This window comes from Necator americanus, chromosome I (assembly GCF_031761385.1).
Source record: "Necator americanus strain Aroian chromosome I, whole genome shotgun sequence".
NCBI classification, from domain to species: domain Eukaryota; kingdom Metazoa; phylum Nematoda; class Chromadorea; order Rhabditida; family Ancylostomatidae; genus Necator; species Necator americanus.
This window is the reverse complement of record NC_087371.1, coordinates 29,651,868-29,708,803: the sequence shown is the minus strand read 5'-3', so window position 1 is coordinate 29,708,803 and position 56,936 is coordinate 29,651,868. Positions and strand designations below refer to the sequence as shown.

General features: G+C 40.3%; 4 protein-coding genes across 11 annotated transcripts; 2 read left to right on the top strand and 2 right to left on the bottom strand.

The window, feature by feature from the left end:
* Nucleotides 1–2,953: 2,953 nt before the first annotated feature.
* On the bottom strand, nucleotides 2,954–8,293 carry RB195_007265 (uncharacterized protein; the record flags this gene model as incomplete). Of its 2 annotated transcripts, XM_064180811.1 has the most annotated exons (10): nucleotides 2,954–2,956; nucleotides 3,467–3,665; nucleotides 4,270–4,437; nucleotides 4,544–4,662; nucleotides 4,982–5,039; nucleotides 5,096–5,217; nucleotides 6,882–7,006; nucleotides 7,069–7,147; nucleotides 8,023–8,097; nucleotides 8,150–8,293. In XM_064180811.1, the coding sequence occupies 10 exons, from the start codon at nucleotides 8,291–8,293 to the stop codon at nucleotides 2,954–2,956; spliced, it is 1,092 nt and encodes a 363-aa protein (XP_064037652.1). The 2 variants fall into 2 exon arrangements, with proteins under 2 accessions (XP_064037652.1, XP_013299823.2); XM_013444369.2 differs by lacking the exon at nucleotides 2,954–2,956 and having other exon boundaries at nucleotides 3,449–3,665.
* An 823-nt stretch (nucleotides 8,294–9,116) lies between these two features.
* Nucleotides 9,117–16,909, bottom strand: RB195_007264 (uncharacterized protein; the record flags this gene model as incomplete). 4 transcript variants are annotated; one of them, XM_064180808.1, is made up of 7 exons in its annotated part: nucleotides 9,117–9,275; nucleotides 9,500–9,608; nucleotides 9,669–9,752; nucleotides 9,824–9,972; nucleotides 10,056–10,176; nucleotides 10,236–10,331; nucleotides 10,425–10,615. In XM_064180808.1, 7 exons carry the CDS (start codon nucleotides 10,613–10,615, stop codon nucleotides 9,117–9,119), a joined length of 909 nt encoding a protein of 302 aa, XP_064037650.1. The 4 variants fall into 4 exon arrangements, with proteins under 4 accessions (XP_064037650.1, XP_064037651.1, XP_064037649.1 ...); XM_064180810.1 differs by having other exon boundaries at nucleotides 10,425–10,528; XM_064180809.1 differs by lacking the exons at nucleotides 9,117–9,275; nucleotides 9,500–9,608; nucleotides 9,669–9,752; ... (1 more) ...; nucleotides 10,056–10,176; nucleotides 10,236–10,331 and adding exons at nucleotides 10,775–10,850; nucleotides 10,915–11,003; nucleotides 12,816–12,979; ... (1 more) ...; nucleotides 15,807–15,876; nucleotides 15,965–16,098 and having other exon boundaries at nucleotides 10,567–10,588.
* A 2,727-nt stretch (nucleotides 16,910–19,636) lies between these two features.
* Nucleotides 19,637–40,993, top strand: RB195_007263 (uncharacterized protein; the record flags this gene model as incomplete). Of its 2 annotated transcripts, XM_064180806.1 has the most annotated exons (26): nucleotides 19,637–19,675; nucleotides 19,813–19,849; nucleotides 21,930–21,988; nucleotides 22,071–22,187; nucleotides 22,292–22,420; nucleotides 22,479–22,582; nucleotides 23,027–23,129; nucleotides 23,607–23,744; nucleotides 23,815–23,847; nucleotides 23,908–24,056; nucleotides 24,772–24,859; nucleotides 26,617–26,712; nucleotides 26,771–26,900; nucleotides 28,394–28,478; nucleotides 28,533–28,647; nucleotides 28,741–28,814; nucleotides 29,332–29,437; nucleotides 29,521–29,616; nucleotides 29,798–29,874; nucleotides 30,181–30,333; nucleotides 30,386–30,559; nucleotides 34,675–34,790; nucleotides 40,311–40,468; nucleotides 40,534–40,668; nucleotides 40,738–40,842; nucleotides 40,913–40,993. In XM_064180806.1, 26 exons carry the CDS (start codon nucleotides 19,637–19,639, stop codon nucleotides 40,991–40,993), a joined length of 2,697 nt encoding a protein of 898 aa, XP_064037646.1. The 2 variants fall into 2 exon arrangements, with proteins under 2 accessions (XP_064037646.1, XP_064037647.1); XM_064180805.1 differs by lacking the exons at nucleotides 19,637–19,675; nucleotides 19,813–19,849 and having other exon boundaries at nucleotides 21,932–21,988.
* Nucleotides 40,994–41,769: 776 nt separating this feature from the next.
* Nucleotides 41,770–47,648, top strand: RB195_007262 (uncharacterized protein; the record flags this gene model as incomplete). 3 transcript variants are annotated; one of them, XM_064180802.1, is made up of 9 exons in its annotated part: nucleotides 41,770–41,837; nucleotides 41,907–42,064; nucleotides 44,630–44,802; nucleotides 44,888–45,019; nucleotides 45,108–45,222; nucleotides 46,045–46,164; nucleotides 46,524–46,672; nucleotides 46,815–46,927; nucleotides 47,291–47,648. In XM_064180802.1, the coding sequence occupies 9 exons, from the start codon at nucleotides 41,770–41,772 to the stop codon at nucleotides 47,646–47,648; spliced, it is 1,386 nt and encodes a 461-aa protein (XP_064037643.1). The 3 variants fall into 3 exon arrangements, with proteins under 3 accessions (XP_064037643.1, XP_064037644.1, XP_064037645.1); XM_064180804.1 differs by having other exon boundaries at nucleotides 41,776–41,837; XM_064180803.1 differs by having other exon boundaries at nucleotides 41,776–41,837; nucleotides 46,039–46,164.
* Nucleotides 47,649–56,936: the final 9,288 nt, after the last annotated feature.

The following is a 56,936-nucleotide window of genomic DNA, read 5'->3' as shown; positions in this document are numbered from 1 at the left end:
ACCACGTCCACTGAAATTCAGAATCGTTCGAGGTTCACGAACGTGTAACTGGCCTACACAATGACTTGCGGTGGCTAGCCGATGTCCCCAGTCGGTGTTTTTGTCCTCCCAGACAAGTCTGGTACCAATTTATCGACCCCAGAGAGATGAAAGGCTTGGTGAGCACTAAGGCGGATTCGAACCTTCGATCTGTCGTGCAGGCAGCGGAACCTCTAACCGACTGCACTATACCCGCAAGTCAGTTTTTTTTTATAGGATAGAAGCCAACCGAAAAAAAACGTCTCTGCAAAAAAGTAGAAAGCAGAAAAGAAAGGGAAAGAAGAGGAGGGGATTTGGTGAAATGCTCTATTTATTACGAGTTTTTATACCGCTACATTATTTTTTCTGCATAATAATGCATAAAGTAACGACAATTCAATGCCTTACCTTGGACCAATCAAAAACCAATAGCCATAAAACGGGCGATATAACGAAATAATAAAAATGGGATATAGGCGTCCATTCTCATCATTCTGAATTTATGCTATGGCCGTAAGCATCTGTATTTTTCTTCTCAATGCTTAGAGATTTATGTATATGGTCTTTCCCTTTCCAACTATAAACTGTAAAGTTTTGCATTTCCGGATGAGTCGTCTATTCTGAGTTCTTATTGTCGTCTAATTCCTAGATTTACCCCAAATTTTTTCCATTCTAAGTTTGCCGTAGAAAATAAGCTATGGACTGTGCCTGCCACTGAGAAGTACTTGACATCGAAATTTTCGCCGGTAAATACAGTCAAGTCAAAAACGACCTCAAGCCGTCTGCGGCTGCGTAGCCTCCGGCGCTTGAAGTGGCACGGTGAAGCTAGGTGTGGAGATCGAAGCGGGATACTATTGCAGTCAAAAAGCCAAGCTGAGTAAGGTCCCATCTCGATCGTAACGCACGCAACTGCATCAGAATTCAGGTTATTTGGACCCGAGTATACTTTTGAGGCGAATGAGTTGTCACAAAGAAAGTTTAACCTTTTCGTAGAAAGCTAATACAAACACAATCAGTACCGAAAGAAAAACTGAAGAATAATATTTTTGTGCTCAAGGTAGGAGTAAATATTCAACTGGAAAGTAATTAACAAATATATTTTAGTTGCGTTGGCTTACATTTGCTGCTTAGACGGTTATTAAAATCAAGTAAGTCATCTATTAGTTAGTTTCAGACAGGATACATGCATATGATTACTACTAAGGAGCCATGTTAGGACCGATGGGTGATGCCAGCAAGGGTTCCACTACGATTCTAATCGCTACGCTCCATCCCACCGCCTCGAGAGAAGCCGCATACGCAATTGCGTACGTGCTTCATGCCGTTCTGACCGTACTATATGTTGTATCTATGAAAGTCAATTAAAACTATGAAGACGCAGCCAACTTTTACGCTTTTCAAATGCTGCTTAGGCTATAAGCGAGTAAAATCGAATCGCCTTCGCATTAATATTTAACTGGAAGGTATAGTCTGGTCAAAACCACATGAATCAGGAGTGTAGTTGCGGTGCATTTGCGTACGCGCTCGAAACGGCGCGTTGGAGGCAGCAGTTGGAACCGATTTGGGACCATCGCAAACTGCAGCGATGGGTGGTGCCAGCAAGTGTTTCACCACTCTCCTACCCGCTACGCCCCACTGAAGCACCTCGAGAGAAGCCGCGTACGCAATTGCGTACGTGCCTCATATCGTTTTGACCCTGTTATACTGTTTTCAGCCTGCGGTTTATTTTCAGTTCATTCTGATCCTGAGCTAACGAATTCAGAGTCAAAAGGAGTTCTGATAGGGTTTCCCATCGAGAATCGAGTTGGAACACTTCAAAAAAAAAAATTATGTGTATAAGCTAGGAACTTATAGTAGGGTCAAGACGACATACGTGCTTCATTTCGTTTTGAAACTACTATAATTAGTAAGTAAGCTTTAGTTGCCCTGACATATATTTGTTGTTTAGGCGGTTGTTAAAGTTAAGTTCATCTCAGTAAAGATATTAAAATCCTGTGTGTAAAAAAGAGAATGAACGATTTGGGCATAATCAATGCTTGTGCCAGGATTTATCACCGATTTAATCAAAACACTTCCTATTTACTGCGTACTTTCAGTTGTGGCACACTTAAAGCATCATTGCGTCGCGCTAACCGTGTTCAGAACGTGGTCACATCCTTAAAGTCATCACCCCACGAATCTAAGGTGGTACGGATTTCAGGTGGAGTATTCGTATACGGGGTCGTATATTATGGAGAGGAGGGTGATTCCGTCCATTTCTTCCTAATTGCCGTAAAAACGGCCCAGAAGATGCGACGCGTGCACAAGGCTGGCGCGCTCCGACCAAACTCCTTGTGGAAAATAGCGCGCCGGAACGCTCCAATTCGTATCTTCAGGGCCATTTTTTTACGGCAATAAGGAAGGAATAGACGAAATCACCCTTCTCTCCATAATCTACAACCGCGTATACGAATACTCCACCTGAAATCCGTACCACCTCAGATTCGTGGAGCGATGCCTTTAATAACAACACTGACGCAGAAAGAATACACAAGTAGTAGAAAATTCGAAAAAAATGAAGTTACTGTGCAGATAAGATGTTTAGTTTGGGATCTACGTAAGCAAGAACAGCTGCATGAGAATAATAACGATGAAATAGAAACACAAGCGTAAATTCGCTTTTCACCTGAATGATCACCAAAGAGCCTGCATACGGGTGAATATTTTGGATAGTTAAAATTTTGAATAGTCTAATTCTTCCATATTCCGGCGGATAATTCTGGAATTTTTCCCAAGGCGAAGAATACAGTACGCAAGGAGCAAGAAGAAAAGATCTAAAACACAATGTCTCAAAGGATTTCTTTGTCACTGTAAAATGGAACTGATTTTCACTTGGATTCTTCTGAAGTGTATTTCAGTGTGTTGCAGTGTGTTCAAATTATCATCTATATACTTTTCACTGAAATGATACATATTAAAAAATAAACAGAAAACATGTAAAGAACAGCTGTTACTACAACAAATACCGGGAGGAACTAAAAAGTAACGAAGACGAGTAAAGAGAATATCTGGAACAGAAATGCTCGTTTCTAAAAAAAAAAATCGGAAAGAAATTGGAATTAATCTAAAAAGATATGAGCCTGATTAGTCATTACTGATTATCTACTCTAAAACATTATTCCAAGGTAAACATGGAAAACTCGTTAACTGGAATAAAAAATGCACGAAATGTGCGGTCAATTTAGTTAGAGTCTAATCTAATATTTACATGGCAGTAGCAACGTTAAGAAAATAGGGGAAAATCACAGGTGGGAATGTAAACAACATAAAACAATTGCACTTTCATCAAACAAACAAATGCTGCTGCGATCCATTTGTGACCACTTCAAAATTTAGATCAGAGAACGAGAAAACTTCCATTAAGGCACTGATGTAGCAAATGTGCTTATGCTCATGCGCATTTCCTAACCTCCAGCCAAAGAATAAGTAGCGGGAAACTGGCAATTGTGTGGAGATACAGACTGCGAATGGTGGGCGAATAAAACGGAGCCGCTAGAGCAGCAACGAAGAACAGAGTTGGTGGAAGAGTGCGAGAAATCGAAACTGCTGCTTCATTCATGGAATATGGATCGGGGAATTCTCCAGTCTTGTAGAAATCGTCAAGAAGCCTAGAATAAAGAGAGCACTACTGAGAATTCTTGACCATCACTGACACCTATAGTTGGATAAAAAGAAATGAAGCACGGACAGTTGCGTAGGCGGCTGTGCCCGAAGCGGCGCGATGGAGCGTAGAGGTCAAGATCGAGTGAGGACCACTTCCATTACCGTTCATTGCTGGAGTTCGCGATAATCCCACCTCGATTCCAACCGCTGTCTCCACCGCAACGCTTCGAGCGCAGCCGCTTATGCAACTGTCTGTGCTTCATGTCGTTTTGACCCTACTATAGATCCTAATTCATCGCCTTAAACGGGAAACAATCGGAGTAGAAATCACATAGTTATCCTCGAAAGGAGTTTCAGGACTGAAACTGTTCCAGTATATCAACCACTACTGGAAACACTCATTGGTAAACCTACACAACCTTCAGGGTTTATCAGGGACAAAGGACCACGTCATGACACACTTATGCGCTGATTGAGCTACAAATGCACATAACCGTGATTAAATTGTAACCACTGCTACCAAATGAAATTTTGCGGTCTTGACAACCATGTTTTTTTTCTTAACTAGCAATAAAAAGTGTTCGAAAAAGTAAAACTTTGATCATATACCTATCCTTCTTGGAATAGACGTCTATAATCCATTCCTGTAGTTCCTTTCTGGTTTTCCGCAGCTCACTTGCCGAGTATCTTTTTACGTGTATGTTTAGTGTCTTCGCTGTTGGAGATCCACAACAAAACTCAAACATGTTAGGCGCTAGACCTCGGCGATTTGGCAACCTTAAAAATTTAGTATTAATTGTAATACCAAGAGAACTTAAAGTTGAAATTCTTGGAACATGTTGTCAGTTTAGTGAAATTATGCCAATCATAAAAGTTCGCAAACCTAGTCTGACCATAGGCGATAGTTACGTCATAGACAGCGTCAAGTGAGTCGAGATTTTCAAGTGCCAAAAAAGCACCGCCTGCACGCGGTGAAAGCACATTTTTGAACTCAGGTATTCCCTAAAACAAAACATAACTAACTAATAATGAACAATAACAACAAATTACAATTTCGAATTCATTATCGGGCATAGTCGAGTTAAAAGGAAATGAACCTCGGACGGTTGCGAAAGCGTCTGCGCTCGAAGCGATGCTGTGGAGCGTAGCGGCCGGGGGACCATTCCTAACTCGTCGCTGCAATTCGTGATGGTCTCATCTCGATCCTAACCGCTAGTCCAATCAAGCCGCTTCGAGTGCAGCCGCTTGCAATTTACGCAACTGCACTGAGCTTCATTTTAACTTGACTGTAATTATAGGAATCATTCCAAAACCTTATTACCTTTCTTCTACAAAATTCCCGACTAACAAGAATGTTTTCCATCTTCTTGACAGAATATCTAGAATCAACACCTTTCTTTACTTTACTTTTTCGCAAATAAAAAAAGGAGATTACCTCGTTCCTTCTGGGAATACTAGTAACCAATACTTTTCATCCAGTGTGTCAAGCCAAGCCAGCTGTCTCAGGACTGGAGCACTGAGAAATTCACCGAATCGGCGCACGTATATGTAACCATGCTAAAAATAATATCATGAATTAATGAAGAGGATGAAAACAGTGAGTTAAAGCAAAGAAAGTGCCCAAAGCATTGCTAACGTGCAAGGAGACAGTGACGTTTCGAAGTGGTATCTGTAGACTACACTATAGTACAGTACAGTGCAATATGGTGTTGACTTCACATTGTTCTTCTAGGTCTTATTTCCAGCGTTGAGGGGTTCATCAGAAATAACTTGCGCCCGTCAGTGATGTAAATAACATCACTATGAAAAGCAATGTGTTTGACTTAAAGGCATTACCCCACGAATCTGAGATAGTACGGATTTCAGGTTGAGTATTCGTATACGGCATAGTAGATTATGGAGACATGGGTGATTCCGTCCACTTCTTTCCAATTGGCGTAAAATAACGGCCCGGAAGATGCGGCACGTGCACACGGCTAGCGCGATCCAATCGGACTCTTTGTAGGAAAGAGCGCGCCGGAATGCTCGAAGCCGTATCTTCCGGGACGTTTTTAACGACAATTAGGAAGAAATGGACGGAATCATCCTCCTCTCCACAATCTACTATGCCGTATACGAATACTCCACCTGAAATCCGTGCCACCCCAGATTCCTGGAGTGATGCTTTTAAGGGGTCCTCAATCGTTGATCCGGATTATAAGGGTGTCAGGAAGCAGAAAACTATGTGTGAGTAGGAGTTAGAATATATCCTTTGGTGACTATCGTCATATTTTTAGTTAACAAAATAAGTAATTAAAAATTATTGTGAGTTGCTTCATACATTATTAACCCAAACGGCTAACTGGTCGGAAAATCTTGTGAATCCAGGAATTCTGGAATCGGACTAACAATCTTCAGTCATTAATCGTGTAATTTCCAATAATGTTATTTTATTTTTGCTCAACACGAGTGACATGTCAGTTATTCCAGTTCACCATTACATAATTCCTCTAATACATTATTCTTAATACTGAATTACTTCAGACCCGTTGCATTCATTATCTTCAGACTACTCGCTGCTTTGGTCAGGTACCACTTTGAAAAACAACTTTCGATGAACAGCCTTGCAACTTTACGACACGCCGTTGTTTTTAACATGGCTCAACGCCTAAGCGAGAGCGATGTTGCTCTTCGAACATATGATAATATGCCAAGCGAAAAACTTAGTTTGAGACAAAGTCTCTGCGGGAATCAGTTTGCGAGACTAAGTAGTTTAAAGACACCACACGACAAATCTGTGGGTGAGGAAAACCACGGGAAAAGCTAGAAATGGGATTGTAGTTTGCGGGATCCGATTTGGTTCCGTTCACCTCTCCCTAATAGTTGTGAAAAACGGCGTGGGAACCGCTTCAGTTCCTACAAGGTACGTTAGAACGTGCTTCTGTTTACACTTTCCGGTCCCCTCAGCAGCCTGCACAGCGACTTTACTTGAACAAGCCGGCGAGGAGACCTCGTTAATCCTCGACCGCTCGCACGTGGAAGCGGCGCGTTGCAACTAAGGTCGTCGTAAAAAATGGCGCCTTGCATGCCGTGCATGCCTTTTCTCAACAATTAGGGAGGGATGAGCGAAACCACATCCCGCAATCTACAACTTCATACCTAGGTTTTCCCGCGGATTTCCTCACCATTCGTGGTTTGCTGCTTTTAAATGGCATGTAAGGGTGCAGTGAAAATGAACAAACCTGAAAAATGTACCAGCCGAAAAGGGGTACATAATGAATGGCATGCTTAACCATAACACGAAAACCTTCATCGTTTCCTTCAACTCCTTGACGTTGCGTCAACATCACTAATACTGCCCAGTCTACTGCAATTCGTATAAATTGAAATACCTTAGTGCGTTTTCATAGTTTTTTTTAAACGCCCTACCATTACTTTGATGATTCGCTAGTACCAGAGCGCTTTCACGTGTACGTTTTAGTTGCTCTATGTCACCGTAAAGTTTAATCTGAAAATAGAGGAAATCTAACATAATCAAGTTTCTCTATCCACTAAGATACGCATTTTAGGACATCTATGAATTTTGCACTTAGGTAACATTCAGCATAAATTTCCTATTCCACATCAACAAACCATAGTCGGGTCATATTCGGGTCGTGATGCGGTAGCGTAAGAAGAGCGGTGGACCAAGCAGTTGTGATCGAGGTGGGACCACTCCGATCGCAACCGTTCGTCCCATCGCTCCACCCACGCAGCTGGACCAGGTCTGCGGTCGTTTTGACCCGACTGTATTATATAATGTAACCATTGAAAGGAAAAACTCCTGTAGAAAAAAGAAAACTCATTAAAATTTTGCCTATACTCTATGAGTGAAACCATAATTAGATTTTGTGGTACTGTCGCTTAAATGCTGTGAATTACTTGGATATAGAGAACGTGCTTTTAGTTGCAAAATTAGTTTTGAACAGCTTTCTTCACTCTTATGATACGTAATTCTGGTGAGAGACAATGTTCAGAATCTTAACGTCGATAGTAGATAATAGTACAGTAATAGTAATAGCACAAAAAACTAAAACTAAAAATACATCTAACAATCAATAGAATCTACCGATACTACTTTGAAGAGAAATACAGGTAATCGAACAGTAATGCATGTACTATAAGGGTTGGTTTTTCGGATACTAAGAAACGTCCAATGCAAACGTATTATTGATTCCACAAAATATTCACCATTAATAAATTCAAATGAGCGTTTCGAAAAAAAAAACGCAAGGCTTACTCTTTGATAAATGTGTACAAAAGCGAGCTGTGTGAAATCCAGTTAAAAGATTTAAATGGAGAAAAAATAACTCGAACACTGAAAAACCTAATAAACAAACGAGCCTGTACTCCAGAAAGATTTTCGAAGACGAAGAGACACAGTCTCATGTAAGCGCGATACAATGTGTTGTCCAAGAACTGAAAGAGAGTAAGATTGATGAACTAACACATCGTCATCACTTTCCTGAACCTGTGTAGTTTTTCTCGGCACCACCCACGAAACTGCACCAATTCCAAGAGATACGGTAGCGAAAGGAACCATCGACAAAGAAAGCAGTGAGCATGGTATCGCGGCGCGGAGTTGATCCGCCACGACTAGGGCTGAGAGGATCATTCTGGAACAGCTACTCAATCTGCCTATTACTTCTAAGCACTAAAGATTGCAAAAAAAAAAAATTTAAATGAAGGGAACATTAGGATGCACCATTAGGGCCAGTGAGAGATTTGAATCCAACCTTTGAAAAAAGTCTTTGAAACTCATTATACATGTGTGGATCAGCGAACGCCTGATTAATGGGATTAATTTACTAATGATTAATGGATTCAAGCATGGAACAGCAATAATAGCTTTACGAAGCTCAAAAACATTTTCCAAACATGGGACAGCTTTTTTGAGTGAGGTAACAAAATGAAGTCGTCTGAGGAAATATTCTGAAGAAGCGGAAAACATATTGTAAACAGGGAACCTGGTTATATTGAACTTTTATTGGGTTTATTGGGGTGTGCAATATAAAAGACCTGTAACAAATGTTAAGCTCAAGAGGTACGCTAATCAAAAAGAAATTTACATGACTAGCACAACCAAGAGTAAAAATGAGAAATTCAGACGTTAAAATGAGATATATTACATCAAAATAAGTGAAATTGCAGACGAGGTATCTACTATTTGAATTACCCATGAAATTATATCGTGGAATAACTGTAACCAACAGAAACTTAAGCAATAGTGTGATGCGAACTATACAACTTAATAAAAATTAAGAGAATGAAGTATTCGTTGAAGCAGACAGCCTTCAATACCAGTGCCTAACAAAGAAAGAAAGTGCTATGTAGATGAAAGCATGCAAATTTATAGTCAATTAAAAAAAATTACTAGACAAGAAATTTCATCAAGAAATATTCTAATGATCTTGATTTTATATTCTATAACTCCCTTCCTAAATGTCTTCCTCGACCTTGCAGATATGCTTATTGGTGAGAGAATAGGACTTGAAAATGAAGTATTGGAAGGCGCCGAGGACGAGTGGCGTAGAAATTAGCAAAATTCGCATGCCATTAACAAGATCTGTTGACGACTGCTTGGTAGAGATGTACTCCTGAACATACAGCTTATATAAAATTTAATCAAGCTTTTCCGAAAGCGATCATAAGTGCGATAGAGAGCAGCCGGACCCTCTTCAGGTGAAGGGCGTCTCGCTCATTGGATGCAGCTCAAGTGATGAGTATCACTCCGCCAAACGTCCAAAATTGAAGGGATAGGAGCACCGGCTCCGACTGTCGCATGTATGAAAGAGACCAACTTGTAGGAAATCTCACGTGCCTGATATCCAAAGTTATTGAGGATATACACAACAACAACGGGGGCAATTGACTGTGCAGGTTTCACGAACAAAGCATTCAAACTGAACACCAACGAAGACAGCCCCGATCTGCAAAGAGAAGCAAAGTAACGAAAAAAAAAACAACTGAAAACGCTGCCCTTGACCTACACTCGAGAATGTCGCTTTGCATCATCATCTATGAAGTCAGATATTACTATATTGAAAAGAGGAGCAGCCGAATGTACTGTGATGCTGTAAACAAAAACATCAGTCCCAATATACTAGTATTCCAGCGTAAACAGAAATACAGTGAAAAACCATACCTATCAATAAGCATGAAGATCATTATCAAGTATGGATCTGAAGTGAAGAAGAATATCAGCCCAGAGAAGAAGGAAACAACATAACTGATCAGCATAATCCGATAAGCTCCATGTTTGACGATGAGGCGTTCGTTTAAAATGAGCAGAATCTGGGAAAAAACATGCTACTAATTTCAACAATACTATGAAGAAAAATCGACAAAATAAAGCGCTATGGACTAACGCAACCAACCTGCGGGCCGAGTGTAAGGACACCGTAAAACAAACTTAGTCGCAGCGAACCTTTAGGAAGGATTGTTCCGGGAATAAGCAACTCCGTAGCTGTAGATGCGAAATTCATATGTGACACGCTTCTGAAAACTTTGATTTTCTATAAATTACGGGCTGAAAAGCGAATTGAAACTGAATTAACCTTGCAGTGTGAATGAAATTTGCTGCAATAATGACCAAAAAGTCTTTTTCATGGGATATTTCTCGCATTTTGGTCCACATTGAGCTATTATGATTTCTGAAATGTGAAGTATATTGCATTATATATTATTATACACTAAATATTATATATTATATTGAACGGCTAGGAGCGACGAACATAAATGACTACCCGTTCTTAGCAAGATGATCGGCAGAAGTCTCCCATGTGTCAACCAACAAACTTCCTTTTTCATCAGTGAATGGGAGTGAGGGGGCGACTGAACCAGTCACCATGAAACAGTACAGGGCAATGGCAGCAACAAAAACAGCAATTATTTGGAAGACCCATAACATCTGAAGCAGAAATGTTCCATCTACCATCTATATAAGAAAATTGACAATAAAGCTGGCATAATAAGTTTTCCAATTTTCCTTCTCTTCGGATTACTGCCTCAGAAAGACACAATAACTTCTAATGCCCAAACAACTCCTTTGCATAATGATTTAAATATTTTGCAAGATACTCAAATTTTTACAAACCTCCAACAATCAGCTAACTTTAATTTTCGCTCGGACCCTTCTATAGCCAACGATGAAGCCGAAATAACGTGAATTTCTTAACTCAAGACTGTGGCTGAGCTTCTCCGTGATGGCAATTATATTGACAGAAGCTAATATACTGATCTGACTGTACTTCATGGCGGATACGCGAAGACGGGGCTCTTTTGTGGAATCGGCGAAAAGTGCACTCCACGCTACACCGATGGCGCTGTAAGAGAGAAGTATAGGCTAAAAATATATCAGGCAGATAATAGCAGCAAAAAAAAGAACAATTCAAAGCGGAACAGATTGAAGAGCTCTCTCGCAGAGTCCTTGAAAACGGCACGAGTTGTATCCATAAAAAGTAGTGCTTTAGCAAAACGGATTCTCCTAGTACTCAGCTAATGCATTAGGTTGATTATTTACTTTTTTCCACACATGTGTAGTCTTTACAATTTCATGGTGTCTTAATCCCATTTATGACCAACCCTCGGTGCATTCACCATGAAAAACTATCACACTGCTGCATCTTTTCGAGAGGTTACAGTTCCCTTGGCGCAGAAGCTGGGAGGAGGTGGTGGGGGTTAGGACTCAACGAATAGCTAAACAGCGGATTTGAGGTCAGTGAAAGAATTGAACAGTTCCTACTCTTTGAAATGCTTAAATAGCCGGAACAAATGGTAGTCTGATGGGAGCGAGGACTGGGACTTGAGAGTCTGGGTCGTTTCTCACTCCAGACTCTCAAATTAGCAATGACTGACAGATGCTCACCCGGCGCGGCTGGTCCCGGTCAGTGCGTGGTGTACCCACCTAGACTTAGCTTTCCGTGTAGGTGAACCTCTATGGGCTATCAGCGTCGAGTTGTGCAGCCATTGCCCGCTTCGTGGCGTTCGGGAACTGCGCTAGAAGACTGCGCAAGTCGTCGTCGATGTTGACGTATGGATGTCCCGTGCGTGCTAGGTCGACTAAAGAGAAATTTCTCTCATAGGAGCGGGAGAACCAGCTGTTGACGTTAGCATGGGTAATGGTCTCCTATCTCAACGTCTTTTTGATGTTGGCGGCCGTCTTACGTGCAGGATGACGTTGCTTCCACACGTAGAAGAAGATCACACGGTATTACAACAGTGGTACAATAAAGGCTCTTATACAACTTTAGCGAGGAAGCTTCTAGAACCACCTAGCCTTTACTTCAGATCCCAAGAAAAGAAAGATGTGCACTGGATTTCATCCGTCCACTTTTTCGAAGTGTAAACAAAATAAGTAGCCTGTAGTGGTGGGGGAATTTCCTCCTACTAAAAAGGTAACGCTAGTGGAATGATGTGAAACTTCATTCCTCTTCGATAAACACAAAACAACCTGCTAACATTTGTCTTTAGACGCACAAATACAATGAAGAGTTTTAGAGTGTAAGTGGGCAAACTCATGCGCAAACTTGATGTCCCCTTGATTATTCTTCTGAGCGCGCTTGGTCCACTGCAGCACGACTGTCCTGCGGCCCGCAACGCAGAGCGGTGGAACCGTGTTAGATTGTACCTCTCACTTCACTAACACGCCTTCAACCAGTAGGCTTGGGTACTCACGCTGAGACGTCAGGCAGCTCTGAGTAATCTGAGAACCTCTCCGAGACCTCCTTCGACCGCACTGAACCAATGTATTAGGTCTCAAGCAAATTCGTTGACACTTTCGTATGTTCGTGACTGTGTTGTTCGAAGAATCTCATTACTTCATTTAATCGAGAATATAGATTTACCCAATGCCGAACCTAGTTTGTAGTCTTCCTGATTCATGACACGCTAAAGATGGTAACTTAGAGGGGGTGTAAGGGGAAATATGGTAAGCAACGGTGACATTGTTCTGAAGTATACGTACGAAAGGATTGAATTCTACTTCTTCACCTAAGTGACTGGTGTACGAGACGCTAACATGAAGTCTCTCCAATAAATCTCTCAATAACGACATTTAGAGAGATCCAAAAACTAACTGTTAAGTTATTGTATTTTTAAACAGTAAAAAAAGAGTTGTCGGTAGCAACAAAACATACCTATAGAACGCATCATAAAAGAAAAGGGACACGATAAGGTGTACGCCTTCGAGAGCTGAGTTCTTCGACCATGGTACCCACATGAACACAAATGCAATGGCAAGAAAAGGTGAGAACGTGCGAATGACACGAGGACGCGAATTAAGCCAAGAGCCTGGTTTATCCTGTAAAGTTTAACCTTTTAAAACCTTTTTTTTATTAGTTCCTAGAATCATGATACAACATGGAGGCTCCAACATACTTGCCAAATATTTGATGAACGTTACTTAGGAACATAGTAATTGGTTACAATGTGGTGACGTTACGCAATACTTCCACAATCAAATTAGCAATCACCGAGACCGATGCTCCAAATCTTTGGCAAGCCTCTCAATGATTTGCTCAAGTTATGTTGCGGCAACTGGTTCGAGAACATTCTAGGCATAAATAAACGATGAAGGCTTCTTTTTCCATAAGTAGACACTTTGTGTGAAATTAATTCCAAAATAATTGGCAAAACAGTGGGATGCATTGTTCAAGAGAGAAAAAAAAACTGGAATTTCCGCTTACAATATCTCTTGCAATAAGAAAGAAAGTAGGCGAAAAGTCTTCCAGTTTTTCTTTTCGTTAAAGCATTTGGTGCTGTAAATGCTAACGAACATGCAATACATTGATGATTTAAGAGCTTTTCAAAGCCGAGACTAAAGACTAGTTTCGAAAATAAAAAGTGCTAACTCGTTCCCGAGGCTCTTCTCGAGTTTACAAATCTTCTAAAATTTCCTCAGGTTATACTCGCGCAAAGGAACGTAGCATGCAGTTGCACCCCCGTCATTTATTCTGTAATAAAAATGTGCATAAATTAACGACGAAAATTAAATCAACAGCACAGAAAAATGAAGCGCATAATCCTCTGGCTCTTCGGAATTGATTCAAAAAACAAAACTAGAAGAAGAAACAAAGCTAGAATTTCCTCTACACTGTAAACTTTCCAAAAGCTCAAATCAGATGCGGAAAAAGTATTATCCGAGCAACACCAATGTCAACATTAACATATCTCCAGCGAATGATAGTATTTCCCAGCCAACTTAACACTTGCAGTGAATCGATAATTCAAATGACGTCCGTAGCAGTTTTGGCTTCTTACTAAGATACTCTGGTTGGGATGGATTCAATGATTAAACGTCACTTACATTTTAAAAACTGTCTTTAAAACCTTTTGATCTGTCTAAAGGAAACCTTAAAAGCTTCCTAAATTGAACGATGTTTAAATATGTAGGGCTTACCAATACAAACGTAAAGTAATTTACTGAACACTTACAGCGTTGGGAATCTTCCCATGAGTGCTAGAAGCGTTTAATCTAGTTCGAAAATCAGTAGAAGGATATTTGTCTTACTGACTGGCACATTCGTATGCGGAGGAGCAAGTCATCTGATTCTTACGAATTCAGTTCACCGTTAATTGAAATGATCAAAACTACAGTGTCTCGGCAATGCATAATGGCAAACCTAACGAACTACCGTGTTTGCTGTTAGAAACCATTAAAACATGAAATGGCTGGCTAAGCAATTTGGTCCCTTACTTAGTTCCAATAATTGCGGAAAACATCGAAATCAGACTTCATTACGAAAACCCGTGCCAAGAACAACAAACGAAAATAATAGTAAGTTATAATGAGTACAGTTACCTGCATATATCCAAACAGAGGGTCATTGATAGCATTCCAAAAGAGGAACAACGTCTGGGCAATATTGAACCATTGCTGCGGGACTTGAAACACATTCAGGTAAATCCTCACGTAGTAGAACATGAACATCGCCTGAAATTCGTAGCATTTTATATGATAATGAGGCTAACCTCTTTTTCATCAGCCGCGAAAAATACTTCTGTGCAGCGAGGGGGTTTCAACGTCGTATTTGTGTGTTTCTACTAGAACGAAGAAACTAGAGAGATGGGTTCAAACTTAATAGAGGAGTTTCGACTCCCTCAGGTTGACGCATCGGCGACAGAAAGCTGAAATATAACGACGCAGATCCACTTCAGGTCTTTATAACTTTACTAGCATAGGTTTGGTACCGCGTTTTTGATGGCTAAGAAAAATTCGAGAAAATAGCACGTTCTACCGTGCTCCGTCGTGCTTTCCTAGGTTTTCCTTATAAACGACGTTGCTACAGGTAGACTATGTGATTCCTCGTTCTCCACAACGTTAACCATTCAGTCATTCTTCTAGATTTCTGAAACCAAGACAGGATCCATCCTAATTTTGCTATACTTTGCTAGCGGAACGTAGATCATACAGAGAAAAAGTTCTTTTTTGAATGTGAAAAGTCCAGAACTCGTTGTCTTCCAGTTGAGAACAGGTACTAAAGACCTTTCACCTTGCCAGGAGTTAAAATGAATGGGTATGGAATAGCAGTACCTCTGGGTTTCTCTCTCCGGAAGACAAGACGAATGGTATGCTTCCTGATTCATGTTTCCGTTTGTTTTCACTCCTTTATTTGCAAACTTCCGTTTTCACGACTGCTTAAAGGCATCAACGCACGAATCTGAGGTGGTACGGATTTCAGGTGGAGTATTCGTATACAGGATGGGAGACTATGGAGAGAAGAGTGATTTCGTCCATTTCTTCCTAATTGCCGTAAAAAACGGCACGGAAGACACGGCTTCGAGCGTTCTGGCGTGCTATTTTCAACAAGGAGTTCGATTGGAGCACACCAGCCCTGTGCACACGCCTTATCTTCCGGGCCGTTTTTTTACGGCAATTAGGAAGAAATGGACGGAATCACCCTCCTCTCCATAATCTACTATCCCGTATAAGAATACTCCACCTGAAATCCATTCCGCCTCAGATTCGTGGGGTGATGCCTTTAAATGGTAACTCGCTATTTATTCGATCTGACGTAGGGCGCCAATTCTGGTGGAGATTTATCCACGAATCCAAACTATTTAAAAGCTCAATCAAAATAAAGTTGAGAAGTTTCCTTTCCAAAAGGTGTAACTTGGGTGGACGATACCTGCATAAGGCTCAAAGCGAATTGGCCACAAGCGATAGCAACAAGGGGATTTCTCTGCAGCATTTTGATCCTAAAAATAAATTGTGTTAAATGAGCAATAGCTACTGAATAATTGTTTCAAACAAAACCACAAGCTGTAAGTAAATTAACCCTCATACCTTAATGTTCTACAGTGATAACTTGACAGCTTATACACACCTCTCCATCGTTTCCGTGCACTCACATAGCATTTTTGCTCAATTTTTAGCGAGTACGATAGTAAGGAATGTTCGCAATTTGGCGTAATGTCCATGTAATGCAAACTGTTCCACGCGGATTTGGCTGTGCTGTTTTCAAAATTTTGCCTTAAATCTATTACCCTACGGTGATGAGGTTGCAGCCCTGTATTGTTTCTGTATAGAGCCTCAAATTTATTTACTGTACCAAATCATGATTTAAAGCAAAGTAGTACAGAAGGAATGGTGTGTTTGATTGTGCTCAGTCGTGGGCACCATGCTCAGACGTCGCGCGGCGGTAGAACGCGGCGCCGAGGAGGATTGCAGCGGTGGAGGCTCATCTTGTAGCTTTTATGGATGGCAAGTTTTGCGTGCAATTTAGAAGTAAATTTCCCAAAAGAAAAGAAGATGGAGGGGGGGGGGGGTGGTGGATTTGTTGGAAATCAAAAAAATCTTCGTTTGGTTGGGAATCTGCGGATGATTTGGACCCTAACTCAAGAGATTTCCAATGTACCATCAAAGCACTCAGCGAATCGCTTCAACTCAAAATTTATAGCTGGGTATTCCTAGCCACGAAAAGGATTGCGCCAAGTTCCGCTAACAATACATTGGGTCCCGATTTTCTACAATTGCTGGAAAATTGGCTCATACCAAGTGTCTTTTCTCTTCTTTTTTTTTTCTGATTCACCAATGGTGCATAAGAATAGAAATATGTGGAATACTAATAATTACCCATGTTAGCTTTGCAACTCACTCATCCTCGTCGCAGAGCGGCGAGCGAAAATCCATTGCTGCGATGTCCCGCGCTCTAATCCATGGAACAGTTGACCGGTGACCTTCTGGTGAGCGAGCGGCGTTTCTGGCACGCCTGTATTTCTCCGTTGCCATCAATACCACGTTGCATGCCATCAAACCATGATGGTTTTCAATTCGTTACGTTTAATTTCCCTCAACCTGACGTTGTGTTTCGAATTTCAATCGAGCCCAGCAGTTTCGCTTTAACAACTTTGCGCTATTGATTATTGTTGCGATTCGATCGTCAGTCATTTCGACTAGTCATCTTCATCTCCAAATATTTATGGTTTTCGAAAAATTGGCGCCTTTTCTCTTCTATTCTCTGCTTCCCTCTCGCTTTCACTATTCCTCAATGCTAGTTTTTTTTACGCGTGTTTCTTGACGGCTGCCTTTTTGTATACGATTGTAAACTCATGTTGTGTCACCCTGTCACAGTTGGACTTGTACTATTTGTGGTAACAATAGTGGGGACTTTTTTTTGCTAAAATCCTCGCCTATCAACTTTAACACCTATGGTGCTGTTTCTTAGATCTGCACATCATATTTCTTAGTAGTAAAGTTCATCGCTTCCTCGATTTCCTGATGTAGACACGGAAGCGCGTAGATAGCAGCAGGTCTGGAAGACAAGAGGTCTGGAAACTTAATTGCAGGCTATTACACTCTTATTCAACTGTGATTAAGCTAGTGAGGTTTATAAGAATGGAATTTGCTTTAAAAATGTAAGTCAGTGATATTTTATTGTTCTGACACGGTGCTGAAGTGCTCGCCCTATGGGTCAGTTGAAATAGTGGATCTTACAGAATTTCCTCAAGAAGGTGAAACGAGCAGTTACTGATTGACTGCTTTTTTACGTTTGCCGTTTTTGCATAATATTTTTTTTTTCTGAAGAGTTCTCGTGAGTAGAGAAGTTGGATAAGGAAGTTAGATGAACTGAGGGCTTCAGCAACTACAAATCTATCAGCTGAACTCATAATTAACGGTATGAATGTGGAGTTCATAATATAGAATTGATCAACACAACAAGGCTGTGCTCGAAGATGTGACAGTCGGAGCCGGTGCTCCTATCCCCTTCACTTTTGGACTGTTGGCGAAAGGGATCCTCATCACTTGAGCTGCATCCCATGAGCTAGACTCCTTCACCTGAGGAGGATCCGGCTCCTCTTTATCGCACCTATGGCTGTGCTGTTCAACACATCTGGAAGTCTCGCACATATGTTTTGCATTTGAATCATCGTTAGTTCACTTTGCGACCTATGCTGAGTGCGAAAAGACATGAAATAGATGCGAAGAAGCACCGAAGTTTAACGGGATATTGCGCATCAATAGATGGCAACATCTATCTTTTATCGGAATTTGTTTCAGTTAGAAGTTATTTTTTCATTCTTCTTATTGAATTTCTTCATCTAATTGTAATCTATATATTTCATTTTATACATCTGTGTTGTTGATGCGGACCTCCCTCTAGCATATCCACTGGACATGTCCTAAAAATATCGTTTTGGTCGATATCGTTGAGACCTGATGTAGCCAGTGGATATGCCTGAGGATACACGTGCCGTTAATTTGCTTCAACAAATGAATGCGGATAAGTTAATAGGGACGTATGTCTCAACTTATGAGCTATAGGAAGAACTTAGGAATTCCGATGATCTCGAGAAATAAATGCAAAGATATATGAGAGAACCATCATTTTGAAGCAGTATTGAAAAGATACTATCGATGATAAAATCGTATTTTGATGTTTTAGTAGTGCAGTATGATTAATATCATTTGACGACTGTAAAAAGTTTAACATGAGAAGAATTGGGGAAGACTAACCCCAGCTACGGAAACATTCAGAATTGGATGTCTACAGAATTGTTGAATATCACGTGGGATGTTCTAGTAACGACAAGGTCATTTCCTTAAGTCTTGGGATCAGTGGCCGATGATACGTAAAAAGAAGAACAACCTGTATTTAAAGTGCTTTCAGTATTACTCTGAGTGAAGTTAGGAGAAATACAATAAGAGGAGAATGTTCCTACACGTACGCTAATTTACCTTGGAGATTTTGATATGATGGGAATTGTGAGCAAAGATGACTGGAATCAAGACTAGGTCAGCTTCATCACCCGTAAAAATTACAAATTACATGGGAGGTCTCAGTGGCGCCCTTATTTCGGGGCGCTCTATCTTGCTTTTTTCTCTTAGTAAAAAAGATTTAACTTCAGCTTATATGTCATAGATCCTCTAAGACTGATGCTTAGGTCTTACGGCCGCGACTGATTTAGTTATTCACTTCAAGAAATAAAGACGCCACAGAGTGTCGCCCAACTACATTTTACTCGTCTATTTGTGAATTAGTAGATGAATTGAAACTAGAACGCAGGTTAGACTCAGGTATCAGTTACATTACAAATTCGAGGTAGGTTATCGTTAGCGGACACCAACCTAGCTGCTCATTCTCTCCTTCCTACAACTCTTGAGCGTGCTTGCAACAATTCTTGAAAGAATCCCATTTGATTCGTTGGGTTGTTATCTGGTTTGTTGAACGTATCATCTAGAAAACGGTAAGTAGTTCTACTTCGGTTGTAGTTTTTATTCTGAATCCTCATATTTGCTGTTTCGGTCGAAATTGTGGGTCCCCTTCTGTATTGGTAAACGGATACAAACATAAAAAACTGCTTTGTCGAGCAGTTTTAATAATATAATGTTTCTTATTAGCTGCTTTAATGCACAGAACGTGATGTCGTTGGATATTTTGAAGCTCCCAGCGATGCTAACCAGAAGGCTTTACTGTGGAAAATGTCACGATTCTACCGTCATTAGTATTAGATCAGGATGATGGCAAAACAAAAATTCACTGATATTTCAAATATGGTTGTGCTGTTGTACTCACTTCCCCTCTCGAAATGTGACGTTCCGAACTGCAAACGTTCGTGTAGACTTATCTACACGTTCTATCAATGTGGCTCTTATCTCCTCCTGTAATTGATATCAGAAGGATGTAGTTTTAGTTTAAAATTACATTGCTGGCGAGCGGATTTTACAAGAGTGAGGTTTTTCGCATACATGAAGCACGGCCCTCGTGTTAGGTTGGCTACTTATTCTTTTACACACGCATATCCTTCACAATTACAAAGTCACAAAATCACACAAGGATGATCCTCCGTCGATGTATTCGCCATGAGTGTCTATCACAGTTCTGACAGGGTTACAATTCCCTGGCTCCAGAAGCTGGGGGCCTGGGACTCAAAGAACAACTCAACAACGAGTCTGATATCAGTGAAAGAACTGAACAGTTTTTGCTTTAGAGAAATATTGAAGGCCCCGAGTAATTGATAGTCTGATGGTGCGATGTCTGAGAAAGGTGGATGGGGGACTGTTTCCCAACCCACGGGCTGAAGTTGGCGGAGTCGACATGCGGTCTTGGCCGCTTATCTCGTATCATGGCGGTTAACTCGCGAAGTTGTTGCGTGTAGACTTTGCCATCGACGGTCTGGTTGTAGGCATTCGCGGGAAATGCTGTAGTTGCCGTCAGGTCTCTTCACAGCATTCCCCGCGGGCTCCAGAAGCAGCAGAGGAGAACGTTTCGTTCGTGTTGAATCGGTTGTGGCTGCCGCTGCAGGTGAACGCCTCAGAGGAGCCAGTGAACACCCCGACTATCGTTATCAATGAGGCCCCATTCTCGTCTCTTGTAACGGTATCCTACAGAAATTTCGACCGGCTTAGGCGAAGCAGCAACGACAGACAGATGATTAAAGGCATCACCCCACGAATCTGAGGTGGTGCAGATTTCAGGTGGAGTATTCGTATACAGGATGGGAGACTACGGATAGGGGGTGATTCCGTCCATTTCTTCCTAATTGCCGTAAAAAACGGCCCGGAAGATACGGCTTCATTCGTTTTGGCGCACCATTTTGTACAAGAGGTTCGATTGGAGCGCGTCAGCCTTGTGCGGCGCCGCCTCTTCCGTGGCGTTTTTTAGGATTTTTTTTTGCCTAGGAACGCTGAGTAGTGCAGCCCCGCCAAACCACAAATAGTGATGTTCGAGAACCGTTCCACGAGAGTGTATCATGAAACATCACCCATACGTAGAGGTAACGTTGGTGGGATGCTTTGTCTCTTCATTTCTTTTTCACTAAGCCCAAAATAACCGGTAATACCCCCGTTTTGAAAAAAGGATAGTTAGGAAATCAGCTGTTACGATGCAAAGAAGTTCGTTACGGAAATGGTCAAAATTCAGAATGAAATAAGGGAAAAAATAGGAACGATGGGAATAGTCACATTGAATAATTACAACACATCAGAAATAAACAGAAAAAGAAGTCTGATAGTCATATAGGCGTTCCTATTTATATATACATAGAACCTCATTGGATACAAAGCTCCCATCGTGTTACTTGGATCATATCATTGAGATTTTTCTCGACGGTGCAGAACGGGCAGAACTTTCTTTGAGAAAATTGAATTACTGAAGATATTGAGGAAAAAAATTAGCAAGAATGAGACTAGGAGAGGAACAAATGAAGTAGACAACGGTATTCGGTCATCAAGTAGGTCCCAGCATGACGTCTTCAGCCGACACGAGAACTATGAGGGCAGTGTTTCGTTTCGTCTTTTTCTCCGAAGAAAAATCAAGTAGTGAAAAAGCAAAGAATCTGTACTCATCACGGTGGATTCAGTATCCTATACAATGTTGCTCATTCTCTTTTCCTCACTTTCTTATCAGACACTTCTTTTCAACGGTCAAACTTTGTAGATGAGCTAATTGAAGGGAAGTGTGGCGCACTAAGCTTGCCAACCAAAGCTTGCAACCTGTGCTGTATGTATTCTTTTGCCTTGCATTAATGTGAGATTTCGGATGATGACATATAATCGGATTTTTCAACTATATGAGCGGAACGCATCTGCCGCAGCGCATCTTTTCTGCTTCTCTGACGCACACTCTCTCTGCCCTGCTTTGCCTCAAAACCTCGGAACGCTCATCATTCGATTCGAACACATTGGTCGCTCGCTGTATGTTCTGATACATTGCACTTAAATAAATAATAGCGTATACTCCAGAGTTTCTCGCGAACAGTTTGTCAAATGATTTTTTTTTTCTTTGCATAAGATTCACTGACCATTTCAGAAATGGACCCATACGCTTATAGCGCAATTGGTAACGGCGGCTTTCGAGCTCCTCCTCAGGTATTACTTTCTTGGTTCAATCACTTTTTAAATTGCCCTTCGTTGTAAGTGATTTTAAAAGCATCCCTTGATTCCTTTTCAGAATCAAGGTTATTCTTATGGTTGGGGTAATTCGTCTGTTCCTGCCGCAGCAGTTCCGCAAAACTTTCGAAGCACCCCAAATTTTGCAGCCGCCCGTGGTTACGGGGATGCACCAAAGGTCGGTCGACCATTTATCTTATAATTAAACAGGGTTAAATTGGGCCATGGGTTTTGTTCAATTAAACTTCTCGGTGTATTTGCAACTGGCGCGTACTCGTTCAGATGCCAAAAGCTCAATTCGCTCAGAATCGTGCTGGGGTTGGTTATGGTCGATGGGTAACTCCTGGGGGTGTACGTCAGGGTGCTGGAGACGGTGGAAGTTTTCCGAAGAAAGCCTGGTCCCAGCCACCTGTAAAACATTACTTAACTTTTAACATTTGTTTGTTAAAATAATGTTGCTTCATTACAGTTTGGGCAGAACTTCTTCAAGAAGGCGGCAAAGAAGGAAACAGATCCAACAGGAAAGACACCAGCGATGCTCCTCCATGAGGTGTTCAAAGAGATCTCAGAAAAGTACGTTTATTTTCTCAGAAACTGGTCCCAAGTAAACAAGCACATATTTGCAGTACATAGTGATTAAAACTGAACATAGCGTTTCCTCATAAGTAACACATTTAAGAGTTAGGAAGTTGCTATTGTTCAAACCATTAAGGCAACAGTTTTTGTTGTTCCTGAACAAGGAGATGCTAATGCGCAAACTAATAATTCTTTTTTTCGTAAATTAAATTGAGTGTGTTTTGATCAACTAATTCACTTCATTGAAATGCTGTTGCCAAAATTGTTGACAACGAGGGGAAATATATGCGAAGTGATCGCTTTGAAATAAATGATGTTGGTCTTTCTTTTGAGGAGTTGTTTTCGTTTGACTTCGGTCGTTAGTAAAGCACCGATTTGTTAACGGAGTTTTGTAGATTGTTAACTTGTGAAGATTTATATGATGACATACGAATATTGCAGTTACGAAGAGGTAGCTTCGCATCCGAAGGCTTACCGTTGCATCTTAACGGTCGCCGGACAACAATTTGCAATGGTGGCACCTGCTAAGAAGACTGCAAAACAAGTAGGTTTTCAATTCTTTTCAACTGTTATATGGATATCTAAGTGAATGAAAGTGTTGGTGCGAAAATAGAGGAGACAGTTTTCCGTCCTTCGTTGAAGTATTTATATAGTCTTCTCTAGAAGGATCACGGATCACATCTTACTTCTTTTACTTTTTACTTTCTCTTGGGCATCTTTTTCGAATGGGAACTTCATTGATAATCGAAGTTTTGAATTGAGATTATGAGATCTAAGATCTTTGAATTAAAGTTCAATCCAAACAGGCGTAACCAATTCTGACGTAAAGTCAGTTGTTTTGTTTCAATCAAAATTCCGCCCTAACAAGTAATATATTGATGTTGTTAGATGAGGCGGTTTTCTTTTCTTCTATCTGATTTTAACAGAGGCTAGATGGTTTTAATCTCGAAGCTAGAAAACGCGATTGCTGTCCTTCGATGGCATTATGTGTGGTTCATTCAATAATCTTTGCGATTTTCAGAAAACTGCGGAGATGGCTCTCCGGGCTCTCCGACCCGACTTAAATGTTACACCGTTCGAGGACGGAGTAACAGTGCAGCCAGTTACGGCTGAAGGCACCATGCCTCTTCAAGCGCTACCGCGACCAGCGAAATCCGAGGTATGAGCATTTCTCGTCCTGCAGTAATTTTGAATTTATTAGCAAATCATCGAATTATCGAACTATTCAGGGAGAGGATGCGCCTCCTGCAAAGAAAATCAAGGTTTGTGTCCTTTTAATTTCTTGTCCTTTTCGACATTGTTGTTAAGTATTATGTCTTAAGTTGAACGCACTGGAGTCGGCTTTGTCGCTGCTCGATTGTATGAGAAAATTGTGTGCGGAACGAGTATCAGAGGGCCCGTTCAATCCAGTCTTTGACATCACTGACATCACTGAAAGCGCTTCGACTACTGGCGACAAAAGGAAATTCAGGTTATTCGTGTTTTGTTTTGCATCGTGTTCGGTCTTCTTTTCATATCATACAATGACATGGGCGGAAAGGAAGGATCAACCTGCACTGTTGCCATACTATGGTTCTTTTGACTTCTTTACTGTACTAATTAGTTACGAATTTCTCGCCTACAAAGTACTACGGGTCTTTGTTACGTTTTTGGGAGCCAAGGTGAAATAGAATTCTGAATAGAAATACTGACGGTTTCCGTAGACGTGGTATTATTTCACAACTAAAGCACTGCAGCACTGGATAGTAATTAACAAAACCTTTTCACCAAAATTTTAAAGCAAGGTTGAACAGGATTGGAAGACAGGACAGGGGAAAACGCGTCTAACTATTTTACTGCTTATTGTGTTCCCAAAAACCTGTAGTTTTGTTGTTGTACTACAGTATGCCATTTCAAGTTTTTTTTCCCCAACGAAATTAGGAAAGTGCATTTTCTTTGTATTCGATGGGCGGTATAGAATAATGTTCTTCGGGTTGGCGGCTGGCTTGCTGAAAGTTCTTTGAGAGAACGGAGCGGCAGATATTCCGCGAAGCCTTCTGGAAGTGAAACTGTCTTGAACCACTGCAGCCTAATTGATGTAAATGTGCTTTTTTCATTATTTTTGTGATCTTTGTGATAGATGTTGTTTATTAGAAGGAGAATTCATCCTTTCATAGAAATCTTGAGATCGTTTCTCCATGTTTCAGAGCTACGTTGACCTTTGCTGAACAAGGGAAAATTTACACACATGAAGGTTTCGGAAAAATGTCGACAAGAGATGTTGTTGTTCGAGAGGTATATTTCTGTTTTCTGTTTTTAGGCTGCTGGTAAAATTTGCAAAGTGTATTTGTAAACTGTCATATACTGTTTATATGGTATTTTCATAGAGACACACACTACAAAACCCATCGAGAAAGATTAGTTTGCTATTACATCTCACCGCAAAACTTCAAAATAAAAGAATTTCTGAGTAGGATTAGAGTGCTCCTAACCTCTAATAGCGTTAGAAAGATTACTAATTACACAAACAAAGAAAACATACTGACCATCATTTCTTCTATCACTTTAGAATTTACACTCATACACTAAGTTTGCATTGAAAAAGTCTTATAATGTAAATAAATACAAAAAATACAAACATGTGAAATGCTTTGCCCAGTTTGTAATGTTTAGGACTTGTTTAGAAAACTTCAAAAATTTACTTAACGTAGTAAACTAAACTTGTGTCTGCAATCCATGTGTGATACTCTAATATTTTTGGTTCATAGTTCAATATGTTTTCATGACGTTACATAAATGAATCTTATAGTAGCGAGCTGTTGAACTGACAATGTTTTTTTGGGCATTCTTCCTTCTTGTATTCTGCGCGTAGAAAACTATAGCTGTGTTTGTTTTCATCGCTCTCTTCGTTTCGGGGCGATGTAACGCAGTCGGTAAGAGGTTCCGCTGTGGTTGCAGCATGATCGATCGGAAGTTCGATTCCATCCTAGCGCCAGCTAAACCTTTCTTTCCTCGATAAATTGGTACTAGACTTGTCAAGAAAGATAAAAACACTTACTTAATACATCAACTGGTGCTCGCAAGTCATTGTATGAGCTAGTTACACGTTTGCAAACCCCCAACGATTCTGAATTGAAGCGAACGCAGTGGCGTATCCCAAACGGATTGATCAATGCCAGACACTTTGTCTTTTATCCTTTATATTAGTTTTAGCTCCGGTAGTAGGTTTCTGTAACGCTGCAGAATAACAAAAAATCGCGAATTTGCATCTTCGAAACCTTGCTGCTTTCCTCGCCTAGTCATTGAGAACATCCATGCTTGTCCGTCAATAATGTTTATTCATCGCAATTTTGTATGTAAACTTAACTTCTGCATCACTGAATCAGATGGGCCACCAAAGAGATATCGTAGCGTGCATAGAGAGTTTACATCAACATTGGTTCCTATATAAGCCTTTTGTTGAATGCTGCCATCGCTTCCGTAGCACATGACCAAGTAGCCAATACACGCCTTACACGCCATCTATCGGAACAAAAAAGTAAGTAGGTTTTTCACTCGGTAAAGGTTCCCCCTTTCCGCAAATACTGCAGACCAACTTCAGTTTAGACGTATAGTATGCTAAATAAGCTGCTTAGCGAGCGTTCGTGTTACTTAAAGACATCACCCCAGGAATCTGAGGTGGTGCAGATTTCAGGTGGAGTGTTCGTATATGGGATGGGAGACTATGGAGAGAGGGGTGATTCCGTCCATTTCTTCCTAATTCTTGTAAAAAACGGCCCGGAGGATGCGGCGTGTACACACAGCTGGCGCGCTCCAGTCGAACTCTCTGTAGAAAATAGTGCGCCAGAACGTCTGAAGCCGTATCTTCCGGGCCGTTTTTTACGGCAATTATGAAGAATTGCACGGAATCATCTCCCTCTCCATAGTCTCCCATCCCGTATACGAATACTCCACCTGAAATCCGTACCACCTCAGATTCGTGGAGTGATGCCTTTAACAAAAAGGTTCACATATTCATTCCATATTACCTTCATATATGTGTTATATTTCAGGCGCTTTTAGACCTCTTTAATGTTCCGCAGACTGAAATCCGCCGAATTGTTCGACGTCATTTGATGGGAAAATTAACAGATATGCCTATCATTCAGGTGTTGATTTTGAAAAATTTTCCTTCTGGTGGTATCAAATTTAGAATTCTTTTTTTAGACTTTGTACCAGGTCGCTCATCTGTGTGGCTGCGAGGTCACGTTCAAGGTAGACATCGCCACCGATCAGAAGGCGGTTGGGCACGCTGCGCCGACTTTTGTCGCCGTCTGCACTCTCACCGATCATTCCAGTATTTTGCATTTTGCCCTACGTTCTTTTCTCTCTCTCATTTCTCAGAACTCTGATCAAAATGAGCAGGTTTTCCCCTCTTCCCCTTTGGCCGTACCTACATCGGAGTTCTGAGTTTATCTATCATCTGACCCTATGGATGAGCACATTTCCACTATTTTTCTAGTCTTTTTTTAAAAGCATTTTATTTCTCTCTTGTGCAGAAAAGTGGTCATCCCTAGCCTCGAAAACATTTTGTTGCCGCATTTCCTTTCCTAAATCTGTCGCAAAAACCAAGCTTCTTCTGGAAATTATAGCAGCAACAGAATGGTCACGCCCCTTGTGTATCACGAACACAATTATACGATGGCAGAGGTTTTCATGAAAAGAACTGGTTGATTTTGAAGAACCTCTACAAACTTCTGACTGTCATTTATTGACTATCTTACCTCCCCGAGCGGAATTCCCAGACATGGAAATCAAACCCAGCGGAAGACGCTGCTACCATGTCAGGGCGAAGGCTGTGAAACGCCCGCGGTGGAAAGGAAGTAAGGGGCTGCAATGGAGAGTGACGGGATCGTTAGATCCGTGTGAATATAATTATCACTGCAATGTATGTATTTGTTTGTAGTTGACTCGTTTATGAGTAGTGCTGCGCACTACATTTACGAGGTCAGATCAGGGTCAAGCAGTGTTGCGAAAATAGCACATTTCGACGTTCATCCATGATGAACTTTCTGAGACTGTTTCGGAAATCAACTCATAAGTTGTCCGTAAAATAGATTGGATTTTACGGAAACAGAGTGAAGGCGAGAACAGTTGCAAAATATACCGCAAAAGAAACTTTTCTCACAAAATGCGCTTGTATCAGTGATTTCCAATGGCCATAGGATAAAAGAATGAGTGAAAGGATCAAATTCACCTTACCATAAAGTCCTTGACATAGTGCATTAGCTGCACAGACTCTTCTTGAATGGCGGAGAACAATTTCAGTTAGTAAAGAAGCGGAAGTAGTAGATGCAGAGAATCAAGAACGTCACAGAAGTGTTGCGGTAAACCCTCACTGCAGAAAACTGGTTGTGGAAATATGAATTAGCCTCAGTCACAGGCAATGATGGGACGATATTTTCAACCTGATCGCTAAAACGCGGACGTAACGCTTGACCCTGGATCAGATTCCATTTTGTATTCATTGACAGTATGCCGAGAGTCCGCAAAAGGTGGTAGTTTGAAGCCGTTCGTAGAAGCTTGGATCCCCAGTCACTTTCCTTAGGATTGGTCAGTGACGAGCGAGGGAAAAGACGTCGTTGCCTGGGGGACCCAATTCTTTCATCCGCGTTTAGACTTGTAGTTTACCACAGCCTCACTAAAGCCTCGCAAAGGGTCCCCCAGCTGCGGGGAACTTAGCCAGTGCGTGAATCAATGAAAAGAAACGAATCCTGCACTGGAAATATCTGTGTGCTAAAGAAGAGATGATGATGTGAAACAGAGTAACATTTTTTGTATGTATTGCAGTGGACGACAAAAAGGTGGAGTTCACGTCTCCTCCTAGTCGCTCAAAACACGAAGCGAAGGAATACGCTGCACACGAATTGCTAAGGTTTTTGCATTATAAGGTGTATCATTGAATTAAGGTTGACGAATAGTTGCTAAGGTCCCATTTCGACATCGATCCTCCGGCCGTATCGGCAGAGCGACCTCCTGTTGTAGAGCAGCCCGTTCCGCCATGTCAGAAACTTCATGTGCTACTTGCTAAGCAGAACAGATCGGTACGTTTGTTGTAGTAGAAATGTTCCTGAAGAAACAAAAACGTTCTGGATGTTAGAGTGATGCTTTAAATTTTTTTCTATGATATTGTTTAGGTTACCCCAAACATCAAGTATGAGGACCTGGGCCTTGCGGATGAGTCAGTAAATCAAATGGGGACTATTTTCAAGTGCGTTATGCAATCCTATATTAATTGTGCTCATTTTTCTTTTCCACTTACAACATTGACCGGTAACTCGGTATGGATTTTTCATTCCATAACACAATTGTACATGGGCATGGGTCTTAAAAGATAAATTAGATTAACTCACCTACTCAGATTTACTAAGGATACGCCTCTTTACAGACCGCGTGGGCCTTTCCATATTTACCTTTTTGCCAACAATATACACTCTTAAAAAAAGTATTGAAATGGGAGTAAATAAAGAGGAGTATGCTAGAGAATTAATCCATCATTAATGAATGTTCTGTCATCTACACTACTCTTAGCATTTATGCCTTGTTCTCAGTATTGACGATAGCATAAGGATAGCATTGATTGCGATTTTTTCGGTATCTGTTCTAAGAGTGTAGATCAATAGTGGTTAACTAACCTTAACTCTCTCATTGTAATTCGGCTTACTCACACGTTCCATGCTTTTTTTTCTCTCTCAAAAAAGAGTGCAATTCGCTTCAAAGTGGTTCAGGAGCAAACTCATCATCAACGACAAAGAGGAATTCATCGGTAGCGGAAAATCGAAAAAGGCAGCAAAGAACGATGCTGCGATGATGGCTTTGAAGAAGATATTTATGGTTAGTATATACTAACATCTTTCTTATCAACCTCAAAAGAACAAGAATTAACGATTTTTCATGCGAAACTTTGCTTCTTACAGTTTGATTACAACAATCCCGAATCTGAACCTGTGATCGAGACAGTTCCAAGGGGTAGGCGTTCTGGGAAAAATGGGAACACACAGTTATGTTTTGATGTGAGTTCCAGACAGCATCTTGAGGATTCGAAGTATATAGTGTCGTAAGAGTCAAAGATAATTCAATCCTTCTTTGTGGAAGATTCTGCAAGCAAAAAATTAAAAGAGAATAAATCTGTACCTATTAATGCCTCTTGCTAGTTCTTGTGCTTTTTTCCTGGAGAAATATGTTTTCATTAAGGTTGCTGAGTATGCAAAGCGTGAGTACTACAGTATGTGTAACTTTTATGCTGTTAAGCATAGTACCGAAGTGGCAGCGTGAGTTTTATTCTTCTTTGTATCTGTTTTTTTTTTGTCTCTGTTAAGTTCCTAATGCAGTGTTAAAGTTTTTTTTTTGAAAATCTTAAGCATGGAGAATGCACACAATTATGTTAGAATGCAGCTTTTTATTAACTTTGTTAGCTTTGGAATGGGCAGTTGCTCTATTTTCTTTACTATGTTCACTTATATTTCGGCTATTTGCCTATGTGCTCTAAATCAGAGACTTTTTAAAATTGATCTGAACTAATGATTTGTAGAGTCGCGTGCAAGAAAAGAATGCATCTGTTTAAGAGACATTTTCAGATTTTTCTTGGTTAATGAGTTAGACGAAAAACGTCTTGTGGCGATTGGTTCATCACGTCCTGGGGCAGTCGACGGCCAGACGGTCGGTACCGCCCGTGGTACAGCGATCATTCACTTTGATCCTATTATATTAGCGAGACGGTCGTTAATAAGGTGATTTTTCTTGGATTTGATAGTGCAAGCCTACCTCATAATTCAATTACAGGTATCTTATCAACGAAGTGGGCAAAGTTGGAGATCCTAAATGTATCTTTGTTCCTTCTGAGGATGGTATGTTACGTTTGAACGAAGGCTTGCGGCTAGTGCTATATGCAACCTATGCGCCGAATTGCTCGTACAGCTGCAAAGAAGCATCAGTGAAGAAATTGAGCGTGCTAGGGTAATCATTTCAAATCTTATGTGTTAGAACATTCTTGAAGTGATAACTAATACAGTCTTCAGTGAATTCGGTGTTTGTTTTCCTCTCTAAGATGTTGAGGCATGGCAACGTTTGCAATATTTCTAGTGGTTTGAATAGCTCGGCATTGGCAGTAGTGCGTGGCCTTTTTTGTGCGCATTCGATTCGTCAAAGTATCTTGGCGACCACTTTTCGTTGCAGTTTATGTGCCCTTAATACACATAAATTCGTTGCCCTGAGCACTGCGGCAAAATAAGTCCATATGTAATTCGAATTCATTTAGTAAATAAGGTATCGGATTTTGGAGGATTTGTATCAGTGTTTTCCGGATACAAAACGTTTCTTTCCTTCTATACTGAACACGGCTTTTTTCTTGGTACCTTTGCCGCGTCTTTCTGTATTCCACAAAAGATTACCTGAATCGATCTGAATCTCTTGATTTGTTCTTTGAGGGATTTACCAACGAATTTTCCTTATGGTCCCAGAAGGTCTTTTCATAGAATGGAAATCTGAGCAGTCGCAGAAAGTGAAGATCCGTAGAAGACGGGACCTGGTCCCTTCTTACCATCCAGCGTTATTTTCTTTAGTGAAACTTATTGTACTTGTAGAGGAAGAACTGCATTAGCTGGGCATTAACGAAAAAAATCTACTTTTTATGAAGAGTAATCGACTTCCCTTAGGATTGTGCACAGCTGCGTAGTTTCGTCTCTTTCATTTTGGAACTATATAGTTTAGTAGATAAGTATGTAGAGAAATCAAAACCGTTTGTTGTGGATATATGCATATCTTCGTGAAAACACTTTTCAGAATAGTTATTGTCTTTTGCGATCGTCATCAAGTCTTCTCGATGTCTAAAGGAGGTCAGCTGCTCTCACGCTGAAGATCCGACAAATTCTTTTTTTAAATCCATTTTTGCAAAACTGGTGGATCCTTCATTAGTCAAGTTATGTAACCTGGGGCGTAATAGGTGAATAGCCTTGAGAATTCATGTCTCGTGACGGTACGACTTTAAATGTTTTGCTGTTGCAATCCGCGGCAAATTGCCTTTTCTTGATCTGACTTATGTGTTGATGTAATCTTGCTAAAAGTATCTCAACTCGCGAAATCGCTGAGATTTATAATCTCTTTAATCATCCTTAAGTCAAGAGTGCTTCCGTTTTTGTACCTTTTTTGATCCTGACGCTGCGGAACGCAAGAACTTCAAGGTGACCTTGAAAAAAGTAGCTCTTCTTCGGTATTTCTGACTCTATGGTTTTATTCTGAAAGGTTCATTTTCAGCATCTAGAAGAGGAAGTGAAACTTTGTATCTCTTGGACATATATTTTTGCTTGAAAGCGCTCAACTGCCGATTTGAAAGATATGGGGCAAAACTCTTTTTTTCATGCTGATGTACAGTTTTTATGGGAAAACTATTTTTCATTGTTACATTCCGTACCTTCGTTGGCTATTTTCTATTTGGAAATGACTATCCTCATCTCCTTTTCCAAATACTCTCAATGCGGGTGGAAATAAATCGATTCAGACTGTTTTGAGCAAAAGTGGAAAAAAAAACTAATTGATTTTTATAGACGAAAAACTAAAATTGATTTTTATAGATGAATTTTCCCGGAAAAATGCCTACATCATGGTGTTATGAATATTTTGGCAGTTTTGAATATTTCAGCAAAATATGATCGTTTTTAATTTATGTAGATTCATTTATGGTGACTTCTAGTGCCATATTTTTATCGCATGGTGCAAAGCAGTGGTACAAAAGTTTTTTTTCCCCCCATTTGTTCTTTTCGGGAATAGCCGTTTTTCTATTTAATGTTTTCTCAGCAGAAGGGTTGTTAAGTTTATTTGGTAGAGATTTGTGTTCACTTTTACAAGTGGTCGATAATGTTTCCGAATTCGACCCTCTTAACTGCAATTTCAATGGCGTATTTCGGTTTCGCGCACCAGTCGTCCATCTGCATGTGGCTTGCTGCTGCGTCTTCTACGGTTTTCCCATAAATGGACGGGCATTTGAACGACGAAGGCGAAGGGCGTTGTGTTTGAAATGAAGCCGTGATTTGGTCTGTCTTGATGGTGACATGCGTTCGCAAATTGACTTTTGTCTCCAGACGCCTCGCATCTGTAATGTGAGTTTTTTTCAAGCACCGGATCGCTTGAAATCGTATTAACCTAAGCCTGACAGATGTCTCAAGTCTTAGGACTAGCTTAATTTTTCTCTTTTTTTTTTGTTACAAATCCCACATATCAGTTCCGGGATCTCTAAAGTCGATGTATTCGGCTGACCTCAACATAGCAAGATGATATCCTCAAATTATGGTGCAATTACACATTGGGACAATCAGTCGACGCAATTACTCGACTTGTCTTTAATGACCACGGAGATGAAATGATGAGTTTGCGGACGATTTTTTCCATAACCCAGGTTTCTATTGTAGGGTTTGAAAAAAATCTGATGTCTTATAAACGGTCTATGACATAAAAATCACAGCAAAAGCACTGTCGATATGTGTTTGCCGTCACAGATGAGAGGCTAGGAATTTCAGAGTTTTTGGATTTGGATTCGACCACTTCCTAACCCTCATTATACAATTTTTTAAGAGAAGGTCTACATAAGTTAAAGAAAGTTCATGGGCCAAACGAGGTCTGCATTTTCTTTTTCATTTAACTACATTCACTCAGAAGAGAGCGTTTTTTGTAATTTGGCGACTTAAATGATGTCAAGTTATGGTTTTGGTTTATTTTACATGCGGAGTTTGCGGAAGTAAAGCAGTTATCAGAAGCATTGATAACTGAATCAGTAATTGATGTGCCACTTTTTTTTCCAGAACAATCCTACCTTAGGATACTGCTACCTTTTTGCTTCTTTAGGTCCTCAAAAAAGAGACTAGTTTTGAAGAAAGTGTTTTAGAAATTCTTCTTTGAGTAGGAGACAATACTGCTTTTCTGCTTCTGCCATGAATTTTGGTTTTTTCCGATTCTGATTTTTTTTCGTGGAAACAAGGATGTTCTACTACTGTCGAAGAACTAATCCCTCATCTCATGTGCGTGCGGCCCTGCTGTGCGCATGCATTTTGCGGTCGTAATTGTTTGATTGTCCACTGCGTTTGTTCGATTGACCAGCTGACGTTTGTGCCGAAGAAGGGGAAAGAAGAAAACGGACGTTGTGCAACGTCGGCTACTAGTGACGTGCTGAGCTCTTTTTGGAATGTTCCGGCCCGGAAACGGAGTATTTTCTGGGCAAACATCTGTTCATTGTTCGGTAGTTGATTGCTTTTTTGGTAAAGTACAAAGGAGTAGGAAGTAGTCGATTCTTGCTAGTTTGGCTCAACTTTATCTGCATTGTGAGGTTGTACCGTACCTCTTAACATGGTGCGTGCAGTGATCGTGATGTTATTGATCATGCACAGTCCTCCAACAGTCGCATGCAGATGAACAAACTTAGTGTGAACTGGCCAAGGGATATCAGAGCGGACCCACCTCGCTCTGGCTACTTCTCCCCTCTCCTATTCTGCTCGAAAGTTTAAAGGCGGCGTAGCAAAAGTTCTTTTGAACATCTGTCGGGTACTTAGTAGCGCTGCGGATAAGAAACAAGCAATGAGCCGCAGTGCAGGTGGCCATCGCCCTTGTCGTTTTCAAACACATGAAAGAACTGCTAACATGGTGGTCGCCAGGATACTACGAGGAGTTCCGACTCTTTCTACTGAAGAATGAAAAATTTAGAGAATAATGAGAGAGAACGCTGTTGTATGGCTAATATTTGACCTTTATGAAGTTTCCAAGGAATTAATTGGCTTCATCACAGTTGCTTTTTCGGAATTGTGAACAAATTTTATTTAGAAAGTTGTAACTTGATCTATATTCTAGCTGAAATCAACCTACTATTGTGAATTTTAGGATAAATTAACGATTTTCTATCGGTTAAGCTCATGGAGCGTGTAGTTGTGCAAAAAAAAAAAATTAGCGAGACAGTCTTTTTGGGGTTAGTGTTTCACAGAAATAATGATTTGAATGGAAAACTCTAAGCAGATGTTAATTATTACCTTATTTGGGATAGAAGAAGATTTGCGTAATTTTTTTTTTGCTACTATTCCTTTTCTTTTCAGACCGAGCCATCTAATTCCCGCTCCAGATGAGGTGCAGACTTTGACCGACATTCAGCAGACTGGACGACTAAGCGTTCACTGTGCAGCTGATAAAATCTTCAAATGGAGCAAACTTGGTTAGTTTACGGCTCTTTCTGAAAAAAAAAAACCAACTTTAGTTGCGGAGACACGTAACGATTTAGAAGCGTACACTCTGTATACGAATTTTCAAACTTGTCTTTGTTGGCGGCAAAATAGACTGGTGGTATAATTGAGGCTTACTGTCATTCTTTGCGATACGGTAACGAGTGTAGAGTGGGTTGCGTGTGTGATTAATGGCAATGCATAGAGCGCTGGTGGACAAGGTCAGTCGAGTGAGGTGGTAAAGCTAGTTGATAGAGAGCACTCAGCGCACATGGCGCCAGGTGGTCGGCGTCAAACCGACCTTCTCCACCGCCACTCAGCACTTGTGGTTCAAAACTCTTGCAGTGCAGAGCTGTGCAGAGTTCCCTGGGAAAAGTTACGAAAAGAAATTGTTAGAGTGAGTCGTTATGATGGTCGCTGGTGCTAATGCTGGCTAATTGCCAACGGTCTGCTTGTTTCGCGATGATTAGCCGCAAGTCGTAGTCGGAAGACAAGGCATGCACCGAAGGAGCTCCGTCGCGTGCCGCATAACTCACAGGCAGTGCACCGCAAACGATGGCATGATGAATGCGTGCAAGTTGACAGCAATCACGCGATGTCCTCTGTCTGCCTTTCACGAAGTCGTGTCATTCAATACTGTATTGGATGAGACCCCCTAATTATATGGTATCGAGTGGAACAAGCGGCGAGTAGATGTCAGCGAGGTTTTGTATGGAGTCCCTTGGGGAGAAAGAACCGGAATGGATCGAAGGTCAGATTTAGGCATGTGGACATTCTCAAATCCTGATTAGCTTCTTTGCATTCTCTTTCTTTTTGTCTCTAGCAAAAAAGGAATAGTACATATGAGGTATGAGACTGTTGTTAAGGTTTGAAATAAATACTGAATGAATGATTGTATATTTACTAGTGTTGTTACTGCTGGGAAGAACCAGAATGGCAAGGATTTTTTTTTTTTGTAATGAATCTTGCGGATGAGTCTGTCCCAATAAAAGTGTACAGCGGTTTCAAAATATGAAATATTTGGTATTGATGAGTTCATGGTGGATAGAAGACGAACTCTGCCTTAGTCATGCGGTTTTGCTTCGCAATGTTTTCAGATTTTTGTGCGTTGCATACCTTTAGCACCAATTACAGCGCAGATGTCTTTTCAAGTTAAGCTACCTCTATCCACCAATTGAAAATGCATGGTATTTGCAATGGTTCAGTGGAGACGTTGACCATATGGTAGTTTTGATCGAGTTCAGAGGTCGGGTCGCAAGTCGTCGAGCTGACTGACCATCTGTCAGCGTAAAGTGAGCGGCGACAACGGCTTTTCGACGTTGTTTGAGTATTGGCGATCATGTTTTCGTGGGATGTTGTGATGGTGGATGAGAGTGGTGATTGCTCAGTCCGATTGTGGCAGGTGTGCATACGGACCGAGTTTGGCACATTGCGGGTGCTCCGCGTGTACTCGCATTACAACATTAGCAATTAGGACGATGTCCGGTCGGAATCACCTGCGTAAAATCGCAACGATGAGACGGTGAACGACTGCGAAGACGCACTAGCACACGCCTTAGTGGGGTGAATTACCTGCGGCAGATGGCCAGCGACTCAACCAACCCGGTGACCCAGTTCTTGCAGCGAGAACACTAGTTTCGGAAGTAGGTTAGGAGGGAAAAAAGCCCTGAATAGAATTTTATATGTGACATAATAGTAGTTGAAGCAAACTCCCTGAATCGGGAAAAAAACATCTCAGCTTTTCCGAAGTAGAACTTCTCGAAAACCTAATTAACGGGAAGTAAAGCCTGCAAGACTTCTCTTGCTCGATCAACTTGTGTTCTCTGCATTCGCGGAAATTGAAAGCTTAACATCTTTGGGCGTGGCTAAGTAATGATCAATTCCCATCGAAGGAGATATCTCGTTAAAATTTTACTCGGAGGAATCATGAATCTGCCGAGTGACGATTGAATCTGTTACAGGGCTTACTCGGAGGATTTTCATCACGAAAGCAGCTGAAAGCATGTTTCTCAAGCAGATAGTGAAAATTTTCAAGGGAACAGAATGAACCCTTTCGAATTTTTTAACATTTTCCAAGTTTAGTAATAATATTTATTACTGGGAGTCAGTTGCATTTGTTTAAGCGCCGAGATAGAACGTTTACGTAAAGAAAAAATTATTTGGTCTTTTATTTTTAATTTAATGGAGAGATAAGATTTCAAAAAAATTAGCAAAATCGTCCTACGGAAATTGATTTTGAGTTCAATCGTTTGATATTTTCATTGGTAGTAATTAATGTGATATATATACGCACATTAATTATTATTAATATGTACAAATGTTACGTGGAGGTAGTTTAACATTAGCTTAATTTGACATCTCAGCGATGAGTTGACTCGTAAGATACCAAACTATTCTGAAGAAAGTAGCTGGAATGCTTTAGCGCTACTTTGATTGCATAGAAAGATTCGCAACAAAAAGTATTGCCCTAAAGCTTCAATAGGGCACGCTCAAGCGGGATCAATGATTAAGGTGCGTATGAGTAAATTTGCTTTAGAACCTGTTTAATCATATTATTCTTACCACGCTAGATAACTGAACGCAATTCGCGTTTGTCATCTGAGTATCGTCGTTGTTTTGCTGCCGCAGTATGTGTACTCATCCGAACGCCATCCAAAGCTACCGTAGTCGAAGTTGGCGAGAAAAACAACAGCGAGCTGGGTAGCCGGCTGACGGCGAGTTAACTCGACGATGGGCCAAATATTAAAAACAGCGGCGTAAGTGTTATTAAACAGCAGGCTCGCGTCTCTCTAAAATTGGCCTATGAATATTCAAAGAGAGATCCTCTTGAGAGCAAAAATAGGTTACGCGCTGGAAGCCATTTAGCGTTTGTAGCACATGCAAAGTTATGGGCAGATGGCTGAACGGCTTAGCAGCGAGTTTGACGACAATGAACATTTTTTTTTTCTTTGCGGGGAAAAATGTGCTAGAATTAGAAGCTATCTCAAGGGTTGCTAGGAGGTATGTTAACAAAGGATATTTTACATTATTGCGTAGTCTCTCTCATGTTTCTACCATCCGAAATTCTTCTTTATTATTTGTAAGTTAAACCGATGCTGGTGATCTTGGTACTGGTAGTGCATCAATGGAATGAATGTGACTAACACAATTTTTTTTTCTCCCAAAGAATCTTCGATTTTATAGCCATGGAGTTTTTGGAAGTGGTTTCTAGGATTATATTCTGTAAATAGAAGTGAATGTAGGTGGTTTGATGTGTTTGAATGTTGCTTTAATGACTCATCTTGTACCATATTTAGTAAATAGTATATGATCGGTAACATTTAATTCGTCTTTAGCGAACACAGCTTGTTCTCACTAATGGGTATGTATATGTACACAGCTCTGTTATTTTTTCATGTTCTCTTGCTGGTCATATTACAGCATTCAGTTCAGGATATGCTTTTTTCCTCGCGAAAGCTTAATCTCCTTTGCGCATTAGCCATTGTGGTAGACTTTCTTCCAGGATGCGTCCTTTTCAGCCTGCCATGTGTTAAGCTTGCAGATATGCTTAGTTTATTCTCGGCAGGATGGTCCCCATATCAATCTTCGCACATCTCAGTGCTAATTAAACTCTTGAAGACGAAGAGGCAACTTCCTGTCGCTATTTATAATCGAACTCTTCTCGTCGGCAGGCTTGAGCGCATCGCGCCCCGTTAGTGATTTATGTGGTTTCGTTGGTGAATGTAATGAGTTTGGCTTAGGTTGGCTTAGCAAGTCGTCCACGCCGCACAACGACGAAATGGAGTAGCGGTGCGTCTCGTCAAAACATCCACAGCTTTTTTTCCTTGAGGAGAGATTTGTAAGGAATGTTGAGGCGTTTTGCAAGTGGAAAATGAGCTTTTCGTGGGGATGCGGGGAGAGCATTACCGTTTACGCCCATTCGACGAAGTGCAGCACGAAAGAGCGCCGCCATTAAAGGTACGGAATGTGAGCAGATGTAGGGTCGCAGTTTTCAGTGAGCATAAACAGCAGTAGACTACTGTACTGCACTTGCTTCGGCACCTATCTCTGCCAGTTTTGTTTCAAATTCGCAAAACGAATGAGATTTGAGGAATGACATGCGCGTTGCGTGATGCCGCCTGCCATAGTCTAATTTGTGCGTGTTGATTACGTGTGTTGAAGAAGAAGAAAGGGGAACGTGCCGGCTTACCACCTCTCTATCCCGAATTTCTCCCCATTTGACTGACTGAAAGTGTTTTGTTGCTGAAGACTAGCGAAGAGTAATAGAAGAGGCGTGAACAGAGTGCCTTAGCGACGGGAAGCAGCCTCCTCTTCTAGAGTAATGGCCCAGCAGCTCGAGTTTCTTGTCGTCCGTGTTTCCGATGGCTCTCCTTTGGAGGCAGAAAAGCTTCTATTGCAGCTTTTATCGCGAAAAGGACGCTCGTTAAGAACCAATGGAGAGGATTTTGTTCTCGAGGAGCAGTATGGCAGTGGGAATTTGAAAAAAAAGTCATATTCGTTACATGATACTTGTTTAGTGAGTGCGTTGTGCGCGATGCTGATTGGAAAATTTGAAAAGAATCGAGAGATCTTGCAAATATTCACGTTTTCTGGAAATATCCATAATTTTTTTGTCCCTTTTGTGAAAAAAAAAACAACTAAAAAGATCTGAGTTCAGAAATCTGGAATTTTGATGGATCCAAAAATAGCATGGGCTTTTGATATCATTACTACTGTTTTTGCGGTATCGGGCACATGATAGTGCTGTAGCTACTATAGAAATCTGCTAATATGGTAAAAATGCTGTAAAACTCATTTGCTTTTAGCTTTTCCATCTATTCTAGTGTTTATTGCTGCTGATATTGATAGCAGACTTGGGCAGAAAATTGAAAAAAATGTCTTCGTCATTGTCTCTTAATTGTACATAATCTTAGATGTAGCACAGCATCATATTTTTGGAAATTTTTTTTAGAAGTATCTTCGTAGTTACGGGAAACTTGGAAGACAGAAGTAAGTTTTCTTACTATCAGGAACAGGTGCTAGTCGTTGCTGGGCTGGCGGCTCGATCAAACAAAGCTCATGATTCGACTCCTATATTATGTGTCTTGTTGCATATTGCGCCATTCCAACGGTAAATAATTAATCGCTCCCTTGTGACGGGTTGTTTCGCTCGAATTAGTGCGTGGGATGACAAGAATGCGGTTCCACTGTACGTCAGAAATCGAGTGTGAGTCGATCTGCTCTCTTCTGCGCTCGTTTCAGTACACGTTGGTGTTTCCCACAATCTTAGTATACGGTTGCGGAAGTTTTAGCTAGGCCCCGATTGGCCGTTGGAGTGGGTGCCGCGAAGTTTGCGCGTCGTCTAATTGGCCCCGCGATTCCTCTCACGATCCGGCGGCTCTCTCTCCCGTAACTTATGAGCGCACATGTTGTGCCACTCGGCTGTTGGATTACGGTGGATAGAAGTCTTAAGTGACTTGGTGGTCGCGTGTACTTTGGTACAAAGAAAATTATCCGAATTACTAACTATTTAGGTGTCCAAGGAGCGCTCCTATCCACGGTTATGCATCCAATCCTACCGCATTCCATCTTTTTCGGAAGCCAGGCACCTGTCAGTGATGCTTCGCTTCTGTTTGCTTTGTTTGGCAGGATCGAACCGCCGCAGAATCCTTGCAAAGTCGAATCCATTAAGGTCTGTTTATTAAGCATTTTAAGCATTTTTATGTTTTCCTTTTGCAGAACTTTCCTATCATTTAGAACAATATCATACTGTCATCATCGCCGGCACATGTATGGACTCGTGACATGGAGCACGTGGAGATGCTAAATATTGACTCGGGAAGGACTAACAAAGGATCACCATCCAGGTTGTGCAAAGCTGCGATCTATGAGGTTGGAATGATTTTTCACGTTGCATTAATTCACCGTCATGGAGTAGAGTGTAAAGCTTTTTTTTTGCAGGCATTCCTCAAGTTGGCTCCAGAAGGGCTGAAATGCAGCACATATATGGAGGCGAAGCAAAAAGCCGTAGCATACAATGAGGCGAAACGTGTGCTCTATGAACAAGTGAGAGCCGTTTTTTTCGATTAATTAAACCCACTAGATAAAGCATGCTGCACTTGAACGTTACTTACAGATGGAAGCTGCTGGACTTGGAAAATGGCAAACGAAACCGTCGAAATTGGTGGATTTCAGCTTGGATTCGTTTGACGTCTAGGATGAAGAATCAAATAAAATCAATCTTAATTTCTAGAATATGATATAATTAATTTTTGTTTTCTGTTCGTTTTTACAAGATTTCCTGTATGGTCGTTATTCAGGCGAAACATGTCATTGTTGTTCTTTTACCACATTTCCTGCGAGGTTTGAGGAAAAAAAAATTCCTCGGTTCATAATTATCTTATTGTTTCTTACCCATTTCATTATTAGTTCGTGGATACTCATTCGTGACTTTATGCTTGTAATGCGTTGTCGAAGTGTGTTGTGTCTCTTCGAGTAAAAGTTTCTTCGTGATGAAGTGTTTCGCAATATCATAAGTGGTGTGTGTGTGCGCGGATTTCGTACGAGTTGTCACGATGAGTCATCGAGTGTGATGTGCTCAACATTCGATCCGGAACGATTTCGGTCAGAAAACCCGAATAGATCCCCCTCCGAGTAGTACAGGTGCACACAGAACTGCGTAGCCGAGCATAAATCCATCGTTGAGTAGTCGGTGCGATCAGATCCGTCTTCGGCCCGAGTGATGCAGCTGCTCCGTCGGCTCCGACGCCACGCCCACTTCCAGCCGTTGATCCCGCCCCACTCACTCCTTATTTGCTACTTCGCACAACGCCACCCCAGCAAGCCGGCGCCGCTGTCGAGTTACAGTTGTCTGCACCTGTGACCATTATTACTTACTTCTGAATTACTGTGTCTGTCTGTCTGTGTGCCAGAACTTTACGACAGCGGTTGTGGTGTAAGTTCACTTCCGGTGTGTGAAGTTGTTATAAAGAGATGAATATGGCTGGTGTGTTCTCGAATAACGGGCATTATGGGCCGGATTTTCTGCTATCCTTGGTTAGGTGAGTGGGCGCATTGAGTCGTACTATTAGAAGAATTCTTGGCGACACATATACTCCGAATTACTTCAGTTCATTGGCCGCTCGAAATGGTGGCACAACAACACCGGAGAGTAGTGAACTACAGGAAACTCATTCGGAAGATTCCACTACTCCAGACGATGTCTCCTCCGTCGTATCAACTCCTAGCGATGGAGCACCGCCGGCAAAAAGACGAAGAAAACCGGATGGTAAGTGTGGTGTATTGTTGTTGTTTATTTGTGTATTTCTTGATTAATTCACGTTTTTGGTCTTCAACATTTTCCTCGACACTTTTATCCGACTTTATCCTTGCTTCTCTTCTTTCTCTCCGTCTTGCTTGTTTTCTTTCTTTCGAATAAGATTTGCTGTGAAGTGCCAATTCCGTTCGTCAAGCTGTCGTTGTTCCTCCTCGTTCTTCCCCCCGTCGTCAAATTGCTTAATCCGTCTTCGCCCGTTTTCGAACGTTACTCATCTTAGTTTTATGCGTTTTTCGATTTTCACGCTGCCCTATCGCTTTCGTGTCGCGTCGTCGTCGCCGCCATCGCCGCCGCAATCCGTGCGAGCGCGCGCTCGCGCGACAAAATCTCTGGGATTTTCCAATCCTTTTTTTTCGTGATCAGCGTTTTTATTTCACATTTGTGGTTTGGATTCGATCAAGTGGCGGCTAATTTGATCGTGACACAAGAGCAGCAGCAACCTCTAAGTATTCCGGCATCGTTAGAGTTGTCCAGACAGATTGACGCCACCAAATCCTTGGTTATCTAACTTTCTCTGAAGTTTCTAGCTTCATTCTTCTTTTTCCTCCTTTAGTTCCTGATTTTTTTCTGCCGTTTAAGGAAGATCCGAGACCGAATCCTATCTTTTCTTTCCTCTTTTCTTGAATCCTATATTCCTTACTTCTTTCCAGATCCATATAAGCTTTTCTCATAGCCGCATACTTTCCGTAAGCACTACGATACATCCATATTATTGATATATCCTATTTATACAGTATTTGATGGTTAACTTATATTTACAGTACCACAATGAAAGTAGTAATAAAATATCCGTAATAAGTTATGAAGATCAGTCCGTTTTTAAGAGAAAAATTTCTACTCGAGGAGAATCGCAGAATACTATTCTAAGGGTCAAGATCGTACCGGGAACATCTGCTCTACACGGGAAAGTTACATCAAAATGAGTTTGTTAGCAAAGTGAGTGGTATAGTGGGTACTGTAACGCATACAAGTAACAAACTCACATTTTGATGTAACATTCCCGTGTAGAGCAGATGTTCCCGGTACGATCTTGACCCTTAGATTAGTATTCTGCGATTCTAATCCCCTCTTACGAGCGCTAATACCATCTCTTTCTTACTACTTGGATTTTCTCATCAGCCTCATCCAGCTTTTTTTTCTTCTTTGAAAATTTCTTCTTAGTAATAAATTTTGAAAAAGGGGGTTGGGTTTATAAAATGCGTAAGCTTACGGTTTTCAATCTTTTCGAGGGCTAGAAGATAAGTACGCTAGGATTAGTGAAGGAATCTTTTTGAAATTACTGTACTTTAGAAATTGTGTAGAATTAGATGGAAAAAGAATGTGTTCAGATACGTTTAATTTTATGTTTCTGAAAGATTTCATCAGATAATTTGGTATAATACATGGCGCTTCCGGAAAATTCAACGATTTCCAGAAGGAATTCGTGCTCAATGTGCTCACTCAATCGTATTTCCTTGCTCATTAAATCTCCGTGTTTCTTTTCTTACTAAAATTACTAAAGCTTTTAGGTATTTGCTAAATTTTTTCAATTAGTTAACCTAAAGTTAATCCGCCCACCATTATATCAAAATTTTTGAGAGAAGGAAAATAGGAAATCGAACAGAAAAGGATCAAGAAAACATTAAGCTTCTAAAATTTGGATCAATTTTGGGTCTAATCAATCTGTTAACCGGTCTGGATTACTTATGGAATTTCTCTTATTGAGTATTATTATTTTAATGGAGTAAAAAAGAATTTTGACTCAAAGAGTTCGTTTTTCCCGAGAAACAATTTCGATGAAAGAATTCAGAGGTTTTCTGCTACCATAAGTGGTCGATGGGCATTAACGAATCTTTCAATTTTATTTAGTTCCAAAAAAAAAACTTTTCTAACTCTTTTATTTTAGAAATTTCAATGAAGAGATCTCAATAAAAAAAAGAAAAGAGAAAGGAAAGGAAAAGGAGGAAAGAGAAAAGAGAAAGAAAAAAAAAGTTAAAAGTGCAACATTTTAATGCAGCATTAATAATAATTAATATTGAAATAATTAAAAATACAAAATTTTAATGTAACAATAGTACTAGGTAATATAATCAACGTACAATATTTCTTCAATATCTTATACTCGCAAAAAAATTTAATTTAAAAGTCTAATTTATGACTCGCAAAAATCCCCTCATTGTTTTTTTTTCCCGACTGTAATAGAGATTGGATGAGAAGAAGCAGCGTATGGGAACGTATTAGAAATTGACAGGAGGATCGACCTCATTTCCGGATCTGTTACACTCGGCTGTGACTCACTGTATCGGTTGATTCGTCCTCTACCGCTAGTTTTTCTCTCCATCATATTCATGTTATCTTTTTGGTGGTGGTGGTGGTGGTGGTCGCCGCGTACGGCGTACGCGTATCCTAAACGAACATTTGCCCTCAGCAATAGGGCATGACGGAACGATGTGCGCGGTGATTCTTTGTGTGGCGGGCGGATGCAGCCGGTGTGATGTGCATTTGTTTTGTACTATACGAAAATCGTTTCCGTTTCAGCGAAGGATATCGTTCGAGTGGTCGAAGATGGTGGGGATGAGGAACGAGAGAACGTGGATAGCGGAAAGAATCGAGCTGCCGTTGCCGCCGCCGGCGCTGCCGCTGCTCCTACGGAAGCTCTGGTTCAAAGGGATGAAAAAGACGAGAATAAGGATTCGGAGAAAAATCCAAAGGTAGTGACTTCAATTGCTGGCACGCTTCACTTCTGCTTCTCTTATTTTGCCTCATAGAAAATGCTCGCTATTCTCATTTTTTCAGATCCTCGAAAATTTCGGCATGTCATTTGTATCACCAACAAAAGTCGATCCAGAAGTTTTATGTATGTCCATAGATGGACGTATAACCGAACCGATGAAGGAGGATTTCAGCAACGTTGAAGGAACAACGATGGTAGGTGGTTGTGTGGATGTGGGGGCTGCGTCATTAATGAGATGCTCGGTAACCATGCCATTCTCTTCTGATGGCTCTTTGTTTATAGTCACCGCCGAAAACTCCGTCCGCTTCCGCCTCACTACCACCATCCGGATCCGCTAGTCCTTCTGTCGGCACACCATCGATGCCATCACCTAGTGTGAATTGGAGTGCTCGACGAGGTGATTTTTGTTTTAAATTATAGGGTTTTGATGTAATTTTCCCTTTAATAAGTTATATTAAAGGGAATTGCACGTTAAAATTACAAAAAATAGCAGAGAAGAAGAAAAAAAAATCAAAAACCCACTTTTATCATGGTCCTTGAGCGGATAGTTGAAACTACTGCCTCTTTGGTATATTTAGAAGACTGAAAATTTATAAAATTTGCTGATTCCTTCTTTGAATTTTTGAAATTAGACTAAATTAATGAATTCTAAGTTTTTGCGAGATGGAAAGTTCCTTAGATATGTTCTTCTGCTCCTTTTTTCTACTAATAACATATATAAACTAACTCATCCACACCTCTTGAGCTACATAAAATTCTACAGTAATTCTACAATTAGTATAAACTTCATATTTGATCTATCGCACTGCATTCCTCGTAGATTAAGCAGGAATGGCACTGAAACTCATTTTTTTTCGATGAATAACTTTTTTTTTAGATGTAATTTTAAATTTATGTTTCCCCCCAGAATCTGGAGGCCCAGAGACGAAAACAAATGAGCAGCAGTTTTGTGAAAACCGAGAAAATTCTGGAATTTTCTTGTCTTTTGGGAATTGGGAGTCTTAAGGGATTAAACGTGTGAAACAGTCTCCCAACGTACAGTTTAACGGTGGAATCAATTTCCTTTATTTGTTTGAATCTCACTAAGAGACAGTAAGACAAAAAAATTGAGGATTTTTCCTGTTTTCATATAGGACCGTAACCACAAAAACCAGTTCTTATCGGATTTCAAGCTTTACGATTTGTATTTTTATGATCTATGATGCGAACTCAGTTACAGAAGGAAAGTTGGCGTGCCCAACCCCTGGTTGTGATGGTTCTGGGCATCAAACAGGCCTGTACACACATCATCGAAGCCTTTCCGGTTGTCCACGTCGTCCGGACAAGTCAACGATCCAAAGTGAGTGGCCAAGACGCCCACTTTACCATAAAACTACGGTAGCTGGTGGTGGTGGTGGTGTCGATTTGTCATTTGTCTACTTACATGCATTCATTGAGTGCTGGGGCGAGATTGACTCGACACTTGGTGCCTTGCCGTGTGACTGATTACGTGACGGCGTCTTTGTTTGCTCCGACGATGCATCAAATGACAATTTCAGTCGTTGTGCTTTTTATAATGCACGTAGAGCAAGGGGGTGTGGTTTTTAAAGCTGCGTTTAAGCATGAACTGCGCTCGTCTTGAGTGCTTAATATACAAGAGATCAAACTGACAGCAAAACGCAACGAGAAAAAAAAGAATGTGTAGCTGAGCAATTTTAGTGCTCGCACTGCAGCAAGATACGGTACTTCGATGTACAACTCCTGGATGTACCGGAAAAGGACATGTGAACAGCAATCGTACATCACATAGAAGTTTGTCTGGATGTCCTATAGCCTATCAGCAGAAGTTGAGCCGGAAAGGTGTAAAGGTAAGCGATTCGCTATCAAAATATTGCAAAAACGTGTTACTTACCCGGAAGACCCGTAACAAGGTCTCCGTATCGAGTTCTGCTCAGATTTTCGTTTTTCTGAGAATAATTTCCGAATTACAGTAGATGTAGTAAGTTTTAGGCTCCACCTCCTCCACGTATCCGAAGTCCTCATGGACCAGAAGAATCTCCACTTGATCTCACTCTACGTAATTTCGAACAACATCATTTGCCGACGATGCCACTGATGCCACAGTGAGTGCTGCGGTTTTGCATACCAGTTGGTGCCTAATTCCTAGAAAAATTACTAAAGATTCGAATTTGCTCGAAAACTCCGCTTCAGATGCGTTATTTTGCATCCATATTGTGATTTTTGGCAGATAGGTTGTTTCCTTCAGTGGGACCGTTTTCTCCGCATTTTGGAGTGTATTTTTCTTTTTTTATATAGGCGACTACTGCTTTTATCCTCTTTTTCGCGTTTCTATGGGAAGCAACTGGTTTTTAACCGTTAGGGTAATTTACCGAAAAATTCTTAAGATATAAGGGGAGAATTAGAGTCTTGTTTTTTTTTTCTTTTGGCTTCCAATGATGATCCACGACAACTACTTCCACTCCTAGGTCCATGATGGAAGCACTCGTGCAGCTGACCGCTTCTGCGGCCGCCGCTCGTGCCGCTGAGACGCCGATCTCGCCGACGAAGGCGACCTCACCGGTTCCCTCGGCTGCCGCTGCTCCGGCCACTTCGGCAGCAATCACCCTACCTGTGAGCCTTGCTGCTACCGATTCCGTTGCTGTTGCTGCCGCTGCTGCTGCAATGTCGGTCGCACCGACCACAAACACTGAGCCACTAGTGCTGCCCGAGGCACTCTTACCTCCGAAACCACCGATCCTACCGTATCCATCGATGTTCAATCAACAAATGTTGGCTCAACTGTTCCTAGCTCAATTACAAGCGCCAAAAGGTGCTTTCGTCTAGGACACTGGATCTCCGATTGCCTTTGTGTGTAGAATTTGTTTGGTAAGCGTGTGCACGATTTACCAGAAGTAATATCACTTCGATCTCCTCCGATGTTCTGTATATTCAGTGCAAATGTTCACTTACCGTACTCCTATGCGCTTCAAGTTCTTTCCGTCGCTGCAGGAGTTGTGTGCACACACACACGCACGCACGCACGCACGAATGCTGCTCGCAGATGTGACAATCTCGGGTTCTTGTAATTATTAACACAATTGAATTAGGTCCACATGCAGATGCTACCATATTGCGGGCACGTCGAGTGAAGTTTGCAATCCGACGGCAAGGGAGTGTGGTAAAAGTGGAGGCGCGCAGACACACGGACACATGCAGGAAATGCGCTGGATGGCGGAGTTTGCAGGGTAAGCGCTAGCGCGAAAAAAAGAATAGACGCGGTATGCAAAGTAGCTGGCCACCTGCCAGGCCATCTGCCCAACCTCCGGCCTCCGCCTTTGTGGGCTTGCAGAAAGTGCACGGCCGTAGAATGTGACGGGGGCGAAGTGAGTGGTAGCGCCAGCGTCGAGTTCATAATGGAACTTAATTTTTTTCCCCCCGCTTTCCCCCGTCCGTTATTCTCTTTTCAGCGACGCAGTTTTTCGTTCCACTTTCACCTCTTGTCTGAAGAAAAATACGCTGTCACACTTAAAGAGAAAGAATAATAAAGAAAAATCTCCCCCCTATTTTCCTAGGAGTTTTTTTTGATCTGCGCGAAGCTCATATTTTTCTCTTGTAGCGAATGGAAAAAAAAAACTTGGTTTCAATCATTAGTTGGAAGTTGCTCCTGTGAAAAATATTATTATTCCCTAAAAAATGTCCTTGACAACTGGTTTTCGGTCTGTAGATTCAGGAACTCATTTGGTGCAGCTCATCGGTTCAACCTCAGGTGTCCGTAGCCATATCATTAGTGTTAAATGGTGTATAATGTGAGGTAATTTGTATCGGCGAATATTTCTATGACGATGATTTATTGAAAATTAATTTTTGAAACTCAGAATGGATACAGATCGAATTTTTCCACGGTTCGGAATTGAATTTCACAGTAGCCACGCAAACTGAACTGTGTACGCGATTAAATGATCATTGGCAGATGGCCAAGTTCAGAAAAAACCGATGTTTTCATGCAGTAGTTAGCGTTTTTGTCCCTACATGGAAAATCCCCCAAATCTTGAACCAAGAGATTGTCACAAAACGAGCGCATTCAGAGTTTATAGTGTTTTTTTTTGTTAGATCACAGTTCTTTTTTTTCCTTCAGATCATTTTTATTTTCATCACATATTTTCGTTTTGTTGTTGTTAGGTGCAAAATTCAGAAATGAAGAGATGAGAATCACTGTCCGTCGTACAAGTTGTGCTTACATATCCTTCCTTGCCCCCCGCTCCGCAGCATCGTTTATACTACTTTAGTATCCGAACGCGATTTCGCCTGCTGTCGCACAGTTTCACACACACTTCTCTCGCTCTCTCTCTCTCGGTTCTCGCATTCCATGCATTAACGCTTAGTCATTTTTTACGTGTTATAATGTTTTTTCTTTGTCTCATTTTCTTTTCTTTTTTTTCTCGCTGGAGTCTCCTTTATTTTTTTTTATTTTGATAATAAAGATGAATGAAGATAGAAGCGTTGGTTTTCACGATTTATTTATTTATTTGTTTATTTATTGAAAATACCTGCAGGCGTATCATGAAGCAAAAAAAACAAGATGGAATAGAACTCACTAGAATTTCGTCTGAATTTTACACAACAAGACATTTCTTTGAATTCGTTCTCTTCAGATACCTATGAGCAGTTCAACAAGAGGATAAAAGGATAATAAACCTAGGTTCTGTAAGGTCCCATGGATGAGGTACTCATGAGGTTGAGACAGAAATACTAACATTTTCGAAAAAAAAACACGTCTAGAAAAAATTGTGATCTTTTTTTCTTCGTGTTCGGATAAGCGTAATTTATCTCGCTTGTAAAAATACTGCGTAGGAAAGAAAAAATGAGAAGAAAAAAAAAGGTCTTCACGAGAAAATAGAGGGCGAAGCAAGCGAAGTAAAAGCACATAAATTGTCCTGGTTTTTTTATTTCTTTGGGTTCGAATAGGCGAAAATTATCTCGTTTGTTACTTCCTGGATTCGATGACTCTATGATAAGAAAAATGTTCTTGCATTTGTTGAGGAGAAATGTAATTGATTCGTTGCATTGCGTCTTTACCATCTCCTGTTTTATTTCCAGGAAAAAAAAACCCCGGAGAAGCTTGATTTAGTGTGATTGTTCGCTTGTTCTCATACACTTTGTACGCATCTATTTTTAATGTGGAAATCCACAATCCTTTACTCGAACTTTTTCATTTATTAATATTAAATCTGTTTAAAATTTCCATTTTCGGTTTTTGGTTCCCACTTGCTTTAAGTACTTTAAGTAACATGAATATTTTGAGAAATTTTTTTGAGCTCGAGCAGGGTTCTTCTGGCAACTTTTCCTTCTTGGCTACTCTGATTCCCTGATAGACGTTAAATTATTAATTTCTAACCGTTTATTTATTCAATTATTAATTACTAAATTGAGGTAACGGGTTCTGGTGGATGGATTGTCTTCACCTGAAGAAAAAGGAAAAAACTTTCTATCACCACCTTCTGAGTCCACGAAAAGGGCTTGGTGTGTGGATTTTCCCGTGTTTTTGGTAGCTGGAGGATCCTCACTTGAGCCGAGAACTAACCATAAAAATATGATAAAATAGCGTCCTCATTGTTCCAGAAATCATAAGCGAACCAGCAGTTGGTCCGAGGATTTTCGTTCTTTTGTGTGAGACACCTACACCTTTTATGTAATAATACAAATAAATAGATAAATATTTTTTTAAGAAAAATGAGGTCAGGATGGTTATTGAGCACACAAAGTGGCATCTCTACCTTAAGTTTATTCTAGTTTTTAGGTTTAGTTTAGAAGAAAATTAGTTGAATCACAAAAAAGGTAGATTTATATAAGATTGAGGGAAATGTTAGGAAAAATTTCCAGTTCTTGCCTTCATTATTTTCGGTTTCATTATACAATGGAAATTGGTGAATAGTAATAATCAACTGGTCAATAATAATAAAATGGTTGTTAATAATAATAATAATAATAATAGTAATAATAATAAGAGGCAAATAATAACAATAATAATGTAATCTCCGCTGTTGGTCACTACTGTAGCTCACCTAATGGACCACTTGAACCAGTCAACAATCCCCTTTTTTCAGGAAATCACACGGTAGATGGAGAATTCTAGAATTTTCTGAGCCGAAAATCAATGAGTTCAAACTTGGCGAAGGTTTTTTTTGCTAAAGAGACATTTAGCGAGCGAATAAAAGGCGAGCGGTAATCAAAGAGGGTAATCAAAGAAGGTCCCGTCAAGGGAATACGTGGTGGTGGATGGGGTAACGTGTGCCGCAGCTCAGCTCACCTCTTCGATTCTCTAAAACGTCTCCATCGCGACCTGGGTGGGATGAGCGCGTTGTCGTGGAGCAAGTCATTCAGTGAAACTCGTTTCGGCTGCTTTTCTCGGAAAGGTTTCCCGAGTTTGTGGATCTAATGGCTTAGATGAGAACGATGAGTCCTTTTGGGAACAACGTGAAGAAATTTCCTTTGAATTCCAGAAGCACTCCGTTCAGACTTTGAAGTTTAAAGTTTTATTTAGCTTAAATTTGAAGTCTGTGCCTCCTTGATCGGTGAAAGTGAACCAGCGATGGACGGTCGGAGTTGCAGATGTCCCGTCAAACCCTCAGCCCACCTCCTCCTCCCTCCCTCCCCCAAAGCACCGTATGTGAACGCCCGAATGTAGTACCACGGCGGCAGGCGATTCAAAGGCGATGGCCTGAAACTATCCTCTGGAACTTGTTTCTCAAAGCTTTTCTTTGAGTTTATACAAAGCAATACAGGATTATTCCATTTAAATTCAGGAACATGGTAAATATCTTTCTTCGTTACTGTAGCGAAGCTGCGATAAGTCTATTTGTTCGGCTCATTATAATTAAATAAATAAATTTTATTATAATTAAATTAATTAATTAAAGTAGTAGTAAGTTAAGTGTTAGTAAAATTTAATTAATTTAATTAAATAATAGTTTCCGGTAATTTTTTAAAATTTTTAAAATTTAATCTATTTTTCATTTATTTAAAAGCTAAGAAAATAATTCATACTGGAAAGGTAATATTTTGCTAGATTGAAAGCTGAAAAGTCAGAAACCATGGGACCATTTTCATCATTGAATTTACGTGGTCCCATCATTACATACAGTGACACTGAGTGTACTGTATAAATGTACATGTAAATAATATGTATTTATGTCCTTATACCGTGAGTAAAGTCGGAAATCCAGTGCCTACATAAGCACCTACGACGTCCACATGTAGCTTAAATTTTACTATTATTGATTGATTTGCCTGAGATGTTGCCAGGATTGGTACTGATCCTTCTTCACTAATTAACAGCGAACGTTTCGGCTGGATCGACTTCGTCAGAGCCTGAAAAAAGCTACATGTTCAGAATGCCAAAATCCAAGGATGGGCGAAAATTGGCACTGATTTATCACTATTTTTGAATAGAAGAAGTCTAGTTTGATAAATTTACGTGAAATGAGGACGTGAACGCACGGAACGCTGCGTTTGGACAGTACGACATAACTCGACGACTTCGTATGAGTTTAATCGCCTCCAGTCGTTCCTTTTTTTCTTACGCTTACGTCATCCATGATGTTCTTTACGTTTCACGAGTGACGTTAAGGAGATTCTTGGATGGTATCCGATTGAGCTCTTAACTGATCTATCCGCCCACGCAAAACATCAACGAATCGCTTCTTGGGAACCTCCCATGAGAGCGTTTTATACCTCTTAGGATCAATTCTACCATCATAGATGCGATAGACGAAGTCGGTGCTCCGCCCCCTCCCCTTTACTTTTAGAATGGATCCTCATCTCTTGAGTTACACCTCATGAGCTGGACCTCCCCTCACTTGAGGAGGGTCTGGCTCCTCCTCCTCCCGCACCTACATCTACCGTCCTTTAGTCCATGCAAATCTTCGACCTGAAGAGGAAATAATCCAAAGGAAAAAAATTTAGAATGAGACCATTTGAAGGAAAATTCCTTTTCATTCCGCGTATAACACCACACGTTTTGGATTTTGCAGCAAAATTTTTGAAAAATCCATCTTCTGAAATATCTCGTAAGAACCAAATAAGGTGAGCATCACATGGAATTTTCGACTTTCAATGAACTTTTGGATAATAAAGAAAAACAAATGATAATAAATAAATGATAATGATAAATAATGATAGTAGAAATGATAATAAAGGATGTTTTATTGATTTTTGATGAACTGTAAACGAGACTTGTTGACTGATTTGAATCAGAAACTTCCTCCTTTGAAATAACTTGTAAAAATTAAGCGAAGAAAATGTCATCGTCTTCAGAATCACTCCCTATTACTTACTATAAATAGTTAGTAAGTACGTTGTGAGGACTTTTGAAGTGAACTTAATTGTAGATCACGTAGGTGGTGAGATTTTATCGCACTAATCTGCTCCTATTCAAAACGTTCCGCAATGACGACGTTTTAACGGGTTTTTAAGCGGACAGCTCTGTACTTTGCTTAACTTAAAAATTCCAAAGAACAATACATGAAAAGAATATGAGATTTTTTTTTGTTGTTAAAGTCGTTGCACTTCACATGCATACATACATACCGCGATTAACGTCCTCCTCATTTCAGGGAGGGACTGCCTTATTCAATAGGAATAGAAACACTAGACTAGAAACAGTAATGTATCGCTTCTTTATCTAATTCGTCAAAATAAACTGCAAAAAAAAAAACATTTTTTTTACCGAAATATCCTTTTTTTTCTCTTTTTCTAAGTCAATGATGTAATCATATTCATTTTTAATGATCTTTTGCTATTTGATTGGTAGTTTTTTTTTTTGAAAAAAAAAGAATTTTCAATGATGTTTTGCTATATGATAAGTAGTTTTTTTTAAACAAAATTTAGAAGAAAAAATCTAAGAAAAGATTACTTTTAGATTCAATAACCCGCTTGAATCTAAAATAACAAATTGGTTGGCGTTAACTAGGTTTAATCGAAAATATTAGTATTATTAATTTAATTTGAGAAAATATCAATATTATTTAATTTAAGAAACTAATGTCAAGCTTAGCTTATCAAGTTTATATTTAATATTAATATAAACTAATAATTACTAATATCAATAGATACGTAGCATTTCTTAATTATTTCATATCAGCGCAATAAGGAAATCGTCACAAAATCGTCTTTGAATGAATCCAGAGAGAAATCACTGGAATTCACCTTTTGTTCTCTTTACCATGCTGTCGCGCAAAGGTCAGGATTGCGCCATCCAAGAACTGTTGTTAATTACAGTATCGACAGCATATGTTATAATGAAAATGAGGACGTTATCGTAGTATCGTAGTAGAAAATAAATTGACATTTTTTTTTCAAACGTTTGAATTTTGGGAAGAAAGAGGAGATGGGGAAATAAAGGAAATTTTGATTCATATTAATCATCATAATTATATAATAATCATATAATTATATGAATTACTATATCCATATGAATTTAGTAACTGGAAGAAAGTACAGGAAGCCCATGACTTTGTATTGCCTATTCGTAATTAGTAATTATTCGTAATTATTCGTAATTATGTTAAATTGGAAAACAAACGTTGCCTGTACAAAAATCATCCAGTTTTCTACCTTACGGAATCCTTGACTTTTTCCCTTTTTTCGGCTTCGGCAGCATTTTTTAAAGATACCCATAAATGGATTTCCAGCGACGCCTGGGAATGAAGGTGAACAATTGATGAGAATTGGCTTGGAATCCGCGACTTGTGCGAGTTTTCCTAGTGTTACCTTATGGGAATAATTGGAGCAAATTTAGCAAATTTACCATCACCTACTTGTTTCCGTCACCTGCTTTTTTCCCTCTTTTTTTTTGTTTCGCTTTTTTCAATCAATGGGTGAAATAACAATCCGGAAGCAAATGATGAGAAAAGATGGATCTATCGATCCTAACTGGATGGGTGCGGCGCATCGCGTCTGCCGCGCTGCAAGCCCCCGTTCTTTGCTTAGCGCATATTCGCTTCTTTGTTTGCGCTGCACCAATCGATTGCGCGTCGTGTTTCCCTGCGGTTTAACCGCAGAAATAAAAAAGAGAAAAACTTGAAGAGATCTTTGTAGACCGTCATTATGTGAGATTTTTTCTTCGCGCGTATATCACGGATATAAGATTCGCTTCCTGATATAGCATCATGCTTCTATGATAGTTCTTTAACTATAAAATCATACTGTTTACTTTATTTACTTTTCATTTACTATTTATTTACTATTTATTTTTTGTATTTGTGATCATCACAGTAACATCTCCATCCATTCGTCATTTTTTCCCCAGAAAAAAGTTTCGATAAGGAAAAAAGTGAAGCTGGTGGTGCTCGTCTAATGATTTGATGCTCAAAATTTTTGTTCGTGTAGAGGAACCCTTGAAGATGATTCTTAATTGGCGCACTGAATTACAGTAAATTATTAATTATGTGAAAAGCTCGAAGGAAACTCCAATTTTATTGTTTTGTACTGCACTTCCTCTCAGCGGTGCTTCACCGACATTTTCTGGAGCCACGATAAAAAGTTCCGCTGGAAAATGAGGGCAAAGTGCTTTTTTTCAGTATTCAGTCCGTTGCTAAGAGCTCGAAGTGAATTAAAAATCAAAATCCACAGTGTTCCTCGTTTGCAAAGCACAGCCAATGGAATTTTTCATCGTGTTCTGTTGAACAAGGTAGTCATTAACTATGTTTGGGACAGAAATAACGTTTGTTCAGCTGGATAATGTTCTTTTCTTGAAGTTTAAAAGAATTCTTCACTTCAAAACTCTCAAGAAAAGAAACCGTCAGGAATCGATTCATGAATAACAGAAATGACTGTTTATTTATAACTAATGAACTTTCGTAACATTCCGTGAGCTCTAAGGTTGTCCCACCACATGCAGTTCCTTAACGTTATCCAGACACAATAGTTAGGGATATTGTACAGTTCGTGGATCTCTTTTCCCCTGGATGACAAATTACAAGAAAGCGGTGGTTCACCAGCTTCGATCGTCACTGAGACTGGTCAGTTTTTTTTCCTGGAGTTTTTCCATGGTGTACTTAAAACGATGTCGAGGCTTGGTAAGGAGAGAGGAGGAGTTTGACGGGTTACGCCTAGCATTAAAAGCCTTTTCAAGAAGAAAAATAAAAAAAAATATTTTCAAGACTTTAATAAAGACGAAATTTTTGAAATGTCAGGCTCACTAATAAAATTTCATCAAAAACCTCGTTAGCATAGCAAGAAAATATAAATACAGTCCCCAGTGCCGTGGTTTCGACAAGAAAGGATTTGGAGATCAGCGTAATTTAGTCAACTTCTTCAATTGTGATGCACCAATGATAATTACCTTCGAAAATGGATATTTTCTCACTTTTTAAAGCTTTTAATAAAAACTGATATGTGGAACTTATAATCTCTTAGCCACAAGAAATTAGTTTCTCCGGAAAGTTTCATTTTCACCTTCAGCTACTTTTCTCAACAAAACTCTCAACAAACAAACAGCAAAAAAAAAAACTAAACAAAAATTAAAAGCAGCCATCGGCGTACAATGTGTTCTTAGGTTCTTTGCAGTAGCAGATAAGGTTAAGGTAATAAATAATTATCACTAGTAAAATTTCGCCAAAAACCCTGTTAGAAAAAAAAGACGTAAATCCAATCTTATCTTAAATAAATCCAATCCAATCCTGTACTTATTTCTTTTGAAGTAATTTAGAGAGCCTGGATCTGACCTATGGACTTTGATTTTTTAGTAACTTTCTTGGTACCATTTATCAGTCCCATAATTATGTTTAAATCAGAAATTTGGAGAATTTCAAGGCAACATCCGGCAATTCCCATACAATTTCAATGTGAGGAACTAACAGCAGGTCGAATAGAGAAGGATCGGGTTGAAATTTTCATTACCCCGCCATTGTCAATTGGATGATTGAGTGGTGGCGGCGATGGTGGTTTGTCGGAATCGCGTGTGAGTTAAGTCGCCACAACTCAATTACCGTATGATTACGGGACTCCGGAATCGGTCATACTTTACTTTTTTCAACAACAACGAGACGTTGGGCGAATTTTTGTATGGTTATGGAATTGAGCTATGGTACCTATGGTACCCTACTTACTAAGAAATCAAAGTTTATAGGTCAG